The sequence below is a fragment of the Homarus americanus genome, unplaced genomic scaffold (genome assembly GCF_018991925.1).
Source record: "Homarus americanus isolate GMGI-L3 unplaced genomic scaffold, GMGI_Hamer_2.0 scaffold1024, whole genome shotgun sequence".
Lineage (NCBI taxonomy): Eukaryota > Metazoa > Arthropoda > Malacostraca > Decapoda > Nephropidae > Homarus > Homarus americanus.
The window spans coordinates 7,189,971-7,262,059 of NW_024715228.1; the positions used below are offsets into that span (position 1 = coordinate 7,189,971).

A 72,089-nucleotide genomic window follows, 5' to 3' on the forward strand; every position below is an offset into this window, starting at 1 on the left:
CCTGTTGCCAAGCTGATGACATCAATGCAGACAGTGCAGTGGTATGCTCAATACAATTTAAGGAAAGTGACTACAGGGAACAGTCTTAAGGAGGGGAATGACTATTTCAAAATAATTGTTTCTGAGATAGAGAGTGTTGGAGTTGATGTACCCCATGGTGTTTTATCCTTCTTTGGCAAAATATCTGTGTTCTTTAGAATTCGAAAACTGAACATGAGTATGTTGCATGTGTGGATGACTACATCTAGTGCAGGAGGGGTGGTGGCAGCGTCTTTCCGGTGCTGGCATTTGTCCACTACAGTATACAATTGAGTTAACTCGAAAATATTAACGATGTGGAGTAATTATCTCTAGGGTGAGGAAGTTGATTTGGAACCTTTTCAGGTTTGTCTTAAGAGTAATCCTTACACCTTTTCTGTTGCCTGCCAGTATTACATTTACAGTTCTTTAGGTGACAGTAGAGTAGCGTCTTTGGCAGTCTATTGTTGTCCAGGCGGGTAACTTGGCCAGTCCAACGTAGCTGTTCATGGAAAATGACAACCTCGATGCTCCTACTTTTGGTGATGTAAGCGAGAATTCTGGCATTTGTCCTTTTGTCTTTCCAGCGAACTTGGAGGATGGAACGCGGACTATGTTGGTAAAAGTTCTCAAGTGACTTGAGGTGTCCCCTGACCCATGTTTCGCTGCCATACCATTGATCGATATACACGCAACTTTGCATGTAGATAATTTCAGTGCCCTACAACTAAAGATGCGAATACGCAGTCTGACAAAGGCTTGAGACATACACCTTTTTCAATGTTGTATCTCCTCATCGATGTCCGCGGTAGTGAACAGGTGAAAGTCAAGGTACTGGAAATGGCTAGCGTTGAAGAGGGTGGTCCCATTAACCTGGATGGACGTTGGAGGCTGGAACAGAATTTGTGCCTTGCCTACCCTCACCTCAAGGCCGAAGTGTGCATACGTGTAGCGTTCAGGGTGAGGTGAAGAACCAACCGACACGTTCGGTCTTGTCTGGAGTCGTCTTATGTTGAAAAGTCCTTTCATCCTTGTATTGGATGTCCACCCCGCTGGCTAGATTGGCATTGTCACGATTCAGGAAAAGAGTAGGTTCCAGTATACAGTACATCCTTGTATTTGGATGAGGAAGAACTCAGATTTCATGGGTGCCATTATATAAGACTACTGCTCATGCCGTCGTGGAATTTCCTTACAATGGCGATGAATTTTTGTGGACAACCAAAACGACTGAGAATCCGCCTGAGGGCTTTCGTGTTGACTGAGTGAAAGGCCTTAGTATGGTCAGTGAAGGCCATAATGCATGCAGGTCATCGGCTCTACATTTCACACACACACACACACAGATGTCTATGAAATCAACATAAAATAGCTCTGACAAAAACAACGAAAACCGCAGACTAAGATTAACTGGCACTTCAGAAGTAACGAAACTGCACCAGTAAGAACCTACTCTTGTAATATAAAAACAAGAATTAATAAAAAAAAAGCATTTCCTTTAATGCTAAATTAAAAATAGAAAAATATGAAGTAGGAGGAAATACGTTGAGAACACACTTGCAGGACTTGTTTGAATGATGATACAAGGAGCAGAATGTAACAAACCTGAATTGTCAAGAGTAAATTAGTGTCACCATCGAACGCCCAGGGAATCCCGCCCAGCGGTATTCCACCCGGACGCGTGTGGCTCGTTGGCTGCACCTTACTGCCCCACTCTTGCACTTTCTTATTTTTTTCCATTATCATGTCATTCACTTTAGACCCAAGTCGTGTTAGTCCTCTGGGTTGCGTTCATTACAGCGTCTAATTGGTGACTTATATGACCTTTTCCATATGTCAAGTTTCTCCGGCGCACTGCCTGACCGTGACCTTATCGAGGTTTGCTGTCGTATTCAGACATCTGACCTCTTTTGTCGTCATCATTTTCGAATGTTTTCCAACATAGTGCCGATCATCTGATCTCATTCCATCCGCTAATCCTTATTAGACGTCACATCTCATAAGAACAACTTTAACTCCTATTATATAATCTCAAATGACCTTTCCCCTGTCATATACATCTCCCAGGTAGTAGATGTTCACTTTGTGATTAATGTATCCTGTCTCTTCCTTCGGATTTTTTTTTTACGGGGATTAGCCCACATGGGCACACGTCACTGACCCACATCGGGGTCTGGGGGCAAAAATGTAGTAGTAATAATAATAATAATAATAATAATAATAATAATAATAATAATAATAATAATAATAATAATAATAATAATAATAATAATAATAATAATGATAATAATAATAATAATAATAATGATGATGATGATGATGATGATGATGATAATAATAATAATAATAATAATAATAATAATAATAATAATAATAATAATAATAATAATAATAATAATAATAATAATAAAAATAATAATAATAATAATAATAATAATAATAATAATAATAATAATAATAATAATAATAATAACGAACCATAAAGAAATTCAAAAATGAAAAAAAAGACCAAAAGTGAGAAACAATATATGTATGTTGTGTTGTAAATAGTAAGAGAAACAATTGAGACCCTGCAATTGTGTGTAAATGAGGCAGAAAGTCAGATCAGCAACTTGGGGCTTGGTCACAATTTTCGTGATGCCATATAGCAGCAGGGTCTACCATTAGACAATACATTATGCTTCCAATATGCTTGCATTTATCTTTGTGTGGACTTTTCCCGCTGTCAAAAATTGCTTGATAACCAGGTAATGTTAGCCTGACTCATCATTATTCAGAATAAGCAAATGAACATTTCTGTCTTTCTATGATCAAATCTTTCAAGGTTAATATACGAGTGTGGTCGCATTAGAACTTGACGAATACAGTTAATCTCATGAACATATGTTGATTTTGCTTTTTATTGTATTATAATATACTGTTTCCCCAATGCTCTGGGTATATAAACTTCAAATCCACCTGAAGGTGATCGCATGAGTTTAACATCAACGAGAAGAGTTAGATGCTGCTGGTAGATGGGGTAGGTTGGTCGGCCCATGCTGAGGATTGGGACGAAACGCCCAAGGGGGAACATCCTGGATGACAGGGAATGTCTGTAACTCAGTAGGGTATGAGGCTGTTCTTCCAGCATAGTGGTTATTGATGTGAGGTGTGTCCTGACGCCTCCATCTTTGTTACATACTCAATATTCAAACATAAATCTGCATGGACTTAAGAATTTATGTTGATAACGTTCGTATATTACTTGTATTTGGATGTTAGAGTATATACCAGAAAATTGTGTTTGTGCTTTGAGATGAAAGAAAATCAGGAAAACAATTGTCTTTCAAAAATGGGTTGAAGTAATTAATACATACAGAAATTATTCTGTATTTTTTTCGCATTCCATCAACTTTTTGCATCTGATACAGAATTATAGAAAAAATTTGGTGCTGTTTAGGTTTGCTAGAAAGGTATATCACTATATCTCAGTGTCGTGGGTGAAAACTGTTTCTAAATTTGATTCATTCAAGAGAGCCGTCTTTACTGACACACGCATTAAATTTTATTTCAGTATCTCAGACATCAGTTATGTACTTATGGAAACGATTTCCCTGTCTCGCATGAATATAGCTAACACGTTTGTATTCACACAAGGCTTATTCATTATTTCAACTCCACCTCTAATTTGACCATAAAAACTGTCGTCAATGTATTAGACCTAAGTACTGATCAGCATGTCCTAAATAATTTCTCAACACGCTAGAAAAAATAGTTTCACTTGTCTCAGCCATTACCGACCGACTCACAATATACTTGAGTGACGCGCAGACTGGACGACACGATCTTCACACCAAATGAATACCGGTACCAAGCAAAGCTTCTTTACTCCAGAAGTTGATGCTCTTGATTACTGCTGCACCACGAAGTGTATATCAAATTGCTTTGCCTTTCTGTCAAATATCATTAACACAGCCAGTCTCATGAGTTGACCCCCAGTTAATGCTGTATGGTGTTCCTAAGTTCCTTGATATGGCAAAAATTTAGCAAGAAGACCATGGCTAAGGGGAAAGTATTGAGGTGTTAAGGTCACGCACTGAGATCAAGGTGTCACTCGACTGTGTATGTATGTGTATATATCTACCTCTGATTCTCCGCTCTATTCTTAGGAGGGCAACAAGGTCAGTGACTTCTCTTCCACGTGTTCAAAACGATCACCTCCCTGTCATTTCCTGACTTGACTTCAACGACACATCCTGATACAGATTACTTCCATGTCACGTACTACCTCGACACATAGCTGACACATACTGCTGTGGCACACGCTAGCACATGTTTTCCTGACAACTGTTGGCTTATACCTACCTCCATGACACATGCTGAGACATGATCCATGCCCTTATTTTATTATACACATTTACCAGTGTCCATATAGTATACTCGCGCATACGTCCTTGTCATATAGTGTCACAGTATACATCCTCCGTATATACTGAAATATTACCACACACACTGACACACAACGACACACAGTGACACATAACGAAACACGCTGACACATTGCGACACACACTGACACATCACGATACACACTGGCACATTACGACACCCATTGATACAGCGACACACCCTGCCAAATACTTTCTTGACACTCTTGACAAATACCGACACATACACCTATCACAAGAGTACAACCTCTGCCTCTCACTCGTTCCATATCAGGATTATCATAGTACGGGAAGTGTGTGTGTGTGTGTGTTTGACAGACAGACAGACAAGCAGCTCCGTGGCAATCTCTCGCTGTCGTAGTCGTCAGCAAAGAATGCATTCCGAAGGTGAAGTACCCGGTGACGTCTTCAGCTAAATGTAAATATTGTCAAGGTCACAAAAGCCAAGAGTTTGAGGTGGCCGCCTTCACCATACCACTGATTCTCATTATCCTTTATATCAAATCATGCTATCGTACACGTGATTGATAAAAAGATGCTTTATCGTTGTTCTAATCAATGTAGTGTTTTCTATGTAGATGGGCGTCGCCAGAGTGCCATTCATGGACTTGGCACTTGGTTCAATTTTATGGATATTTCATTGAGGACACTGACATAACACGTCAGCCTCTCTTAGTTTTGCTTTCGTCACTGGTGACCACACAGGAAACACAACCAAGGAAGTGACTTTTTGTGCATTATTGAACCCATTCACCAATCTGTCCTCTTGGTTTATTTCCAATATAACATTTTCTCTTTCCATTTACTAAAACAATCAATTACTATCACATTAATAAAAAAAAAAAAAAAAATATATATATATATATATATATATATATATAAATTGGTCTATTTTTTTAGTTTAACAAATTTATTGGCAAAGCTTGTAGTACAGTTTGCCTATTCTGAATAATTCAGCCAGGTCTTGACAATGAGGGTGGTATCACTTCTCACTGCCACGCAGGAGAGAGGTTCATACACAAAGAGATACAACATATTCATTAACAGTATATATATATAGGTCAGATTCACGTGGGTAATGTCACTGTTCACTGCTATGCAGGACAGAGGTTCGTACACAAAGAAATACATCATATTCAGTAGCAGTAAATATAGGTCAGTGGTTCACATACATTGGACGTCATATTCTAATTGAAGACTAATCAGTGTGGGCTAGCAAATTTGGGATAAACAGCAAGAATGTCCTCAAGCACCCCCGATTCAATGTAGTAATTACAAAGTTCAAGATACAATAAGTCAGGTGGCCTGGAGTCCTTGACAGTGTCACATTCAATAATATAGTGTTCAAGTGTATGCTTTAAAGGATTATCACAAAGTTTACATGCTGAGTGTTCCGGTATGGGTACAGCGTTACTAACCTGCCAGATGTGTCTGTATCCTAGCCTAATTCTGGCCACGACTACATCACATTGTCTGTCTCTCTATGGTGCTCTTGACGTCTACCTTGCGCAGTGAGAAGTTTTATCTCACTTTGGTATATAGACGTATCTTAGAAGTGGCAGCCTCTTCATGACATCTACCTTGAAGGTGTCTTCACGTATCTTGCGTTACGCCGTTGGAGGGATTTTCGGCTTCTTTGAATGATCTTCCGAAGTCAAGTTCTTTAGTCCGAGTATCGATTTCGTCGCCCTCCTTGGAATAGTCCAGATTACGTAAATGTTTTTCATCTTCTGATGTATTAGATAGTACAGGCATACCTACCTGTACAACCGTCTGAAATTTGCTACATCAAAATGGGTAAATGAATACTGGATCAGATTCATCTTCTGGTTCACCTTTTGAATTCTATCGTGCATATGATCCATGAGGTAAACTTGCTCTCAGCTACCACTCCCAAGTATCTCCATCGTTCCTCACCCTTTTCGGAGCCTCCTCCCTCCTTCAGACACGTCTTGTGTAGATTTCTTTCATCAGACGAACTCTTCCTCTCCCACTTTATCTCCTCAGACCGTCCCATCCCCATCTTGCTTTTAAAAACTTCCCCCTCATTAACTATGTTTCTCATTTACTTGTCCTCCCGCTTCTCCAACCCATCACTTCTCTGTCCTTATCGTCTTTGTATTCTAAAGGCCATTTTGAGTCTTAATTCTTATGCTTGATTCAAACACCCACGTTACCATACAAATATTTTTTAATGCTGTTATATTTTCTGGTTTACGTTCTCCATATTTCCCCCCCAAAATACTGTATCTATATTGTTTCATATCAAGTTCTCTCTTGTTTTGTTTTTCACCTTATCCCCTCTCTTCTGGGTTTAGAACAACGTCTCTGAAATCAAAAGGTGACCTGGAATTATTGTCTCGGTAGGGTTGTCATAATCCTTTGTCGGTTGTGTTATATTGTCTCACACAAAATCGTAATGATACCTTTTGGAGTGACTGTACATACATGTGGTAGCCATTTCCTTACATACATTAGACATGTGTGAGTAGAACTATGTGAGACCTCTGGCGGTGTATTTACCATTTTTTTATTATCTTTTTCCCTCACCTCCAGTAGGTTATACCGGAGATGCAGAATGGCACCTTCGTTTTCCTATTTTCACAAAGAATAAATGCACATTCCAGCTATTCATATCTCTTAGTTATCTGTAATGCATGATGTAATTGGTATTTGCTTCAGTTGGGTGTATAGGGTTCATATCAGGGTTTCAAAGTAGACTCGATATTTTGGGGGAATGTGTGTACTGTATGTGGGTAAACCAAATATTTATAGTGATGGGTCTAAAATTAGTGTGCTGGAGATCTTAATGTCTCCCCAATACACTGACATGACATGACACTGATTTTTGTACCCACACCACAACACTATAAACACGCGCGCGCTGTACAATAACAGATTTGTGTCAACTTTAAACCCTTGATATGACACCTTAAGTAACTAAGTTGTAGACTTAAACACAAATATGTTTTTTTCAAACTTTGCGAATCTTAGTAGAGATCTTAATGAAATTTTTGTGGGGTAGTTAACAGAATAATCTACTGTCGATACCATAGATAAATTTCCATGCGAAAAAATATTGTTTTTATTAGCTGCTTACAGAATAAACAAACACAAATCACACAGGGGCATTTCATAGTCTCGAGGAAGGCAGTATTTTAAAATGGGTTATATCACGGTTATTTTGCATCACTTTGGCTTATGTCTTTATCTTCACCTGCTATCTACATTACACTTCGAAGCCTTTTCTTCTTGGTCCTCTTCGCCTCTTTTCCGAGACTTGCTGTTCTCTGTTCTCCTTTCTTACCAGACGCTCTTCCTCTCAAAACGGATTATCCTTTTTATAGCACTTCACGTCCAAATAGTTCAGGAAGTAAGCAAACCATTGTTGAGTCTTGTTGACTCAAGTTTTGCAACTGGTTGCGAGTAGATTCCACGTTGTTTTTTCGTTAAGAAAAATTATTTCTTTACATTTCTTTGCATATTGTTTAAGGCGTTTCTACTTTGAGACCAGTTAAGGTTTAATTCAATCAGATTATGCGGCGACGAGTTCCGTATGCAGGTAATGTGGGTGCAGATAGGAAACCTGGGATGTTTGGTATGTATGAACCTAAGTTATTTTCGGAACTAAAGGAACCAGCCAGGTTTGTTTGAAAAATACTAAACTGCTTTGTTTACTTAACGGGAAATATGTTATGTATTTCATATGCTAGATTTGTTTGAAAGTTGTATGTTGAAGAAAGTGTTTCCATTGCACAGTTATTCTAACATATGACGAGACAATTTTGCCTCGCGCTGCGTCTCATACCTCGAGTGATTTGGATTATGACGTCACACTTCAATGTTTGGCGCAAGCGCTCTGTGGTTATCGGTTAGCCATCCCTGTGTGCGGATCTGCCCTTGAATTCTTGTAAAGACTGGACTTTCCACTGTGATTAACATTGAAAATGGCGAAAGCGGAACAGGTGTTGATCTTAGAACCGTCCCAGGAACTCAAATTTAAAGGTAAGTATATCAAACTTGGATAAAATAACCATAATCATGTAACGTTCTGGGAGCCATCTTAGGGCAAGGGAATGTTTATCTGCCAAGTAAACTAAACATACAATAGACACGTGTGAGTTTATGAAATTCATGACCTTTGACTATCCATTTGATGACATATTGGTTATATTACGAAAATTGTGTTGCTGGGAGAAGGTAGGAAAAAGGTGTGCCAACTCCCTCTGCACCACCCCGGTCACAATCAGCTGACGACCGATACAGATGAAGCTGTCTCGAACATATTTTAGCATTATTCTTGCACTTGTGACTGATATTGCCTTGTTTATCGGGTTAAGCAGTCATTATAATGCTCTATCTTTCTGGCGCACTTTGACTCGAAGTTTTGATGACTAATTGTATTTGAAGAATAACTCCCTGGCTTGACTAGCTCATGTTCACCACAGGAACTTCAGTTATGTATATACAGATTTTTTAGTTTTGTTTTGTGTTCTCTTGAGTTTCCAAGTTCATCATTCACTATTTTCATGTTTGAAATATTTTTCAAGTACGGTTGCCAGCAATCATATTTTTGTTTTATATTTGATAAAAAAATTAAAGTGCCTAGTTATTGGCAATTTTGGATAGGTTTGCATTGTCAGTATTTAGATATTTCTTCTATTTTAAAATTTTGTCCATCACATTAGTCATTCGTTTAATTGTCTGCACATTTGGGTAATCTTTAAGGGCAGTAGCCCAAACAAAAATTCTAACTTTTTTCTTAACTCAAGACTAAAGTAATTCAGGTGGAAAATTAATTTTTCATATTCAGGTTTTGGTGCCCTGATTTTTTTGTTATATAAACATCCTCCTGTCACCCACCAGCTTCAATGACAAATGCACTGACCTACAGTATCAAACTTTCCCCATCTGAACTGTCATTTGTCAGCATGGACCTAATAGCCAAAAAGAATACCACTAGAGGTAATCCTGGAGCAGATGGCTAACACCAGAACACATTCACTTTTTCTATAGATGTTCTTTGGGTGATAGTAAATAATAAAAATTATACAACATATATTAGAACCTGACTTAACCTAACTAGCTTCTAAGCCACCCCCAGGACCCCCCCCTCCCACCACATAAAAAAGAAAGTACCGGTGCTTATTTTGATATCTGGTACCATTGAAAGCAACGTTGTTGGAGCGTCCTGGTGTAATTTCATGTTTTTTGTGGATGAGAGAGCTTGATCTGACCGAGCAGGTCGGCTGTAAATAACACAACACACACCGACAACGCCAAATTTTTGGGATTAGTAGTTACGGTAAATAATTTCTTTGTGTTCAAAGCACATTGAGGCATCATTTTAATGTCATATGATCAGTTTTCACAGTGTTTTACCCCACAATTTCCCCCATCCTTTGTATCCTGCCCATTACAGGTGATTTATGATTGTAGATAGAGCAGTACTAAAAAAAAAAATACCCTGTTCTGTACTTATTAAAATAAAAAGTTGTATAGTTTTTATTTCTTACTATCATCCAAAGAACATGTGTGGAAAAAAGGAATGAAATCAAACAACTTCTTCTGGTGTTAGCCAGTATTACCGTAATAATTTCCATCCTAGGTTAGATAGTTTATTTTGTTGGTTCGTGTGCAATGCACACTGTGCATCGTCAAATCGATACATGTATGTATTAGTACTGTACAATCTTAGGAAAATTGCAAAACCTACCTACTTAAAAATGTTTTAGGGTCGTCTCATACCCAAGATAATTGTTCCCAAAAAAGTCAACTCGTTCCCAACTCACGAGATAAGTTGTTCCCAAGATTACTTACACCCAATTCAAGAGTTAATCCATACCTATTAGTATGTATACCATGCATCTTAGCTTTATCTAAGATTACAAAAAGAAAATTATGTAAGTCTTGTAGAAAAGTGCAGTGAAATAGGGAAATGTAATGCAGGCTTTAAAATGGTTGCATATCATTACATATGTATGTTATTCCATCACACAAACATTGCACTACAAGTACATATTTCACACTACTATGTGGTTTAGAATAACTTTATTGCAATTTACAGATTTCAGGCTAATCGATTTGTCAGTTTCAATTTATAAACTGGGCGATGTAAGCGTTTAAAATGGTCTTAAGTCAACAAAACATAGACATGCATAAAAACTGATTGATTTTCCAGCTCCAGCTTTTTTGTAAACAAATCAGTTTGTGTACAGTATATAATTTGGGGCTCCTATCTGGTACTTTCCAGTATAACATACTTGTCCTACGGAGTGGCTGACATCGTGGCATCGTCAGGAATTTCTTCTTCTGACATGTCAATATCATGAATGAAATACAGTAGCAATAAGGATATAAAAGAACAAAGAGTGAGAATATTGGCCAACGCTTATACAATTGGTTATGTTATTGTGTGTTAATAATACTCTGGATAGATTTGTTTAAAAATTCATGACCACGGAAACAAGACCAGTTTGAGTAACGTAATGACTTGATTATGTCACCCAATATTCACGCTATTCATATGTTAAAATCAACCTTGTCCATGTTTCCATTGTGGATCTACATGATGTATGGGTACGAACTGTCTCTTAAATTGGGTACAAATTGTCTCGTAAATTGGGTACGAATTATCTCATAATTGGGTACGAGTTGTCCAGCACCCCTTAAAAATAAAGGTCCTTAACCTACCTTGGAATGTTTTTATTATTAATAAACATAACATTACCAGTATTGTCATTATAAAAAGATTGTAAAGTGTTTGCTGCTGTTTCTTATTACCGATAGTTAGTATGAACTGGAATATCATTATTATTATTAGTAGTATCTATGAAACACGCTGACGACAAAACATTCTGAAGTTCATGTATACAAAGATGGTGGCATCTTTCTTTATGGGGCAGAAAAACTAGGGCCAATCACCTGAATAGGATAAGTGCTATTCCTCTACCCACTTTGCTTTATTCTTGATGTAAGAAGTACCTGTAAATTTTCTTATATAGATATTTTCCATTGGGAGACTTGTTAACCTTGGCGACAGACCTTAAATATTACCCGCATTTCCAGATGACAGCACCAAGATTATGATATTTAACCACTGTCGTGCGTGTAGTAGTCTGATCTGTTTGTTTACAACTGACCTGCTTGGTCCAAGCGTACTTTCACGTCCAAAGTTGCTTTCATTGGTACCAGTTATGAAAAGTATTTTCTGTTTAATATGGCAGGGGCGAACCCCGGCAAGTATTTTAGGTAAGATTAGGTTGATTTTCTAGAAAAAATTGCACATTTTCACAAAAATGAAAGTCATATTTGACTAAAACACCAAAATACACCAGAAAAACAATGCAAATGAGAGCACAGAGAAAAAGTAGTGCTGGTGTGAACTGAGAAAGCGATATGCGGGAAGCTTGCCCGACGTCGTCACAGTTGTTGTACAGAATACTTCATTATCTTCATCATTAGTAGTAATAATCTTTATTCTTACATTATTATAAAGATTATTATTATTAACAATAATATTAAAATTGTTGATGTTGATATGACTCCGACTTTATAGTATTAATTCTAATAGAGCATGGTATGAAACCTCCAATATAAACTTAAAAACATTCATGACAGTTTGAATGTGTATGGTGTGCCCCAATATCTTTGCTTTGTAGGCGACCATGTTTTGGTCCAAATCGTCTGCTATACAGGAGCATCCTGTGTTTGTGGGTCTATTTTTCATCTGCCTTAACACTGTATAATGACTTAACATGATCAACACTGCCTGTGTTTCCTGAAAATCCATGAATGAAGAATGAGCAGGAAGTCTATCCAAAATGATTGTTGAGAATAGAATATTTCAAAAGGTTAGCCAAACACAACAGCACAGTACGGGTAGTGCCTAATGACCTAATTTGGTGATCGGTATCACCTAATGACCTCATTTATTGATTGGTAACACCCAATGACCTCACTTGGTAATTGGTACTTTCATGGTCAGGTACAAAAAAATGTGTGTGCAGTATCAGCTAATACAGTACTGCACATTCACAGTAGGGTGCAAATAATGGGTGCTGTGTCTGCATCATTAGGTGCAGGTACCCACTTCCTAGATTTAAATCCTGGGGCGGAGGTAGGAGTGTACCATATTCGGAAAGTGTTTGTGGCTTTTTAAGCTTCCGTTTAAGTATGCTATTGGTATTTGAACTAATGAGTTATCCATATGTGTCAACAAAAATTGAGGAAACAGCATAAGCTTTTTATGAAGAGGAAATTTATAGGTGTCCAAAGTTAATTCAATGACTGTACCTCTTAAAGCCTGGCTGGACAGTCTGGGGATGGCTTCGGACATCAATGAACGCAGAAAAAATGGGACAAAAATCTTCCGCAACATAATGACGTACTGTACAGTATAGGTCAAAAGGGGAAGAAAAGTCATGAGAAGGGAAACTTTTCAAAAAAAATTTACTACATGAAAATAACATACAGTATTATATTTGGTTCTGTTTGGCATTTTTTAAGATTATACATTAGGAAAAATGGCAAAACAAATTTAACAGGGCACCTGTGTCCAGTACAGTATGCATGTTCTTGTTGTACCCTTTGAACTGTAGATTACACTTTCTTTTATAATCATTGTTTCTTTATTAGAACTTTGCATAGTGCCAGTATTGAGCCAATTTTATATCATGCAATCTTGCAAATACTGTACAATATGCTGAATAATTTTTGAGCTGTTGTAAATCACCAGAAGTCGAAAAAATCACATACTGTACCTCCATTCAAGTTGCAATTTCAGGTACAGTATATACATTTACAGTAGCTAAAAAAAAGTATCTGACAGGGTGGGTCCGATGACTAACGGAATTATACGTACAACTTGTGATGTCTCGGGAGGGTTGGCATGCGTGTCTTCACCCACCATCATTCAGTATGCAACACAGGGTGAGTTGGCATATAGGAATAAAATAAACGATTAAGTGATTACTAACACATAGTATAAGTAGACAAAATGCATATCCCAATACCTATCGTCCGTGGTCTCATATTGTTTCACACAGAGTATGCACAGATAAGAACATAAGAATGGAGGAAACTGCAGTGGACCTATTGGCCCACACTGGGCAGTTCCATTTACACCCAACCCTTATTACTCATACAGTGGGGTATGCTATAACGAACGTAATTGGTTCCAGAATCTCGTTCGTTATAGGATTAATCCGTTCCAGGCCCCCAAATACAACCGCTTAACACTGAAAAAATTCTGTGGAAAATGTAAAAAATACGGTACTTTATCTTACCTTAGTGTTATTCAGCATGCAGGTACCCCTAAACACTGGCACATCACTATCACTTCCACTGGGAGTCTTGGCTTTAAGGTCCTCAAACAATTGTTTAGCCTTCTCACAAATTATAGCTTCACTAATGTTACCACCTGCCATTTCTTTCTCCTTTATCCACACTAAGAGTAAATTTTCCATCTCTTCAATCACATTACACCTTGCTTTGCTAAGTCTAAAGATTCCCTTAGCCACTTGCACAGTTTTTAACTCCTCTTTATTCTTCAAAATCGTACATATAGTCGATTTAGCCATCCCATATTCATCACTAAGTTTCGCAATGCTTCTTCCATTCTCACGTTTCTTTATAATTTCTTTCTTAGTTTCAAGGGTTATTAGCTTTCTCACTCGCTTTGGACGACTCATTGTTACAATTGTATACTTGTATAACAAAATAGTTATACAAATAACGCGAATTTCCACATCAAAAGACGAAATTTCAACAATAACAGTGGTGCACTGGCTACACAATGAGACAAAGATGGCGCCTGACGCTCTTGTTGTGGGTCGCGGTACAACAATATTCATGCGCCAGGCGAAATAGTCCGGTATTCATCCGCGTTCGTTGTAGGAGTTGCGTTTGTTATAGCATTCTCAATTTTATAGGTAAAACCGTTCGTTATAGGAATATTCGTAGTAGGATCCGTTCGTTATAGCATACCCCACTGTATATCCATCCAACCTATGTTTGAAGCTATCCAGCGTATTCGAGTTAATGATGATATTTGGTAACTTGTTCCACTCGTTCACTACTCTTTCCAAACCAATGTTTACCTATTTTGCGCCTAAATCTAAATTTGTGTAATTTAAAACCTTTGTTACAAGTTCGCTCCTGGTTGGATAGTTTGAGTACCTTGTAATGTCCCTTTTGCTTAGCCCTGACTTCCATTTATACACCTCGATCATATCGCCCCTCGCTCTACGGTTCTCGAGTGAGTGCAAATTAAGATGCTTTAACCTGTCTTTGTACTCAAGGTTCCTAATGCCTGGGATTAGTCTTGTCATTCTCCTCTGAATTCTTTCTAAGGATTCTATTTCCATTCTGTAATACGGTGACCAGACTTGAACTGCGTAATCCAAGTGAGGTCTCACAAGCGCAAGATATAGTTTTAGGATGACCTCGCTAGTCTTGTAACTAACACTCCTTTGTATGAATCCAAGACTAATGTCTTGTTTCGAGCAAATACACATTGTTTACTTCGCTTAAGATTCCTACTTATCATTACTCCTAAATCTTTCTGGCAGTCAGATAATTATTTTTTAGCTACTGTACAGTATAGGATATATCAAGCATCTAAGATTGTTTATAAATTTTCAATTTAGACACGTTTCTAATACTTTTCAGTAGTTATATTCATGTATGTACTCTGGTATGCCCTGCCACAGAAAGTTTTGCAACATTTGTAATTTTTGGGGAAAGAAATGGATTTAGATTATTGACCTCTATTCATTACTTACACTTTAAGCTAACAAATTATACATATGAAAAGCATATGGTTGGGGCAACATTTTGAAAACAAGACAACTTTGCTTGCTGTAACAGTACAAGCTGGGAAAATCCTGTCATGTCTGGCCACCTGTGTCACCTACCATGCCTCTGTGTCACCTATTATGATGATTCATTCTTTGCCTGCAGTGCTGTTAAGTGTTACTTTTTACATTTAGTATTTACATGTACACATACCTTTATATAGGTTGATAATTGTTGTATTTTTGTAGGAGGGGGAATGTGCCTCAATAAATCAGAATTTGGATAACTCGACATGGCCAGAGCCCCATATGTGTCGAGTTATTGAGGGTTTTCTGTACAGTGATAACTCCGTTAGCCGGAACAGTTGGTACAGAGCACTTCCGGGAATCTAAGATTTCCAGGTAACGAGACGACTCTCAAAGCTGGGGAAAAAATCTATCATCCCTGGAATTTTTTCAGTTAATGGAAAAATTTGACAATTGTATATTTTTTTGTTTTTGACAAGTTTTTAAAGTTTAATGACGTGATTTATGTCATAATGCGCGAGAGGGTTGATTCCTTGCAAAAAAAAACCTCTACATATAATCCATTATCTTAAGTCATCAATTTCATTGTCTATGATCACAGAGCACTTTAAAATTGCTCCTCTAACATCACTCTTTTAAAAATATATGCACCCCAGCCATATCAAACAAACATGACCCTGGACTTCTCCCAGAATGCATTGTGGTAAAACAATGACAGTTATGCTGTGGCCCTTTTGATGGGAACTTAAAAAAAAAATATTTTTTATCACCTTGAATATGCTGTCACTGTACAACAACATGTCTTCGCTGTTAGTCCTATCAGTTTAAGGCAAAGATAAGTTGATGGTTGTCTCCCACTTCAGACAAAGGATATCCCTTGTACTACAGTATACAGTAGTGTTCGCTTCCAGAAAATCCACATACGTACTCTACCTCAAACTATAAATTAGTTGTTGCAGTCTCAGCTTTTTGTCACATTAGTTTGACTTTCTGGTTCTAGCTCTGAATTTGAATGTATTTTTAAGATAAGTACAGTACAGCACATGTAAGACCACAATCAGAAAATAATCACGGGGTTCCAGTAATATTTTTTATATAATCACCCCAACATTTTTAGTTGTTACTTGCCTTTTGATTTCTATGCACAAGCCTTAGTTTAATGTGGTTTTTTCAAATTTAGGGAGGTTGCTACTCACAGAGATATATAATTTAAGTTTTCTTGTAATTTAAATTTTTACCCTTTGAGTTATAATCCTTCATTTCAAGAGAAGTTGGATTGGTTACAAAACAGGTGGTATCACCCACATTATGGAAACTCAGGTTGTGGAAATTTGTCTACAGAATTTGTAAACTATGACCACTAAATTCGGGGATACAGCCTGTAAATTCGACCTTACGGAAATGGGGTATATTTTCAAAAATTGCAATACCTGTATAGATAAAGAATCACAGACATTATAATTTATTTGGTGGGGATTTCTTGGAGTTTGCTACCATCAAGAGCGGGTTTGCAGCATACGCAAGTTGCTGGACTCTGTTTATATCTCCCAGCTTGTACGCTTGATGTCTCGACCCCAGCTCTTAGATTTAACACTTATCAGGACTGTCCAGTATACAGTACTGCATTGTCCTTATTTGGGATGAGTGGAAAGGGGCCATCAAGTGTAAGTGAAAGCAGTAATTATGTTGGATATAAAACAATGTTTTATGGAGTTTGATGTAGGGGAAATACTTAGCCAGATTGCAAAAACATAGGGTTTGCTACGTTTCCTAATAATTCCCATTGCACTGCCTCGCCTCACGCAGCACTCAACATTGCTTGTGGTGAGTAAAATTCAAGTGTTCTGTGTATTTATTATCATATTATCTCAAAATAATCAATGTATGTGCTTAAAATTTTTTACTTTTCAAGTATTAATTCATTCATAGGTGTTCATGTATTACTTCTTTTTTGCTGAAAGGGTTTCTTTAGGAACGCATAGCAAATTGTATAATGGAAGTCAATGGGAAAATGTGGTTCCGTAATCTGTGGGGTTAGTAGGGTTACTGTACACCATTTTACTGTGGTACAGTAATTCATCTCTGACATAACAAACTTTATTTGAGATCTTCACGGTTATCCTCTTTTAAAGTTTTCCATATGAAGGTTTTTGTAAAAGGGCATGAGAAACAAAGTTCCCCATCCCAAAACAACCTGTGGGGAGGTACTGGAATGACATTTATTTTTTGCAGGTGGTGTATAACTCATGTTCTTCAAGCTTAGGCCTATACAGTATATCCATTCGTATATATTACAGATATTTTATTTTTGCAGGTCCCTTTACTGATGTTGTCACATCCCAGCTGAAGCTTACCAATCCCACAGATAGGAGAGTATGTTTTAAGGTGAGTGGGAACAAACTGGATTATCATAAAATGTTGTTATTTAATGAAGGATCGAAGTTTCAGTCACTTCATGTACCAGATTGCATAAACTATATGTTCCTAGCTCCACTTTACTCTATCCCTGTCTTCTGATTTGTACTAGTACTGTACTGAAAGTGCGGGTACCTCATTTGCTTTGAATGTTTTCTCTTTAGTTTTAATGTCAGACTTTATACCACATAAAGCTTCTTTAGTTTATGAAAGTTGTGTCACCATGTATAGTAACAAGTAAACTGGATTGGTAATCCTGTAAGTAAATCCATGGTTTTTATGTTAACTGCTCTCTCCTTAGTCTTGTGTTACATCTCATTAATCTTTTGTCACAGTTCGATATTGGCAGACAACTGCCACATTTTCAGTCAAATATGCACTAGGAACTATTTTGGGTGTGGATAGACCTTATGACTGTCATAAAATTTGCAGTGAATTACAGTATTTTGGAAAAGATAGAATTATAAAATACCTGTAGCTGGAGTGTTGGAGAAACAGTTGATTGGGTTTTTAAGGTCCTTAAAATTGGGGAACCATTCTGACACTGTTGGTCCACTGTCCATTATCTAAACTTCACAGAAGACTGATACTCCTGTCGTATTATTTATATATATATATATATATATATATATATATATATATATATATATATATATATATATATATATATATATATATATATACAGTACCCTCCGTTAGAACTCAATCCGTTCCAGAAGGTCGTTCGTTAACCGAAACCATTGTTTCAATGGGTTTTTGGGTAATTGGTTCCAGCTCACCGAAAATATCCTAAATTCAACAAAAATGGTAGAAAAGTTCACTTACTTTGAGGTGTGTATGTAGAAGGCTCCTGGATGATGATGATGATGGGATTTAGAATGGGGGTGGAGGAGAAGGAAGAAGAGAAGGCATTGGGGTGGAAGAGAAGTCACCCCATGGCGCCATTTCACCCATAAAATTTTAGCTCTGGTGTAATTCAAGATTATTTTCTTTAAATCAACACTGCACTGCATTATATATTGTCAATATGTAAAATATATTTCAAAATGGCCAATAATTTGCTTGGAAACACAGAAAAAAAGCATTTAGTTGAAGAGAGTCTCAAGCAAGATGTTACCTCCAGTGAAAACAGAGAGAGACTAACTCCTGTTTGCTGTGTTAAGAGGCTGGATGCCGCGCATTAAACTAGTCACTTTACCTTCAATTATGTTCAATAATTGTTAAAATGACTAAAAAATTGAATATTGAACTTTTAAAATTATTGAATAATATAAACTTCTTGATATTTACTAAAATAGTAAGGAATTTAAGCCCTAGAACCGATTAATGTATTGGCGGACTGATACTAAAGCTGGTTGCCCGGTCACTGCAAGCGAAAACATGTTGAGGTCGGTTCGTAAGAACTTCGTTAACCGAATTGAAGATCCTTATGGAAGGCAGTTCGTTAATCGAAATTACGTTAACCGAGGTGTTCATTAAGCGGTCACTGTATATATATATATATATATATATATATATATATATATATATATATATATATATATATATATATATATATATATATATATATATATATATATATATATATATATATATATATATATATATATATATATATATATATATATATATATATATATATATATATATATATAATATTTTTTTTTTTTTATAAAATCACACGGAAAATGGAAACAACGGAGTACCTTAGCTTTCGTCTTTATTCAAGACATCTTCAGAGGCAACTGGATTACATGGACAGAGAGAGGCTTAAATATACAGGGTGACCTAAAAACATGAGGTCAGGTCAAAATGATGACATCCACTAATCCCCACACCAACACACACGTAGAGGAGCTTAAGAGAAGGGTGGTGACGTGACTAGCCAAGTCAGGTCAGAAAAAAGGGACCCACAAAATAACTATCATACATCTAGATCAAAGGTTTTCAAAGCATTTTTAACATTTGGCCACTGACAAATAAATTTATGTAACATATTATCAGTTTTGAACTGACCATCACTAAGGTTTATTGATTTTAATTCCTTAATCAAACTAGCTTCAACAAGAAGTCTTTCTGTGACACAAGATGATTTGAATACTTCTAAGCTTTTTTCCCAAGCAATGGGGTGATTATTATTCCTAACATGAACAAACAAGGCACTGCTTTCAGATGCAGTTCTGATATTATACTTATGTTGTTTGATTCTGAGCTGCAGTGTTTTTCCTGTCTGACCTACATAATTACAATTACATTTGCTACATGGAATACAATAAACACTTTCCATTTACATTCAAACTTGGGCTATTCCTTATTAACATATTGGTAATGGTGGAGTCATACTTGAAAACAACATTAATATTTAGAAGCTTGAGGGACCGAACTAACGGGACAAATTCATTACGATAGGGCAGAGTCAAAATATTCTTAAGTGTAGGAACTTGTCTGGTTTGAGAGGAATGAAAGGATTTTTTAGCCCTTTTAAAACAACTTGGGTACCCTTCTGTGTTTGTTGATCGTTGTTTAAAGTAAAAATCCTTTCATTCTCAGGCTGGGAAAAAATTTCATTGGATTTGCATGAATATATATATATATATATATATATATATATATATATATATATATATATATATATATATATATATATATATATATAATATATATATATTTATATAATATATATATATATATATATAATATATATATATATATATATATATATATATATATATATAATATATATATATATATATATATATATATATATATATATATATATATATATATATATATATATATATATATATATATATATATATATATATATATATATATATATATATATATATATATATATATATACACCAAGATAAAATAACTACCCAGTAATTGGCCACGTTAGCCAACTTACTCACTTTTACAAATAATTCTTACAATTATTTCCACATGGGTTTTCCCTCATTATACTGGCGGCAGCGTACTTAACGTAAACCCACGCCCTCCCTCATTTAGCCATTACACCTGGCACATCACCCCCTTCATTTAAATCAGTTTGAGTATTGCTTAACCATGTGTGGTAAGGAACCCCGAGTAGCGCAGCGTGAAAAGTGTCCTAGTGTGTCATCTTGGCAGCTAAAGTAAATGTTTCTCATCATGGTATGTGCTAATTGCTACTAGTGTAACACGCCCCAGAATATGTTCAGTGCTTGACATAATTTGTCAATGTCTCCAGTGATTTGTAACATTCTCAGTATCCCTAGTGCATTTTAATTGTAGGTCAGTACTACATGTACCCATTGTGTTTTAGTGATGGATGCTGTGTCTATACTAACTGTTATAACCTAACATGTCTTTTAACCTTCTCCCTGTCCTAATCCCCACCCGACCCACCCCACCCGGCGCGTCTGCCCACCTGCCGGTCTCGCCTCGACCAGTCCCACCCCACCCCGTGTGACCTCACTAATCTCCTCTAGTCTGTTTTGTCACATAAGCTATGCTTTGAAATTGATGGTTCGTGTAATTTGATATGGTGATACATGTATTTTTATGTTAGAATGATTTAGAATGTACTCATTGATATATGTTGAGAAATAGTATTAAGCCGTAGTGAGCAGAGCTACCCTCCCCGTACCAGCCTAATGAGAACATTGTCGCGATGGAACCTATAGTTGCCAAACGTTGACGTAAGGTATAAAGTAAATATCTTCTTTTTTACGGATGCACTTCCAACTAATCCATCATCCCTTTAGGATTGTCTTTCTCTGTCAAATGTCACACACAGTACTTCCCCCATGGCCAGCCGGATGTTGGAGTTAACCAGCTCAATTGGGCATGACCTGATCTCGCATGTCCAAGCTGTATACAGTGATTGGGCGGGATGACGGCGCCTTACGTCACAAGATACAAACCCTCTAACAGCAGCAGCAATCAAGAGGTGATGATGGGCCAAGCATTGACTCTAACCACAACACGTATGAGCAGAGAAGTAGCGTGATGAATGCAGCACTCCACCTTCACACACCACTTCACTTCTCTCAAGTCCTCCCGTGGTCTAGGATTAAGGAGATTTTATATTTTTCTAATTTAGGCAGTTAAGAAGTGAGGAATGCGGCCGTGAAGAGACGGACCCACCAGCACCACACATTAAACCCTGGCCAGCCAAACCAGGGAGGGGATTTCCTCTACGGGTGAGTGGGACAGAGCGGGCTGGTACCTATGCAGCTCTGGTACAGAGACTCAGTACTGGGATGCTGATCCTGCCCCACACATTGTCCAGAGTGATGGCACCCACCCCAGTGTGACCGGCTACCCCCGGCTGGATTGGCGGAAAATGATGCTCAACACGTAGAGGAAATGCAGATGGAACTAGAAAAAAATCCATCTGGAATATGTCAGAAAATGACTCTGTACAGAAGAAATGCAAATGGGGCTAGAACTCATCTGGAATATGAAAATGGTGCTGTACAGAAGAAACTCAGATGGGGCTGGAAAACCCCATCTGGAATATGAAAGAAACTGATGCAAGGGGAAATTTGCATTATAAACCAGGAGGAAGTTAGGTGTGAAGACAAAACATACAGGGTGCGGTATTGAAGAAAGAAAAACGTACAATGTGAAGAAAGAAGATATAAGACATCAGAAGTGTCGACGATCATCGAAAGGACCAACCTACCACTGCTGCTGTACTGCTAGTATCCCTGATACCAGTTGGTGGAGATTGTATCAGATTTTTTTTTTTTATATTTAAGATTAGTCACTTTTTCTATGAGTTCATTTGATCAATGTTTTGTACTACCTACTGCAATGTTGCAGCCATACTGCTGATTTGGCTAATCATTATTTTGACATGGGCTGGCAAGGCCAGGTAACACCTGTTATTGTTTGTAGAATGTGAAATTGCACATTTTTTCTCAGATGTTCTAGATGTGTAGGATCTTGAGCTCAGTAACTATTCTAGTTGAGCTCTTACTATGATCACTCATGGTGTATGTGTCTTTTTTCCTGGCATAGAAGCTTTGATCTTGGCAGGAGGTATAGTGAGTTTTGTCAGATCAAACCAAGCCAGTAGAAAAGTATAGGGTACGACCAAAGTCGGTCTCCTTAGAGTCATCAAAATATGGTTCAAAGATTATTTAATTAAGATATGTGTACCAGACTTTGGAATATTCTTCAGCTAAAATGTGTAAAAAAAAAGTCTTCAACAACAGTGAGTCACACAAATTACCACATTGACATAGTCTGTGAATGCTTTCAATAATACCTGACTTGTGTATGACTTTTTTGATGTGTATGACTTTTTTGATGAAAATAATTTGCACATCATCATCATCATTATCATCATATGCAAACTACACTTGTTGAGTAATCAATACATCTTCATAGCTCATCAATTGAGGGCAACTTAGCAAGGCTTTTAAAAGTGTGAGTTAGGAGGGATCAGTTTTATTTATAGGACATAAAGGCTTGCATATTATGGACTATTTTTCTAAATTATGGAAAGATATTTTTGGTCATTAGCAAGTAAGACAGTTTAGTACAATATACCCAAATTCTGGGAAGGATATTTGACTACTAAAGTAATTACACTCCTAACACCTACCCTTCATGTCTCTTACAGGTGAAAACCACAGCTCCTCGACGGTATTGTGTGCGTCCAAATTCTGGGTTAGTGGATTCTCATGGTTCAGTCAGTGTGGCAGTGATGCTCCAACCTTTTGACTATGACCCACATGAAAAGAACAAGCATAAGTTTATGGTGCAAAGTCTCTTTGCAGGAGAAGGAGAAGTCAACCTTGATGCTTTGGTGAGTTTGAACTGGAGATTGTCCATTTTTGTACAGTACATAGTATTTAGAAAAAATAAATAAATAATAATAATAATTTACCAGCTGCGTAAACGGACAGAGGACACCCTCATATGATAAAAGTCATTGGTTCAATCCTGGGGCACTCTCAGTCCACCCAGCTTTATGTGAATACAGTACTTAATATTATAGTTGGAGAAGTGAAGGCAGTCAAGTGCAGTACCAGCCACATGCCTCCTTGAATCGTAGAGGCTTAATATACTGTACAGTGTGCTTTATCAACACTATCTCTTAATGGACAGCCGTGTCTACAAATCATTGAAATTTTTTTTTTACCCTAAACAGGAAAATGCCTGTAGGCAACACTCCTGAACATCAGTGACTACACTTTTTGTAAATTCATCTTCATTTTGGTGTAGATTTCATGAAATGCAGCTGAAATGAGTGGATTGTATTGCTTACTAAGGAAAGGAGAAGGCAAGGCATTTGAGCATCATTTTTAACTAGGGAATGATAAAAAAACTGGTATTGAAAAGACTGCAGGGTGTTACTAAGATTACGTGTGTTTTATGTGCAAGTAATTACTATATATTGCTTTAGCAAGGTGGAAAAACCTCAACATTTGGAATGCATTAATGAGATTTCTACCTGTGTGGTGTGATTAATGCTGCTGGTGGTGCTAAAACTGGCTCAATTACAAGGATCAGAAATTTAGGATCTCTTGGTGTTACCGGTGGTAAGAAGACATTGTTTATCCTTGAAAGGAAAGTTGTATGTACCTGGTGTAAGAAGTGTGTTGTTGCATGGGAGTGTCACAGTTTGGATGGTTGGTTATGTTAGTTCAAGTTAATTGTGGATAAGTAACTAAATTTTAATTAAATTAATTTATTACAATAATATTTAATATATAATTAACTAAAGAAAATGCTGAAAACATTAACAGATTGAAATACAAAATATGAACATAAGTTTAATCTAACCTTAATAACCTAATCTAAGCTGATTCTACAATAACCATGAAACCCTGACTCAAGTTACTAATACAATCCTGGGTCAACACAAATACACAGTACTGTACTGTATAGAAGTGTTGAGGCTCGAGTGGTATGTCCACAAGTGTTTCTGTACACAACTGTAGTGGAAGAGGAGGAGTACCGGGTAGGACAGAGGCTTGCTTGACAATTACGAAGGACTGGGAACAGCTGCTACCTCCCTTCACCATGGATACTGCTGACCCTGCCACTCTGAACTTTACTTGGTGCAACTATTCATACTTCTTACCAAACCAGTGAATGAAACTGTTTTATTTATGTGACTACTGTATAGTATACAACTGCATATCATTAACGCATGACAGGGAGCAAAACATAGGCTGTTAATGAGGATGGTATACATCAAATTGAGCAGTGGCATGTCGTGAAAAAAAGGCTATGGTAAGCATATGACTCTGTTAATGACATTACTGTATACTATTATCTAATACTGCACTATGAGTCTCGTAGTCTACGAAACTGTGAAACAAAAAACATTACATAATTAATATTTATTGTTTGTCTTTAACCATTACAGTATTTATAACACTAATGAGGCATTTGTATATGGTTTTTGTTAGACAATTCGCAATCCTCATTACATTATAACTTATTTCAGATCTATTCCCAATGAAATATCTATATTTTTTAATCTTGCTTGATTGATCTGGTAATTCAGTGGTGCTGCTGGAAGCGATCTATAGGGGGTAGTAGTAAGGGTAGGGGGAGGGACAACCAGGAGTACTCTGCTCTAGCAAAAGGAATTCTACTCAATACTGATGGCAAGTATTATTGAGGGGAAATTCCAGCATCAGAAAGCTTTTCGCAGCATATTAAATTTATTTGAATCTTATTTAGATGGATTTGGCAGTGGCATGATTTTACTCTGCAAGAGGGCAGAAGGGGCTACTACAAAACGAATGTTGCTTACTCGAGGGACAAGTTTTCTAGTGGCAAATGCTCCTGTCTTACAAGTTTCAAAAGTTTGGACTCCTATTATAGCAGGTTTAAATTCACTGAGACTTAAGTAACTAAAATGCAGAATGCTATATACTGTACAATTGAATAATATGTTAACTGAACACTGAACAGAAATATTTAAATTTTGAAGGGAAGAATTTTATAGGTTAAGCAATGCTTACCTTGCTTCTTCGAAATACACGCCACTGAATTAGAGTGAGCTGAAATGAGTATGTTTAGATGGATGTGTAGTGTCATGTTGAGAGAGAATATATACCCTGTTCATAGCTAAGAGGGCAGCTGGGTATTAACACGTTATTTAATTTTGCGATGCTAAACCAGTATCAATTAGTGGTGAAACTCAAGATCTTACTGTATGCGATAGTACACTTCAAGATGAAAGCACTTATCCTAGATCTGCGTACGACAATGGACAGTGCGAGACTGTCTGCGGTTGCTTCCGCTGAAGTAAACAAACAGCCAGTCCGACCGATCGTCTTGCGAAGCAAGTTTATAAATTAAAGAAAATACCTGCAGTGTATTTAATGCCTACATTTCTAATATATTACAGTCTATTATAAAAAATATATAAACAAATAAATCAGTAAATCCATTTCAAGTAAATGGTAAAATTTTACTCGACACCAACATTAGTTCCAGTAAAATAACCGACGCCTAAGTGACGTCATTAGTGTTTACACTACACCGGCTGGTAACGTTTGATGCACATTATGGTAGGTAGTTGACAATATTTTGCCATTACTTGAGGTGAATTGGCCTTATTTTAAATAACTTAAGGCTGTGTTGCTTAACAGTGTGTTTAACAACATCACTCCACTGGTCAGTGGGTTGGTTGATAAAGGACTACTGGTGCAGTAAGCTCCCAGTGGTAAGTGTCAGATTTGTGGTAGTCTTATACAGCGAGTATAGCTCAAAACCTACGTTTTAAATGGAAATTTTGGGGGTCGTCTTATACACCCCATAAATGGTACAGGTTAGGGAAATCATCATATATCACACAAGGTACAAACAGTGCTCTCACTTAAACCAAGCACGCGGCCAACCTCCGACACACGCTCTCCTCTCTGAAGGCAGATGATCACATTTAATTTAACGTCCATTGCTATTGTTTTTCGTACCTTTTTAGCATTAGGCGCCCCAAAGGAGGCAGATGGACATTTTCCAGACATGCTCAATGGGAAAAACAGCGTTTAACACTAAAAATGTATGTGATAAAAACACAATGCACATGAGAGCACAGAGAAAGAGTAGTGCTGGAAGCTTGCTGGACGTCGTCACAGTTGTTGTACAGAATACTTCATTATCTTCATCATTAGTAGTAATAATCTTTATTCTTACATTATTAGAAAGATTATTATTATTAAAAATAATATTAAAATCTTTGATGTTGATATGACTGCGACTTTATAGCATTAATTTACAAGCTCCTCACCAGGCATCACACGCAACTCCACTGCCAGGCGAATACACGCGGCAAATTTAAACTGTCATGGGCGAGTTATTTAAAAAATAGGTGCACGTTAATTAGCCTTTGGTATTAGTTGAACAATTGCGTTATTCCAAATACGCTTAAATCAAACTGGTATAAAATGCGAGTTACCCGTGTGTGTTTGTGCATATATACAGCTACTCCTCGACTTAGGACCACACGGACATATGACTGCCCCAGTCGTACCAAATTTGTTTCAAATTACTTATTTTCGAGTTCCGACGTTAGTGATTGCGCTGTGTACTGACAAAATTTTTGCTTATAATTCCCTTTAAAATGGCTGGCGAGCTTAAAAGTGAGAGTTTTGTGGTGCTGAGAAGAAAAAGAGACAACCATTTTAGATTTTCTGTGTATTATTTAAACATTTTCGACTTACAGCCATTTCGACTTATGACCTGGATTGGAGTCCGGAGCCCTGTCGTAAGTCGAGGAGCAGCTGTGTGTGTGTGTGTGTATATATATATATATATATATATATATATATATATATATATATATATATATATATATATATATATATATATATATATATATATATATATATATATATATATATATATATATATATATATATATATATATATATATATATATATATATATATATATATATATATATATATATATATATATATATATATATATATATATATATATATATATATATATATATATATATATATATATATATATATATATATATATATATATATATATATATAGTTGTACCCCACTTAACGCGGTCAATTGAACCCAGAGGGTCCCGCGTTAAGTGAACAACAGAACATATGGGATTAATTCCAATAGAAACCGGCCCGACCCCCAAACTCCACTTTTTGAAGGCACATACCTATGTTGTAGTAAAAATAACATCTTAATTTTATGATGGTACATGCACACAATTAATACTTAAGAGAAATAGAGAAATACAGTCGCCAAGTTAATGTCCATTCAAATAATGGACTCAACTCCCTCCCCTCTCACACTACACTGCCGGCTCTTCCCTCTCAGAGAAATTTTTGGGGGAAAACCACTAAATTTTAATAAATAATACCTCAAACTAAAGTTAGGATAATACAATTGACATTGCTGGATTCCTTGTAAGACCAGGAATATTTTGAATATAAATGTCATATATTTTGCACAAAAGATAACATAGTTACCTAGAGAAAAAATTTTATCTAAAATTTGTATGTTTAATGCAAAATATATGATGTTTATATTCAAAATGATCACCAAATTATAAGAATTCCAGCAATGTAAATTATATTCTGACCGGGTAATTTGTATGAATTTTATGAGCTAAAACAAATATCTTCAGTTAATAAAAAAAAAAATAATTCTTCACGGGGTAACAGATGGTCGGTCGGTCCCTCCCTCCGCCCCACCCCCCACCAACCGTCCCAAGGAGATGTGTGGGATAACCACTAAATTTTAATAAATAATACCTCAAACTAAAGTTAGGATAATATAATTGACATTGTTGGATTCCTTGTAAGACCAGGAATATTTTGAATATAAATGTCATATATTTTGCACAAAAGATAACATAGTTACCTAGAGAAAAATTTTTATCTAAAAATTGTATGTCTTATGCAAAATATATGATGTTTATATTCAAAATGATCACCAAATTATAAGAATTCCAGCAATGTAAATTATATTCTGGCCGGGTAATTTGTATGAATTTTATGAGCTAAAACAGGCAGTCAGGCAGGGTGGCGGGTGGGGCAATCTAAAAATAGCGCCTCGAATGACACTCTCCCGTATATGTGAAAAAAAATGTTATGAAAGTTCACTTGGCAGGCACCGCGATATGATAAAACGCTATGAAACCGCTAGGCGGGTAATACTGTATATATATTTATTATTTATTTATATATATATATATATATATATATATATATATATATATATATATATATATATATATATATATATATATATATATATATATATATATATATATATATATATATATATATATATATATATATATATATATACACAGTTGTACCCCACTTAACGCGGTCAATTGAACCCAGAGGTCCCGCGTTAAGTGAAATCCGCGTTAAGTGAACAACAGAACATATGGGATTAATTCCAATAGAAACCGGCCCGACCCCCAAACTCCACTTTTTGAAGGCACATACCTATGTTGTAGTAAAAATAACATCTTAATTTTATGATGGTACATGCACACAATTAATACTTAAGAGAAATAGAGAAATACAGTCGCCAAGTTAATGTCCATTCAAATAATGGACTCAACTCCCTCCCCCTCTCACACTACACAGCCGGCTAACAGATGGTCGGTCGGTCCCTCCCTCCCCCCGCCCACCCCCCACCAACCGTCCCAAGGAGATGTGTGGGATAACCTCAAACTAAAGTTAGGAAAATATAATTGACATTGCTGGATTCCTTGTAAGACCAGGAATATTTTGAATATAAATGTCATATATTTTGGACAAAAGATAACAGTTACCTAGAGAAAAAATTTTATCTAAAAATTGTAAGTTTAAAGCAAAATATATGATGTTTATATTCAAAATGATCACCAAATTATAAGAATTCCAGCAATGTAAATTATATTCTGACCGGGTAATTTGTATGAATTTTATGAGCTAAAACAAATATCTTCAGTTAATAAAAAAAAATAATAATTCTTCACAGGGTAACAGATGGTCGGTTGGTCCCTCCCTCCCCCCCACCCCCCACCAACCGTCCCAAGGAGATGTGTGGGATAACCACTAAATTTTAATAAATAATACCTCAAACTAAAGTTAGGATAATATAATTGACATTGCTGGATTCCTTGTAAGACCAGGAATATTTTGAATATAAATGTCATATATTTTGCACAAAAGATACCATAGTTACCTAGAGAAAAATTTTATCTAAAAATTGTAAGTTTAAAGCAAAATATATGATGTTTATATTCAAAATGATCACCAAATTATAAGAATTCCAGCAATGTAAATTATATTCTGGCCTGGTAATTTGTATGAATTTTATGAGCTAAAACAGGCAGTCAGGCAGGGTGGCGGGTGGGGCAAATCTAAAAATAGCGTCTCGGACACTCACCGCGTATATGTGGAAAAAACCCGCGTTAAGTGAAAGTTCAGCTTTGGCAAGGCACCGCGTATATGCGAAAACGCGTTAAGTGAAAGCGCGTTAAGCGGGGTAAAACTGTATATATATATATATATATTTATTTATTTATTTATTCTCATATGATCAGTCTATTTTGGTGTAAGGCTCATCATAAATAATATAACGTACATTATTAAATAATAGAAAAATATACAATTTGACTTCAAAATAAATTAACAAGCTGGATCAGAAGGTACTGTACTGTAAATACGTAATCTATTCCCTGACCAGTCATCCCTCCCGCTGTAAAAGAGGGTGAGAGGTGGGCTGGCTGTGCCATGTTTGCCATTTTGTTTTTATTTATTCATTATTATATTCTCGTATGTTAATTAACTTTCTGGGTTTTCTTAAAACATTTATTAACTAAAGTAGATGTAGATTATGTGACATATGTAATTTTTGTAAGGTTAGGTTGGTTTCCCAGAGTCATTCTAGAGTAAACTTCTGGCAAGTCTAGTACAATATAGTGACTTTAACACCCGTTAAAGGGCATCGCTTTCGTAGATTTCCGATGTGCGGACGTGTACCAATATGATATACAATACTGTACCAGCGCAAAAGGAGACCCCACTATATTTATATAAATTACAATTGGGAAGATGGGTACAGGACCGAAGACTCGAATATTATACCCCCAAAAAATGCCTTTTAAGACATTTATTTAGCTAAACATTGGTAGCAACTGAGCAGTGATGAAAACTGTAGTATGTACCTGTTTTACTGAGACGCATACAAAATAAACGAACCAATAACTTAAGCAACGGTCTGGCAGACCATAGCTTGGGAACCAATGCAAGTTTAAAGGAACGGATTTATGGACCGCATCGTTTCATCACAGTACAGTCGGCCCTTAACATACGCGGGTTTAGCATACACGGATTTGCAAATACGCGGATTGCCCCGCCGGAGGAATATTCTGTACATTGAAGTAATTGAAGTACATTCAACCCGCGCGCGGCACCGAACACAGGACACCACCCGCTCCCGCAACCTCACACACACACACGCATAGCTCTCCCCCACTCGGTCAGTCTCGCTGTAACCACGCTTGTGTTGACATCAGCATTGTAGTTGCAAAAATATTACATTTCCGTGAATGTATTATGTCAAGCACAGTATGAATAGAATATCACTAGTATAACAGTATTTTAACCGAAAACTATTAAAAAAAAACGAGTAACATATCTTGAACATCAGAAGGTTAGGTAAAGTCTTTTGTTTTCATGTAGTTTATCCTAATTTACATTGAAATACATTACGTTTCAGCAAAACTACTATTTATTTCTGAGAATATGGAAATGTAATATTTTTGCTGAAATGACGTACGTAATTACAGTGGTAAGTGACGAAAGCAATGACTTTCGCTTTCTTTCGTTCAAAAGATGTTACCGTAATCACTTTTCGAATGGTTTTCAGTTAAAAAACTTGTATTACAATAATATTCTATCCTAATTCACTTGTGATGCAACAGTTTTTTAACTGAAAATCATTCAAAAAGCGATTACGGTAACATCTTTTGAACGAAAGAAAGCAAGTCATTGTTTTCGTCACGATTTTATCCCACTTTCCACAGGAATACGTACGTCATTTCAGCAAAAATATTACATTTCCGTGAATGCATTATATCAAGCACAGTATGAATAGAATATCATTGTAATATAACAGTATTTTAACCGGAAACTATTATAAAAACGAGTAACATCTCTTGAACATCGGAAGGTTAGGTAAAGTCTTTTGTTTTCGTCATGCATTTTATCCTATTTTACCTTGAAATACATCACGTTTCAGCAAAACTACTATTTATTTCTGATAATATATTCATTCGGGTGCAGTTTAGGTAAAATATACATGTGATGTAACAGTTTTTTAATTGAAAATGATTCGAAAAACACGTACCCTCTAGTCCAGTGGCCAATTAATAAAAAATTTATGGACAGGGAAGTAGAATGTAAGATGTCCACTGCCAGATTAAATATTATAGTTCACAATTTGAAGAACCAGTAGGCATTGAATATTATTGTTCATTACCATACTTCAAAGCATATATCATAGTACCAATATTAATTTTTCCCATAAAATTTTAGACTACTGACTCTCAGCATAGTGTAATATTGGGTCCCACACCTTTTGCCAGGATGGTCACATTTATGAAACGAGTCTTACTTTTCAGGTACACCAAAGCTGCTTTGGTATGAGTCATGAATGTTTGTAACATCCTTAATGGTTATATATGTTATGCATTCATGACCTGCAAACACTCCAGGGTATTAGTATTTACTTTCTTTTTTAGCTTTGTCATTAACAGATTACCACGTACAGCAGAAGTGCCATATCATCTTTACATATCATTCCCAGGTCACGTTGGACATGTCAGAAATTTAGTTCCTCGTATGCCTCATTTCTGGTGGTGGCATTGGGAGTTGAATACAGTACTAAAGTGAGGCTACAATTGTGAAGAAATTTTATTAGATATAAGTAGTCCTTGTTTGTTACATGTTTGTACATACAGTGAGCAACACTTGGGCTGCTGTGATGAACAAGAACTGCCTGCACTTACAGTATGATGATAGATGCTGAAGTATTTTATCAAACTTTGTTTTGTGACATGTAATTCTGACATTTATGTACATTTCAGTTTAAGGAGGCTGATCTGAGTCAGTTGATGGACTCAAAATTGCGGTGCGTATTTGAGTTACCGATGGATGCTTCTGCACAGGCACCACAAAACAACATTGATGCTTCCCCAGCACCACAGCCAGCGATGGAATCATGCAAGCCATCACCTAAGGTGAGACATATGAAATACCAACTAAAAATTTTTAATTTCTAGTTGTTATAAGAGTAGTAAATGGAAAGCTATAGCTTCAGCCAGAGTTGAACCTACTGCTTCAGCCAGAGTTGAACCTAATTACTTCGTCATCTGAATAAAAACTCGCACAATATTCATTGGCTGTCCTTATGTTTTAGACTTTACCACCATTGGTGAGTGGAATTTTTGTTTTACATTCGTAAATATTATTTAAAACATATATGAACAGTAAATAAATGTTGCTTTCATATTCATATGTAGAGAAATGACAATATGTTTTCACATGTATGCACTTATTGTACATACGTTGGCATTCCCAATCATTTCGCCTTATTTCTTTACCATTAGTGGTTAGCTACTTCTAGTGATCCATTTATTAACATTAAATAACATTACTTAAAACATACATACAGGTATTCAATTTTTTTAATTAAGTGCACTATGGCTATAACCAGGGTCTTATTTTTTTCAGTTTCTTATGTAGAACCATCGTCACTCACGAAAACAATGCCGTCTTGTCTCCTCTTGTGTGTTTTAATATTCTACGTATTATTAATGAATTTCATTTTTCATTTCACATATATAAACATTAATTCAATCAAATACATATTCAGTAATAAACAATAATGAATCTTTTGTACATATTCTTAAGATAAATGACTCCTTGAGTGCACACGTACTGTATACATTGGCGTTCCACTATTGGGTAGTAGGCAGCTACCAAACAGGGAGGTACTACCGCCTGCGAAGATATTGGAGGCATAATGTATTGTCTAATGGTAGACCCTGCTGCCATATGGCATCACGAAAATTGTGACAAAGTCCCAGGTTGCTGATCTGACTTTCTGCCTCATTTACATACAGTTGCAGGGTCTCAATTGTTTCTCTTACCATTGACAACACATTATACTGTACATATATTGTTTCTCACTCTTGATATTTTATTTTTTTATTTTTTATTTCTTTATGGTTCTTTCATATTGTTATTATTTAATATTATTATTTTTATTATTATTATTGTTATTATTATTATTATTATTATTATTATTATTATTATTATTATTATTACTACTACTACTACTACTACTACTACTACAGTGACCCCTCCATTAACGAACTCAATCCGTTCCAGCCGGTTGCTCGTTAACCGAAACCATTGTTTCAATGGGTTTTTGGGTAATTGGTTCCAGCTCACCGAAAATTGCCTATATTCAACAAAAAGGTAGAAAAGTACACTTACTTTGAGGTGTGTATGTAGAAGGCTCCTGGATGATGATGATGATGATGATGATGGGAATTAGAATGGGGGTGGAGGAGAAGGGAGAAGAGAAGGCATTGGGGTGGAAGAGAAGTCACCCCATGGCGCCATTTCACCCATAAAATTTTAGCTCTGGTGTAATTCAAGATTATTTTCTTTAAATCAACACTGCACTACATTATATATTGTCAATATATTTCAAAATGACCAATAATTTGCTTGGAAACAGAAAAAAAGCATTTAGTTGAAGAGAGTCTCAAGCAAGATGTTACCTCCAGTGAAAACAGAGAGAGAATAACTCCTGTTTGCTGTGTTAAGAGGCTGGATGCCGCACATTAAACTAGTCACTTTACCTTCAATTATGTTCAATAATTGTTAAAATGACTAAAAAATTGAATATTAAACTTTTAAAATTATTGAATAGTATAAACTTCTTGATATTTACTAAAATAGTAAGGAATTTAAGCCCTAGAACCGATTAATGAATTGGCGGACTGATACTAAAGCTGGTTGCCCGGTCAGTGCAAGCGAAAACATGTTGAGGTCGGTTCGTAAGAACTTCGTTAACCGAATTTTTTTTCGTTAACCGAATTGAAGATCCTTATGGAAGGCAGTTCGTTAATCGAAATTACGTTAAACGAGGGGTCACTGTACTAAATTTTAGCCCCCCAGGCCCTAATGTGGGTCAGTGACCTGTGCCCGGGTGGGCTAATCCCCGTAAAAAAAAAATTCTTTAATATCAGTGGTTACTTATACTGTACAATAAATAGCATTAATTAAAACATACATATTTTTTACATTAATTTTACTACAACAACAATCAGGGTCTTATTTTCTCCAGTTTCAGGTGGATAACTGGCATTATGGGTGTAAACACTAACAACAATGCCGTCTCTTATCCTCTTGTGTGTTTTAATATTCTACGTATTATTAATGAATTGTATTGTTCATTTCGCATATATAAAGATTAATTCAATCAAATACAAATTCAATAATAAACAATAATGAATCTTTTGTACATATTCTTAAAAAGATAAATGACGCGGTATATGTTGGCGCTCCCAATCCATCTCTTTTTTTTTTCTTCTTCTTCTTTGCCATTAGTGGTTAGCTACTTCTACTGTTCCATTTATTAACACTAAATAATGTTACTTAAAACATATATATTAATTTTTTTACATTAATTTTACTACAGCTACAACCAGGGTCTTATTTTCTTAATTTTCTCGTGCAGAACTATCGTCCCGGACTCCCGGCTGTAAACACACACGAAAACAATGGCGTCCCATCTCTTCTTGTGTGACCATATTATTATTCATTTATATTGTATAAGGTGCATTCAGAAATATTATTTAAAGAATATAGTTTCCAATTTTCATTAATTGTATTGTTTTGGGGGAAAAGAGGGTAAAAAGCCACACAAAAGATATGAAAAGGTCACACTTGGGAATGCACCTCATTATTATTGCTTTATTTTAATGGTAATTAATGATTCGCGATAAGACGATTCACCTTACACTGCAATATTGAAGGACACATTAACGTCTTTATTCGAGGCTTTACTGTATATTGTATTTACATGCACAAAATCATATGTTTTCCCTACAAAACCACTTTAAATCACTTTCAATAATTGCATGATGAAACGTACTAAAAAAAATCCTTAATATATCCTTGTAAAATAGGGGTGCGTCTTATGCGGGGGTGCTGTCTTATATGGCGGCAAATATGGTATATTCACATTTAAAGGCAGTTTGAAAACTTGCTTCATAGAACTTGTGGTCATTCTAATATACTGTATTAAATTTGCTTTCACCAAATATATTCAGAATTTCAGATAAAGTAATATTGATTGTGTTATCCCAATTTTATACATGTGAAATAGCTTGTTGTATTGATTTAAAAAATAATAATTCCTTTGATTGCTTAGGGAAAGCTTTGACAGATATACAGGTTGACAACCCTTTATCCGAAAACCGAAAGTTTTTTTTTTTTTTTTTTTTTTAAACAGATTAGCCCACCCGGGCTTAGATCACTGACTCACATCGGGGCCTGGTGGGTGAAAATGTAATAGTAGTAATAATTATAACAATAATAATTATTCATAGTAAGTAAGATTTTTAATTAAAATACTGTACACCAAAATAAAATAATGATAACAATAATAATAATAAAATAAAAAATAAAATTAATAATAATGACAATAATACTGTAATAAAATACTAATAATAATAATAAAGAAATACAAGAATGAAAAAAGATCAAAAGTGAGAAATGCGACCTAGACCTATGAATTATTATTATTATTATTATTATAATTTTTATCATATTTTTGCCCCCTGGGCCCCGATATGGGTCAGTGATCCTTGCCCAGATGGGAAAAAAAATATTTGCCACACAAAAAACTAACCATTCTGAAAACCGAAAAATTCCAAAATGCCTCTGGCCCCAAGGAAGGGATTGCCAACCTGTACTTCATGACTATCCCACCAATATATTATTAAAAAAAATTGTAGGCAAACAACAGTGATGCAGAGCTTAGGAAGGCTGGTGATGAAATCAAGCGACTTCGGGAGGAGATCAGCTCACTTCGCCAAGAGAACCTTCAGCTTAAGGTACCATACATTTATCTATTCTTATTCTGTATATCATGTTCAGCCTTTTGAACTGGTTTCTGTAACTTTTCATTTATCCCTTATATTCAACAATTCCTTCCCACATGACTTTTCTATGCAGTTTATTTGTTTGCCTGGTCCATAAGTGGCACAAGCAAATCATCCTTTTCCCCTGATAAATTACTGACAGTATAACATGTTTATCAACCTTTGTATTGAGGATGGTACCCAAATGCACATCTATGGTGTGGGTTTTTTACCAACAGGAGGACTCACTGAGGCAGCGCTCACATCCAAGCACAGGAGAGAAGAAACTAAATGTGGCGGCTAGTGTCATCCCACAGCATGAAACTCCGCAGGCAAACTCAATGATGCACGTGGTTGCTGCTGTCATCATTGCTCTTGTTGGGTTCATTCTTGGCAAGTTTTTCCTCTGAAGAAGTTCCACTGCCATCGCCCAAGATCACTAGGTAGCAATCGGCCATTTTCTACCACAAACCAACACAGACTTGTCAAACTTTTGGGGGGCATATCCATCATTTGGTGGACTTATGCTGCTAGCTGGAAACATTATTAGCTATCTTCCATAGCAATTTGCCTTTATTCCAAAATGAGATAGTATTTGGCTGTCATTGACTCCTAATACTTTTATATAAAAATTTGCTTGAGAGAAGCTACAAGATAACTAATTAGAAAGTGCTGCCTTCACTTTACCCAAGTTTTAAATGCTAATGTAAGCTTCAAACCTCTGGGTAAGTGTAACAGATATCTTGTAATTTTAAAGCAATCCAGTTAGCTTGCTTTAAGTAATTTATTTGATAAATTATGGAATAGTGATAATAAATTAAAGAAGTATGAAGACCGTGCATTTCATTTTAAAGGATTAAGCATATTTATAATTTTATATACTGTAAGGAGTATACAGAATATATAATTTTTTGCCCAGAAATAAATCGCATTTGCATTTCATGTGCATCACCTTTGCCTGTGATTAGTTATAACTCACATTTTGAAATATATCATGTGCTCTTTTAATATATATCATTTAGCAATAGGTAAAGCATTAATGTCTTCAATTAGCTTGGGGAAAAATTTACTTTACCCAAGCATTGTTTCACATTTACAAGTTAAAATGATGGATTTAAAAAAAAATGTGTTATGCCATTACAATCCCAAGACAACAATTCCAAAACAGTTGTAAGACTTGGGTGTCAGAATAGCTTCTCAAGTTCTTTCATTTTATTAAAAGAACAAAATATTTTATCAACTTCATTTAATTTAGTCCACTCTATAGACTAACCCATTTCTCATGAAAATGTCACTTTTGTAGAATTCATAGTAGATGATATTGATTTTATACCTTAAATGGAGGTTATGATTTAGTTAAATTATCTGCTGTATACCCTGATCTGGTCATTGCTAATTATTCCATTCTACTTCATATAGTCTTGGTGAAGTTTGTACAGAACTTCACTTCCTGTTCTCTAGTGCAGGATAAATGGAAGTTGGAACTGCAATTGAGATGAGCAAGAATTATCCTTATGTTGAATTCATTCAAGTTGCGGCTGATGAATCATGGTGGAAATCTTGTTTGGTGTAAGTTTCTACAGGGTTGACAAAGTAGAGGGCAGTGTAGGTGTCAGTCACTCATGTGTAGGTAGTAGCAAGGTTTGAAACATAGTCTCCAAAGACACTAGGATGAGGGACTCATATGTGCATACTGGCCCAAGAGTGAGGACTTGTGGAACTTGTCTCCAGGGCAACTCGACATTATAAAATGTAGCTAATATACATACAGTACTCTAAAACACGCAGCCCTTCATAAGGTGTGACGTGGCATGGTCTTACACTGAAACTTAACCTGACCAGTGTTAAGTCTCAACTTTGGCATTTACCAAGTTAGAATTTTCTGAGGAATTTTAGAAAATGAAGAGGCTTAGGAATCCCAGAGTAAGACTCACTAACACTGGTCAGGTCACATTCTTGTTAGTTTATTCCAGCTTGTAATAGCTACCTTTGTGAAATTATGATCTGTGTTTGGTTCAGTCAGTCCTTTTTTTTGTACATTACTGTAGTATGCAAGAGCTGTTTGTACAAAAGAAAAATCCCTTGTATATAAGTTGGTGTGGTATGTTCTTGTCTTCTATCACATTTGTATTTTTTATTCCACTTGTTTTCTTTGCTACCCCCACAAGTAGTCTATGTACATTTAATCTCTTCATTCATTGTCATTACTAGTGAACTGTGAACATGTGTGAGTAAACTTACATCTGTATCATGTATTGGTTTGGTAGATGTTAACTATCAAATTATATATATATATATACAGAGAAGTTTCTTACATATGTGAATGCCTACCAGCAAACATTTGCTCGTAAACACTTCAATTTGCACGAGACAGACAGAAATCGTTAAGGATGGAGGTCTGACAAACTCGATGCTTTGATTGGTGAAACCATTGTGTTTTAATGTTTACTGCTGCATGTCTTCAAATAACTTTGGACAGTGTAATGGAGTATAGCCAGTGTATTTTTCACACTTGTTTGTAACACCACAGTGGTCAGTCCTGGGGTTTTGTACCCATGTGTACAGTGTGCAGCGTGTCATGATAAATATGTCACACCTTAATGTATGGCTTGTTTTGATTTTTCCTTGCATATTTTGCTATATATATATATATATATATATATATATGTTATAGGCATTTACAGTAGTAAGAGTGTATCACCAGGTTACTCAATTTCACATTTTCTATATGAACTCGTAGCCCCAGCATTCTCTATCAGGTAATGATGTCAGGCAACATGGATACACCTTCAGCGTGGTGCAAACCCTGTAAGAAAATAAGGATAGAAAACAAGCAGTACAGCCTGAAAATTGAGCTGAGGTGAAAAATTCAGACATACACCCTTGCTATTCTATAAGCCTCATCTATATACTGTATATACTAACAAAATGACTAAAACCTCCAGATGAAATTATCAGGGTAATTGCATTCTATCTCAGAAACAATTTGGTTTTAAGTGAGAAGCACACTGTATGTGTAGGCATCATGCAGAAATTGGGTTGCCAACTGATTTTTTCCTTTTCAAAACTGCTTTGTATTTCTGATATGGAAAAGATATTTCATCACCATGTTTAGTTAGTTTTAGGAAGTATGATTCATATTTTGTATATATACTGATTTGGTTCAGTATAACAAAATTAATGTATTGTTAGAAATAGTGACTCGTTACTTTTTAATATTGTTTGTTACAAATGACTTTGAACGAGATTACTTACAGAATAGCATGTGTTCTATTCACATTTCCATACACACGAAGATAATATGTATAGGGCCCTTGCTTTCACATAATACAGCATTTCAAACAACAAATTCATGAGTGTGCACACATACTATACATGTACAGAAGCGATATCAATCCTAGTACAAACTTCTGTTTAATATCATTGATTACAGATGCTTTGACTTTTTGCATGAACATCTCTTTTGCTGACTTCGCATACTGTATGTATACAATTGGACATCTATTTCGTCTTCCAATGGACAATAGAAAAGTAGTGTTTGGACCATAAATTACTTTACCATGAAAAAAAAACAGGCATAAAAAACCTTATCTTGGTGGTATCTGCCACACAGGAGAGGGAGAAATGAGGCCCACTCCAGCAAAGTGGCACCTTTTTTAAGAGATTGATGGAAGTCGAGTACCAAATTTACAGTACAGTAATTATAAAAAAAAAATTATGACAATGGTTAAGTATCTTACCTAGAGGGTTAAGATGGTCAAATCATAAAGTGTCAAGTAGAAAAGATCAGTATTTTATATTAAAAAGGAGAAGGGGTACCGATTAATATTTCTTGAAGGCCAAAGACGTTAACCTCTGCCAAGGCTGCGCAAAGCTCCTCACATGGTTGCTCATGAGATTATCAATAACATAATTTTTCACTCATCACTCACTTGGAGGTTACCATATATTCAAGATACTGTATATATTTATGTTTCTCTGTAATTGTGTGTTATGTATTCATATAATATTTAAACCATTATTATATAATATGCACGGTACAATGCATAATAATATGGAAGTATGCATAGCATAATGTATGTACATTCAGTAGCTACATGTATGATATATGTGTATGCAATAAATACATGAATGAATATATTTACTGTACCTGAAAATTTTAATATTTATGACTCGTTGCCTAGGAAACAACCACTCGATTTAATTTATTCTTGCAGGGGTTTCTTGGGATGTCCTCCAACCTCACACTTCTGCAAGTCACTAAATTCTTAATTTTTGTTATCTTTCAAGTGTATTACCATCAAGGTATTACTGGCTGGAAATATATTCATCACCATAAATATCCTGGGATTTTGCCATTTTTACTACAAAACCAAAGATTGTATTAGAAACAATTTGTCAAAGTTAAGGTTCATAAAAGCACTGGCCATGCTAGTGTACATCCCACACTATTAAAAGAGTTGTGCAGCAAACTTGCATAATTGTTCTGCAGAGGCAAAAGGTCCCAGTGACTAGAAAATGGCATACAGTATGTGAATGTTGTATTCAAACAGGGTGATCGCAATTGCATGAACAATTATAGATTGGTGAATTTGACCAGCATACTGTACAAGATACCAAGATGGAATATTTATCACAAAACAACCTTGTGAATGTGTGTTTCATAAATGATATGCAAGAAACTATACACTTCTTTATGCAAATGTTTGGGTATGTTGCAAAGTTAATCGGGGAAATAAAGAACCAAACAGACTCCTGTCAGCTTCAGGAGTGGTCAAAGGAATGGGTGTTAAAATTCAATGTCATGAAATGCAGTTCATACTAACAGTAAGGAAGTGTATCGCATGTCCCAATGGGACAAATATCATTTACAGGGACCAAATGTGAAAAGGATCTGGATGTGTATGTCCACAACAAACTGAAGTTCTTGGACCATTGTGAGAAGGCAAATCAAGCAAACAAGCTAGTACTAGGTCTAATAAGAAGGGTACTCATATGCAGACAGTCCATTGCTCAAAGCTCTTGAAAAGTAATGTATTTCCCCATTGGGAGTACTGTTACATTATATGGTAGCAAAGAATTGCCAGAAACTGCCTGTTGATTGAAGATGTCCAAAGGGGGGCCACCAGACTGTTGCCTGCACTATGGCACCTCAGGTACCCAAAGAGATTAGAATGCCTGTAGTTACCTAGCTTAATGCTATAGGCAGGCAAGGAGTGACAAAACTCTTTAAACACCTCAGAGGGCATTACTCAGTCAAGTGTTCATACCTGGAACTAGCAAATGCCTGCCTTGCGGAGTTCACAGCATAAGGTTGAAGAAGTCACAAGTTCAGAAAATTGTCAAGGCATTTTTTTTTTAGAGATTTGTGATCTCGTGGAGCAACCTACACGAGACGGGGCTGGATTTAGGAAGGTGGAACCCTTTTTATAATGAAGTTTAAGAATTGTTTTTAAAATCTAAACTAATTGTCGTTTATGTGAGATTAGCAACAATTCTACAACCCAAATAGAATGCAACAGTTACAAGTCTATTTTCACAGGCTCACAACAATCAAAATGTCTTACTATACTTACTCTTATTGACATACAGTATTGGGATATTTCTTGGTATTAAATGTTAAGTGCTTACATATGGCTATAGTATACAAGTACAGTATAAAATTATAAACTGAATCGTTCATATCAATCACAAACTGAACAGCAATCAAATTGAAACATTAACCCTTAACGTTCCAGTGTCCCCCAGGGGGTCAGGACTGTAGAGCAAGTTTGTGTCCATAAGAAGTTGGGGCCATAGGGCATGTTTGTGTCTCCCAGGAGGTCAGGACTGTAAGGCATGTGTGTGTGTGTGTTCTCCAGGAGGTCAGGGGTGTGGGGCATGTGTGTGTGTGTGTCCTCCAGGATGTCAGGGGTGTGGGGCATGTGTGTGTGTGTGTGTCCCTCAGGAGGTCAGTGCTGTAGGGCATGTGTGTGTGTGTTTCCCAGGGGGTCAGGGCTGTAGGGCACATGTGTGTGTGTGTGTGTGTGTCCCCCCAGGAGGTCAGGGCTGTGGTAATATGTGTATCCCCTAGGATCAGAGTTGTAAGGGCATGTGTGTGTCCCCAGGAAGTCAGGGCTTTTTTTTATAGGGATTAGCCCTCCCGGGCTGGGTCACTGACCCACATCAGGCCTGGGGGGTGAAAATGTAATAATAAAATAATAACTAATATTAAATAAAATTTATAATAAAAATACAAAATTAACAATAAAGTAATAATTATTCATAGTAAATAAAATTTATAATACAAAATACAAAATTTAAACAAAATTATAATAATAACAATAATAACAATAATAATATTAATGATAGAGAACTGTAAAGAAATGCAAAAATGAAAAAAATCAATAGTGAGAAACAATATAGTATGTATGTTGTGTTGTCAAAATAAGAGAAACAATTGAGACCCTGCAATTGTGTGTAAGTGAGGCAGAAAGTCAGATCAGCAACTTGGGACTTGGTCACAATTTTCGTGATGCCATATAGGCAGCAGGGTCTACCATTAGACAACACATTATGCTTTCAATATCTTCCCAGGCAGTATTACCTCCCTGTTAGGGCTGTAGGGCATTTGTGTGGGTCCTCCAGGAGGCCAGGGCTGTAAGGCGTGTGTGTGTCTCTCAGGAGGTAAGGGCTGTAGGGCATGTTTGTGTTCCCCAGGAGGTCAGGGCTGTAGGGCATGTGTCCCCAGAAGGTCAGGGCTGTAGGGCATGTGTGTGTTCCCCCAGGGCTCAGGGCATGTGTGTGTGTGCACCCCAGGGGCTCAGGGCATGTGTGTCCCCCCCAGAGGCTCAGGGCATGTGTGTGTGGGGGGGGTGGGTGTGGGCACGCAGTGGCTCAGGCATGTGTGTGGCTGTGTGTCCAGGCGGTGTTCCCGGCCCAGGCAGGATCTGTGTCGCTCGGCAGGCAGGTGCCCAGATCAGGCATGTGTGTTGGAGATCAGGCATGTGTGTGTGTACGGTCAGGCTGGCGTGTGTGTGGGGTCAGGGGAGCGCCATGTTGTCCGAGGGGCTAGGGCATGTGTGTGTGTGTCCTTCAGGAGGTCAGGGCTGTAAGGCATGTGTGTGCGTGTCCTCCAGGAGGTCAGGGTTGTAGGGCATGTGTGTGTGTGTCTTCCAGGAGGACAGGGTTGAAGGGCATGTGTGTGTTCCCCCAGGGGTCAAAGCTGTAGGGGCATGTGTGTGTCCCTAGGTCAGAGCTGTAGGCCATGCCATGTGTATGTCCCTCAGAAGGTCAGGGCTGTAGGGCATGGGTGTGTGTCCTTCAGGAGGTCAGGGCTAGGGCATGTGTGTGCGTGTTCCAGGAGGTCAGGGTGAAGGGCATGTGTGTGTCCCCCAGGGGTCAGGGCTGTAGGGTATGTGTGTGTCCCCCAAGGGGTCAGGGCTGTAGGGTATGTGTGTGTCCCCCAGGGAGTCAGGACTGTAGGGTATGTGTGTGTCCCCCAGGGAGTCAGGACTGTAGGGTATGTGTGTGTCCCCCAGGGAGTCAGGACTGTAGGGTATGTGTGTGTCCCCCAGGGAGTCAGGACTGTAGGGCATGTGTGTGTCCCCCAGGGAGTCAGGACTGTAGGGTATGTGTGTGTCCCCCAGGGAGTCAGGACTGTAAGGTATGTGTGTGTGTGTGTCTCCCAGGTCAGGACTGTAGGGGTATGTGTGTGTGTCCCCCAAGGGGTCAGGGTTATGGTCATGTGTGTGTGTGTTTCCCCAGGGGTCAGGGCTGTAGGGCATGTGTGTGTGTGTGTGTGTGTGTCCTCCAGGATGTCAGGGGTGTGGGGCATGTGTGTGTGTGTCCCTCAGGAGGTCAGTGCTGTAGGGCATGTGTGTGTGTGTGTCCCTCAGGAGGTCAGTGCTGTAGGGCATGTCTCTCTCTCCCAACGGGTCAGGGCTGTAGAGCATGTGTCTCTCCCCAAGGAGGTTAGAGCTGTAGGGCATATGTGTGTGTCCCTCAGGAGGTCAGGGGTGTGGGGCATGTCTCTCTCTCCCAGGGGGTTAGAACTGTAGGGCATATGTGTGTCCTCCAGGAGGTCGGGGGTGTGGAGCATGTGTGTGTGTCTACCAGGAGGTCAGGGCTGTAGGGCATGTCTCTCTCTCCCAGGGGGTCAGGGCTGTAGAGCATGTCTCTCTCCCCAAGGAGGTCAGGGCTGTAGGGCATGTGTGCGTGTTCCCCAGGTCAGGGCTGTAGGGTGTGTGTGTGTGTCCCCAGGAGGTCAGGGCTGTAGGGCATGTGTGTGTGTATCATGCCCTCTTGTTTTCCTGCACATCATAACTTGTGTTATCCATGAATATACACTCAATTCCTGGTTCTTAAGAATTATCTGTCACTACAATACTCTTTTCTGCTTCTGCTCCTCCATTTGTGATTTTATGGCAAGTTCATCTGCAAGCAGAAGCTGCCACAACCACTAATGTACTTCTTCCCACTTCACTTTACTCCATTGTTCTGCTTGCTTCGATATATAGAATGTGGATAAGAAAGATGAGGAGTCGACATAAGTGAACAGGTCTAAATACTTGGATTCAGTGTTAAGGGTAGAAAGAGGTTATGAGAAAGAAGTGATTGGGTGAGAGATGGACATGCAAAATGGAGAGTGAAGTAGCAGATACTGTATAGTATATATAAAACAATTATAAGGCCATGTTGATATATGGATGAGATTTGGGCACTAAGGAAGAGGGCAAATTGTTGTAGGATACTGGGAGTGTCATTCAAGGAGAAATTTGGTCATATGGTATGAAAAGAAAAGGGGGAAGAAATTAAGAGCTTAGAATAAATTAATTGTAAGAAAATCAAAATGAAAAACAGAAATTAAGATGATGGGACATGGTTGAGAGAAACTGAACATGGTGGGAATGGCTAAAGAAAGGAACAGGGGCGTACCCAGGGGGGTTTATTGGTTGCCCGGAAATCCCCCTCTGGGCCACGCTGGAATCCATCATCAAGACTATTATCCTCTGTGGCCATCAGAACATTTCTCTACGAGGTCACAGAGATAATACTAAGGATGTTGCCAATGATGGGACTGCCAATCATGGCAACTTTCTGGCCCTCCTTGGTTTCCATGTGGAGGCTGGAAACAGGATTCTGGGTATGCACCTAGGCACAGCTGCCAAGAATACTCTGTACATAGCTTGGAATATCCAGAATGAGTTGATTTACATTTGTGGAGAACAGATACATGACTATATCTTTTGGAAGGTGAAGAAAAACAAGTTTTTCTCTATTATAGCTGACTGCCTGCAAGGAGCAGCTCAGCATGGTGTTGAGGTATGTGGACCCTAATGACCACATCAGAGAGGACCTGGTGGACTTTATGGAGTGTGACAATAGGGTAATTGGAAGAATTATAACAGATAAGGTGACAACCAGCATCACAGGGTATGGACTTGACATCAACAACCTTAGAGGTCAGGCCTATAACAGAGCTGGCAACATGGCTGGCAGCTCCAAGGGGGCAGCAGCTATCATAAAGGAGACCAACCCCTTGGCCCTCTACCAGCACTGCTCATCACATGCCCTCAACTTGGCTGTTGTTAAATCCATCCAGATAACAGTATCAGGAACATGATGGACACCATGGACAGGATCTCAACTTTTATGGAAGAGCATCCCATAATGTGCATATGCCTTGGAGGCAGCTGTTCTGGAGACCCAACTTGAATCAAGGAAACACAAGCTGAAAAATCTGTGCCATACACATTGGGTGCAAAGCCTAGATGCCCTAGAAACCTTTGTGGAGTTACATCCCTCGGTGGTGGCCTGCATGGAGGACATTGTGGAGGGTGGTCCTGGCAGCTGGTCTACAGAGACTGATGCCCAGGCCCTGCTGCTCGCCATTACCAGCACAGACTTCATTGTGTCCCTGGTGATCACCAACAGTGCACTAGGCTGCATGAAAGGTGTGACCACTACCCTTCAAGCACAGGCCAAGGACATAGTTGAGGCCAGCAGAGAAGTTAACTGTGTAAAAACAGCACTACAAGACATCCAAAACAACATGGATGAGGCTGTAGGTGTCACACCTTCCATGTCCAAACTCTGCAAATGCCATTTACACCGAGACAACACGTCAGTTGATGTACTAGCTAAATACTACAGGAGAACAGTGGCTATTCCACTCCTAGACCATCTCCTGGCAGAGCTGGAGATGAGGTTCACCCCCCTGCACCAGAAGGCCTTCCAGGGACTCAGTGTCATCCCATCCATATTGGTAACCCTGACACCAGCAGAGGGCAGCAGAAAAATACAAGAGCTGGTTGACCTCTACTGGGAAGACCTGCCACCTCCTGGCAGTATCAAGAGTGAGGTACACACTTGGCATGTCAGGTGGGAAAAAAGGCCAAAGAATAGGGCCTCACCAGCCTTCTAACTACACTGACCACCACCCTCTCCCAGACATCAGGTTCCATGTTCCCCAATGTGAGGGGCCTGCTCATTATTCTGTGCATCCTGCCAGTAACAACATGCTCTGCTGACATATCTTTCAGTGGACTGAAAAGAATAAAAACACCATTCAGAATAACAATGGAAAATGAGAGACTGACAGGCCTGACACTACTGCACATGCACTAAGATATACCAATGGACATAAACCAAGTAACTGACACATTTACACATAGAAATCCCAGGAAGATGAAATTTGCAAATATACTTGCTGAAAAGTAAAGATGTTCTATGTTTGTGCAAATAAAATATTTTAAGCAAATTTTGATCTTTTATCTATACAAGTACTGAATATTATAACCACTAGGATGCAAAATAATAAAAAAAGTGTTGTACAGTATACATGCATTCAGCACAGTAAATTCATGTATATTTTTTTTTGAAAATTAAATATGCCCCTGAAACCCTTCAAGTAAGAATTGTTTCTCTATCAGTAGTGTTCTGTAGTTTACCATGTTGGCTCCTCACCTAGCTCAAATATTTGGAAACCGCCCCTACTCAATTTCTGGGTGTGCCCCTGAGTAGGAGAATTAAATACAATTAATATTTATACTTTCTATTTAAACATGACATTGAAGGGTATGTTTGGCCAGTACTGGGGTTGGTATAATGTGGAGAGACGGTCAAAGGAAAGTTGGAGCGCTGTTTCCATGGCATGTATTTTTGCAGATTTTTGTCCATATAATTGCTGCATCTCACGACTCCGCACAACATCTGGGTGCTCCTGAAAAAAAAAAAATAAAATAAAAAATTATATATATATATATATATATATATATATATATATATATATATATATATATATATATATATATATATATATATATATATATGTATATATGTATGTATGTATGTATGTATGTATATATATATATATATATATATATATATATATATATATATACATACATACATACATACATACATACATACATGCATACATACATACACATACATACATACACATACATACATACATACATACATATATATATATATATATATATATATATATATATATATATATATATATATATATATATATATATATATATATATATATATATATATATATATATACAGTGACCCCTCGGTTAACGACCTCAATCCGTTCCAGAAGGTCGTTCGTTAACCGAAAAGTTCGTTAACTGAAACCATTGTTTCAATGGGTTTTTGGGTAATTGGTTCCAGCTCACCGAAAATTTCCTAAATTCAACAAAAATGGTAGAAAAGTTCACTTACTTTGAGGTTTGTATGTAGAAGGCTCCTGGATGATGATGATGATGTGCATTTGAAGTGGGAGGTGGAGGAGGAGAAGGGAGAAGAGAAGGCATTGGGGTGGAAGAGAAGTCACCCCATGGCACCATTTCACCCATAAAATTTTAGTTCTCTTGGTGTATTTCAAGATTATTTTCTTTAAATCAACACTGCACTGCATTATATATTGTCAATATGTAAAATGAATTTCAAAATGACCAATAATTTGCTTGGAAACACAGAAAAAAAGCATTTAGTTGAAGAGAGTCTCAAGCAAGATGTTACCTCCAGTGAAAACAGAGAGAGACTAATGCCTGTTTGCTGTGTTAAGAGGCTGGATGCCGCGCATTAAACTAGTCACTTTACCTTCAATTATGTTCAATAATGTTAAAATGACTAAAAAATTGAATATTAAACTTTTAAAATTATTGAATAGTATAAACTTCTTGATATTTACTAAAATAGTAAGGAATTTAAGCCCTAGAACCGATTAATGTATTGGCGGACTGATACTAAAGCTGGTTGCCCGGTCAGTGCAAGCGAAAACATGTTGAGGTCGGTTCGTAAGAAATTCGTTAACCGAATTTTTGTTCGTTAACCAAATTGAAGATCCTTATGGAAGGCAGTTCGTTAACCGAAATTTCGTTAACCGAGGCGTTCGTTAAACGAGGGGTCACTGTATATATATATATGTATGTATATATATATGTATATATATATATATGTATATATATATATATGTATATATATATATATGTATATATATATATATATATATATATATATATATATATATATATATATATATATATATATATATATATATATATATATATATATATATATATATATATATATATATATATATATATATATATATATACAGTTGTACCCCACTTAACGCGGTCAATTGAACCCAGAGGGTCCCGCGTTAAGTGAAAACCGCGTTAAGTGAATAACAGAACATATGGGATTAATTCCAATAGAACCCAGCCCGACCCCCAAACTCCACTTTTTGACGACAAATAACTATGTTGTAGTAAAAATTCTATCTTAACTTTATGGTGGCATGAAAAACAAGTAATATAGAAGAGGTTAGGTTAGGAAAGATAAAGGTTAACATAGGAAAAATAAAGAATAGGTTAAAAAACGAAAATTTTTGAGGAACACTCACGGTAGTAGAAGAGATGGGTCGGCATACGGGGATGGAGGCTGGTTCCGAGGCAGAGGGCAGATTACTGCCCCTCAGGTGAATCACCATTACTAGGTGAATCACCATTACTAGGTGAATCACCATTACTAGGTGAATCAATATCACTGTCACTTACAGTTGTTATGGCTTCCCTGACAAATCCCTCAAAATCAACTTCACTATCACTATCACTGGCTTGGGCTGGCTGTGGTGGGTTGCGGGCGAAGAACTCGGTTATGCTTTGCTGACGGCTGGCTTTGATGTTGTCATGATACACCGTGATGTACGGCTCCATAGCCTGCACCAGTCGGGTATGGAAGACGTCATGGCGTTCATCGTCAGTGTCGCGGGAAACGATGGACTTAATTTTTTCTGTTAACTCTATGAGACACTTAATATCACTATGACTTAAACTAGGTTCTTCGGAGAATGACGCACCTTCTTCCTCCTCTTCACTGGCGGGTTCTTCTTCCAACATCTCGTCGGCAGTCACTTCAGGATCTCTGATCACCTCCATGATGTCTTCGTTGGTGGTCTCGGAGAAGCCTTCAGCTGTAATACTGAGCGCAGCTTCTCTGGCAAGGTCCACTGCTACTGCAACAGTCTGAACCTGACCAGTCACAGGTTCACTCCTCCTCTCACCTGGTATGCCATGCAACACATGTCTCCATGCGTGACGAATCGTAGCAATAGACAGCAGATTCCATGCCTCCACCAAGAAGTCTACAGCTTGTTTGACGTTAAACTTCTTCCAAAATTGTTTGACGAGAAGTTCTTGAGTCGCCGCCTCTTGTTCCTTGTCCTCGTCGCTTTTACTCTCGCTGTCGGTGTCACCCAGCTTACGCAACTCATCCTTGGTGTTGGTAGAGTCGTTCAGGAGCTTGAATTTCTTTGCCGAGTATGCAGCTTTAACATTGCAGATTAACTCCTGGTCCATGGGCTGGATTAATGACGTAGTGTTGGGAGGAAGGAAGACCACTTTTACGTTGGGGTGACGATCCATAAGTAGGGGCGAGTGTCCAGGTGCGTTGTCAAGGAGCAACAAAATATTGAAAGGAACATTCTGTTGCTCGCAGAATTTCTGCACGTCAGGAACAAAACAGTTGTCAAACCAGAAGAGGGACAGAGAAGAGGACATCCACGCCTTACGTGCGGTTAGCCAGTGGACATTAAGCTTGTTCATGTCCATATTCTTGTAGGCGTGCGGCTTGCGGGCTTTGTGAATCACCGATAACTTTGGTTTACAGGTACCGGAGGCATTGGTGGTAAACAGGACGGTGATGCGTTCCTTCTGCATCTTCCGGCCCCTTACCTTGCTCGCAGACTGGACAACGAAGGTCTTGGAAGGTAACTTTTTCCAGAAAAGACCAGATTCGTCCATGTTAAACACCTGGTCGTCACTGTACTGTCCTTCCTCCATAATCTCACGTAAAAACGGAGGAAAATCTCTAGCCGCCGCACGGTCAGCACTCGCTTCCTCACCAACAATGCTGATGTTGGTGACCTTGTTCCTCCTCTTAAACCTATGCAGCCAACCATGGGAAGCATTGAAGGGTTTGGGCTCTGCAATTCCCAGTTTACGTGTCACTGCTGCGTATAGCTCACGTGCGTACTCCTGCACTGAGCGCGTGTCCACCGCCATGTTGCGTCGCGCCTGACGCACCAAATAACTCACCAGCAAAGTTTCCACTTTTGCCAGCACCCTGTTCTGGCAATACCTGATAGATGAAGCACCTGCAGACTTTGTGATCTTCATGTGCTCCTTTATCTTGGCTGCATCCTTCTTTATTGTACGAATCGTAGATTCGTTGACGCCATGCTGGCGCGCGAGATCAACTTGGCGTCTTCCTTTCTCCAAATCTTGAACAATTTGGTACTTCAGCTCGTAGCTTAATGAACGTCGTGTCTTCTTTGGTTTAGTGCCGCTGGGTCCAGGTAAGGAAAGGTTTCTCTCTGGGGGTGGTGGTCCGGCGGAAGCCATTTTACGGAACAATGGATGCGCGTTAACCCGGCGTGGCCTTGAGGGATGAAACTGCCGCGGCTAGGTCAAGCGTCGTCTCTCCTCCCTCCCTCCCTCCCCGGGGTAGTCACGTCATAATACTTTAAGCCAATTACAGCTAGCAGCAGAGGGGGGTAGGGCTGCATGGCCAATCACAGTCCGAGACGTCATATGACGTCAGTGATAACGCAACAAAGACACACACTGCGCAACCTTACCGCGCCGCTTACCCAAGCGGAGGGAGGAGGAGGGAGAGGCAGGCAGGCAGGAGGGCGGGTGGGTGGCGCGTGGCGCGTGGTCAAAATCTAAAAATAGCATCCGAGCCGGACACTCACCGCGTTGCTGTGGAAAAACCCGCGTTAAGTGAAAGTTCAGCTTTGGCAAGGCACCGCGTATATGATAAAACGCGTTAAGTGAAAGCGCGTTAAGCGGGGTAATACTGTATATATATATATATATATATATATATATATATATATATATATATATATATATATATATATATATATATATATATATATATATATATATATATATATATATATATATATATATATATATATATATATATATATATATATATATATATATATATATATATATATATATATATATATATATATATATATATATATATATATATATATATATATATATATATATATATATATATATATATATATATATATATATATATATATAACAGAGTCTAGGACTGCTTTTAGTATCCTGGTGGTCCAGCGTTAGCGTTTCCAGTCATAATCATGGGCCGTGGGTTGAATCCTGGCGGGTTGAGGTGTTGATTGTATGTAGAAGTCCGAGTGTTTATTGGGCTAATGAAATATATATATATATATATATATATATATATATATATATATATATATATATATATATATATATATATATATATATATATATATATATATATATATATATATATATATATATATTTTTTTTTTAATCTGATTATACTGTACAGTGATCCCTCGGTTAACGAGCGCCTCGGTTAACGAGATTTCTGTTTACGAATTACCTTCCATAGGATTCTTAACTTCGGTTAACGAGCATTCCCTTGATTAACGAATTCCTTACGAGCGCCCCTCAACATGTTTTCGCTTGCACACTAGCTGTTATATTAGTCCGCCAATACAGTAATCGGTTCTAGGGCTTAAATTCCTTACTATTTTAGTAAATATCAAGAAGTTTGTACTATTCAATAATTTTAAAAGTCTTGTATTAAAATTTTTAGTAATTTTAACAATTATTTAACATAATTTAAGTACAGGGAAACTAGTTTTTAGTGCGCCAAACAGCCTGTCAACACACCATACAGGCGTCAGTCTCTGTGTCTTTTCAGTGGAGGTAACTTCTTGCTTGAGACTCTCTTCAACATACACGCTTTTTTTCTGAGTTTCCAGTCAAATTATTGGTCATTTTGAAATTTATGGCGCCATGGGGTGACTTCTCTTCCACCCCAATGCCTTCTCTTCTCCCTTCTCCTCCACCCCCATTCTAATTCCCATCATCATCATCATCATCCAGGAGCCTTCTACATACACACCTCAAAGTAAGTGTACTTTTCTACCCTTTTTGTTGACTTTAGGCAATTTTCGGTGAGCTGGAACCAATTACCCAAAAACACATTGAAACAATGGTTTCGGTTAACGAATTTTTCGGTTAACGAGTAACCTTGTAGAAAGAATTGTGCTCGTTAACCGAGGGACCACTGTACTAAGCTAAGAAACCTGTTTGTAGCTTATATGATGACTGCAGATGTGACTCCAACACCATCACCCACTCTGTAAAACCTCCATCATCTCATCTACTCAAATTGATGTATCTGCTTTTATTGTTAAGTACACTGCAGTGTAGACTTGCTTTATCTATTATTTTAAAACTTATAGTGTATTGATTTGTTTTATGGTTTATTTGTATTGAAAATGGGTCTGGAACATTTTCATTTTTGGTTATGGAGCACATCCTATTTTTTCCATTTCACTAAGTACAGTATAAGATTTATGCGAGGGTTTTCAGGAGTGTATCCCCCGCATGTATCAAGGACTTACTGTGAAAAAAGTAAAAGAAATAATTGTCCTAAGGGCAAACACATAACTGGAGGAGACCGCAGAGTATAGGGGATGGGGAGCGTTGCTTGGGAATCGGCTTCCCACTGGTCTTCGTTACTATGGTAAAGCAGGGAGTGTATTCAAATGGCGACTGTGTTAAACTTTCATTTGTTTTTTATTTACTGATCTGGCAATACAGTATTTTTTGTTGTAACTTATTTATTGATATTATTTTTATTTATTTCTCACATTTCCTGGTACTGTATTTATTATTTTAAGAAAACTATGGCAACAGGAGGAAAATATGCATAATAGTTTTTTCCTAAATACTCCCTCCTAAAATGGGGGTGCATCTTATATGCCATAAAATACAGTGCAGTACTGTATTTTGGTGTTTTTTATATCATTATTTATCATTTTTATACTTCAGTACATTCACCAGAAAATATGGACAATTGGCTTTTTCAGACAGAAGTCCGGATCTTCAAAGGTTCACTGTATATGGATTTATTTGCAATATATCAATAGTAATCAAACACTATTTATGAACCAATGAGTTGCAAGGGGGTTGGGGCTTTTGCCATCAGCTAAAAATTAAATGACTATAACCAAGGAAAGAAAGAAAACGAACTTCCTCTCATTATCAAAAATGTAAAACCCAATTTCCTTTACATGTATGGCTTATATAAGGTGTCTGGTTGCAGCCTGTGTTCCTCCCTCACCACAGAAATCAATTCATGCACAGCCATCATACTTTCCATCATCATCAGAACCCCTAACCCCCAAAAGTCCTAGGGTGACAGACAAGTGGCAACAGGGACAGGCAAAGATGACTGCCAGGAGTCTCTAGTCACAACTCTGCACATAGGCAGCATAGATAAGATAGTCACTTATGCAGTGGGATCTAGGCAGTAGTGCAATCCGGTCCTGTCTGTGTGACTGAGCAGCGCTTTCCAGGAACCACTCTGCTCACCCCCACATGGGGGGGGGGGAGGGGGGGGCAGCGCACAGTTATTTTAAATTCATTCCAAATTAAAATTAATTCATTTTTGAAAACAAAACCAAAAAACACCTATGAATTAAGTCAAAATCCAAATTAACGAGGGTACAGTGTACTGCATAATTCTTTTGTCTTTATTCAAGATATCTTCAAGTCATGAGACCCATTAATTCTCCACCCTGACAGGTCAGTAATATGAGACCACTAATCCCTCACCCACGTTCACTGCATCAGGTCAGGTCAGTAACATGAGAAAATTAGGAGAAAATGACTTTTTTCCCAGAGACATAATGTTTCTAGTTTCTATTTATCCTTCAATTACTCTATTTCTTTCTCTCTGTTTTTCTTTACATGATTTCTCTTACTCTTGTACAGATAGGTGGAGGAAAGAGTGGTGGAGGAAAGAGTGGTAGAGGTAGAGTGGTGGGAGGAGGAAGGGTTGTTGCAGTAACTTTTCCCTCACCTTCCCAGAAGGGTTGCTTGTCCTTTCTCCCTTGCAACAGAGTGTTTGTGCTTTGCACACACTTTTACCATATACCGTAGGCTTTTTTTTTTAAATGGTGTTTCTAAATTAAGTAGAACTGACTTTATTGACCCCAGCACCAACAAGAGATGGCACCATGTCTAATTGTACTGGAGCTTGGGAGCAGGGGACCTGGGAAAACCATTTCATTCTTTACCAAACTTTCAGGCTTTTATTAGAATATGCTGATATTATCCACTGTAGGGTAGCGTGATTGCGAGCTTATAGGCACATGAGTTACAGTAGTTATTTTCCGAGAACCAACTGTTAGAAAGAATGAGTGGTGATACTCTCAATTTTCTAATTCAATATTTATTAACAGGAAAAGGGAATAAGATGTCAATTTAACACACTCAGACAGGACTGGACCACTTAGGGTTTACTTTACAAGTAACAAAATAGATCTTCAATTATTTGTTACAACATTCAGCAATGATTATATTATTTCCTTGGCCATACAGGTGGTTATTTCACACACTTGACATTATCCCAAATTAACATATTATTTATAACATCATGTTATTTCGGAACAAACAACATGGCACTTTTACAAGAACTCATCTGGTAGTAAATGTGAATGATGTTCACAAACCACATAAAAAATTTTATTACTGGTAATATCAATATTTATGGGTTCACTATTCAACATGGGACAACTATATTTCTGCTAGTTATCCCCAACCATGTACAACAATAATACTTTGGCCCATATAACTGTGGGGAGTACACCAGGGTGTCACACCAACAAACGAAGAGCGCTGTTAGGTCGGTTCATCTCAAGGGTGTTAGTTCCCAGGGCGCGCTATTCCCTGACTTTAATCGGGCTGAATTAAAGACATCCTGTAAGACAGCCAGTTTGTTTTTATTTTTTCATTATTATATTTTTGTATGATCGTATGATCAGCCTATTATAGTGCATGTCTCATCATAATTAATATAACACTGTAAACACTATTAAATAATAGAACAAAATATGATATATAATTTGACTTCAGAATAAGATGACACGCTAAATCAGTGTTGGTGGTGTGGCAGTACAGAGCTGACGGAAGAAGGCATGACTCAGCAGCAGGTGACGCAGTTCTCAGCAAAGTTGAAGAACTTAAGGATGCTTTAATGAGTATTGAGCCCAGCTTGCAACACAGTAATGAATTCAGTGCACAGTTAGATGGTTTGATGGAACCCTACAGGCAACATTACCAGGAGTTTATTAAATGCAGCTGCCAAGCTCTCATAACCGCCTATTTTACGCCTCAACAATGTGAAGAATATCAAAGAGAATCCAGTGATGATGACCCTGCCACTAGTAATATCTCCGTTCGGTAGAATCCCTCTTAACTGGAACTCTCCTCGGAAAATCGTTCCCGAAATTTCTGGGGATGGGGGATATTTTTCTGGGTTCAAGAGATGATGTAATGTGCAATTTCTGGAACTTTCAAGAACATTTTCCTGTTACCTGGAAAATTCCAGGGATGAGGGATTTTTTTCTGGGTTTGAGAGAGTCGTTTCATTACCCAGAAATCTCTGCACCAATTGTTCCGGCTAACGGAGATATCACTGTATATGTTATGATATCAAAGAAAGAGAAACAATTGAGACCCAGCGATTGTGTGTAAATGAGGCAGAAAGTCAGTCAGATCAGCAACCTGAGACTTGGTCATAATTTTTGTGATGCCTACCATTAGACAATACTGTCCATTATGCTCCTAATATAATCCCAGGAGGTAATACCTCCCTGTTTGATAGCTGCCTACGACCTCTAGTTATAACTAAAAACAGTTCCAGTTAAAGCCCCAAAAAAGAAGCAGCAAGACCTAAAGCTTTACACACACATATCGCCACAGCGATTGATTGCAGGAGGTGGTTACCCATGTCAAGGAAGGCAAACTGTGATGGTCAAGATTAGGTTAGTTTAAGTTCAGGTCGTTACCTGTGTCAGTGAGGGCAAACAGTGACAATCAAGGTTATACAGTACACATATACAATACCTAACCCAAGTGAAGCCGTGTAATTTTGCTAGTACAGTACAGTACTTCTATATAATGTTCTAATTAGATTTTCTAGTCTTTCTGTTGAAGCTAATTCTAGTTTATATATTTTTACTAATTTACAGTATATTTACACATCACATCCCAAATGGGGAAAACTGAATAGTCATGTTTATAATCAGATTGCAAAACATGTGCTCATGGTGGGTATGTGTGTGTATGTACTTAAATACTTAAATACCTACTGTATATCTCACTCTTTCCACAAACACCAATAAAATGAGTAATTCCTCATGTCTTACAACTGTGGTGCTCACCTTGGGTCCTGTATCAGCTCCTGGTTCTTCTGGGGAGGTTACTGGCCCACCGAAACCTTTCCTGTCTTTCCACTGCTTTCGGTGCTTTGTACTTTGCTCTAGAAATTTAAGGAAGTCCTCAGTCACCTCCATATCCTCCTCATCATCCGCATCTTCTTGAATATGCATCCCTCGACTCATCTGGGAGTGGAGTATCTCTGTATCACTAATTACTCCCTGATTGTTATGATTGGACAATGCCCTCTTTCTCCTGTTCCTCAGTTTCCTCTTCCTTTTTCGCCTATTTTTGTTGGTTCGTGTAGCATCAGCCAGGCTTTTGGTGGAACAAGTAGAGGAGTGGTACTTCCTAAACAGTGACTGATGTGACATTTCATCTTCAGGAACATTTTGTTGTAGATATACCGGTAATGATCCAAGCTGAAATATTTAGAGATTTAATGTCCATGAAGAAAACAAACTATAATTTGGTATACAGTCAAGACCTCTTCTATAAGATGTAAACATAAATAATGCTTATCTTGTAATTGAATGAAGGTAACAAGTGAAATACGGTACAGTGGTCCCTCGGTTAACGAATTACCTTCCATAAGAATATTTAATTCGGTTAACGGACAAAAATTCAGTTAATGAAACTCTTACGTAAATGTTTCGACATGCTTTGGCTTGCTCACCAGCTGGAAGATTAGTCCGCCAATACAGAAATCGGTTCTAGGGCTTACATTCGTTAAAATTGGAGTAAATATCAAGAAGGTTGTACTATTCAATAATTTTCCAAGTTTTATATTAAAATTTTTAGTCATTTTAACACTTATTTAACATAAGTGCAGTACAGGGAACTAGTTTTTGGTGCACCCAACAGCCCCTTCACTCACCCAACAAGGCCTCAATTTGTATCTCTGTTCAGTGGAGGAAACATCTTACTTGTGGGTCTCTTGAACACAGAGTATTTTTACGTTTTTACAGGACAATTATTGGTCATTCTGAAATTTATTAAACATATTGACAATATATAGTGTACTGCAGTGTTGATTTAAAGAAAATAATCTTAAATTACACCTAGTGAACTTAAAATTTTATGGGTGAAATGACAGCATCAAGCATGGGGTGATTTCTCTTCCACCCCCACTTCCTTCTCTTCTCCCTTCTCCTCCACCCCCACTTTTAATTCCCATCATCATCATCAACAACAACCAGGAGCCTTCTACATACACACCTCAAAGTAAGTGTACTTTACTGCATTTTTTTTTACTTTGAATGTAATTTTCGGTGAGCTGGAACCAATTACCCAAAATCCCATTGAAACAATGGTTTCGGTTAATGAAATTTTCGGTTAACGAAAGACCTTCTGGAACGAATTGTGTTTGTTAACCGAGGGACCACTGTATACCCTTTACAGTAATATCTCCGTTAGCTGGAATCCCTCATACCCAGAACTCTCCGATAGCTGGAATTCAAATTTTCATGGAAAATCGCCCCAAAGCCGGAATTTTCTGGAAATTCTGGCTTTGGGAACAATTTTCCGAGGGGCATATTTTCCGTAAAATTCTGAGAAAATTTTCCTGATACCCAGAAAATTCGGGGGATAGGGGAGTTTTTTCCGGGTTTGAGAGATGAAAATCAGGTGCATTTTCTGGAAATTTCAAGAAATTTTCCGTTCCCCGGAAAGTTCCGGGGATGAGGGATATTTTTCCGGGTTTGAGAGATGATGTAATGGGCAATTTCTGGAACTTTTGAGAAAAATTTCCGTTACCCGGAAAATTCCGGGGATGAGGGATTTTTTTCCAGCTTTGACAGTCGTCTCGTTACCTGGAAATCTATCATTCCCGAAAGTGCTTTGCACCAATTGTTCCGGCTAACGGGGATATCACTGTACAGTGAAGAATTGGCGAATGAAAGAAATTTACACGCTGCAATTGTACAGAAAAATGCAGTAAACTTTAAGTAAGATTTTAATTAGAAAAAGAGGTGGTGATGTCTTAGTAAAACCAATAAAACCAACTTGAGGAATGGCACATAATACCGTATATCTCGGCCTACAAGACGGAATTTGAACAAAAAAAAAATCAGCCCAAAGTTAGGGGGTCGTCTTAAGCACCAGAGATAAAATTCTTACCTCTTAAATTTTGCGGTTTAGCGTGTCAAGAGTGGTGATGGAAACATGGTAAACCACTCACAAGGTCCTACCACTAATTATTTTATACTGAAACTTACATTTGGGAAGCTGGATTAAAATGAAGATTACCGGTATATTAAAATAATAAAAATGTATTATAAACCAGTCTAACATACCATAAAAGAACAATATACCCCGGTAATAAACACAGCTGCTATCATCACCCCCCCCCCCATTTGCCAGTGACCGCCTGTGGCTATTTTTAGCCGTCCTTGTGTTCGGAGGTGGTCAGTAATGCATATCTGTATATTTACTGATCATAATACTTATCTCCTATAAATAATTAATTTAAAATTAATTTTTTTACAAAGAATATTCAGTAAATGACTGCGTTAATTCTTGAAACTACCGACAGTGGTAAATTTAGGATGAGAATGATGAAGAGAAGTCACGTCATGGATTCGGAGTTTGGTCCTTAATGATCATAAATGTCTGGTCAACTTCACCTACCAGGTATAATGGTAGCCTTCCTTTTTCGCGAAACAAGTATATAATTAAAGAAAATACTTGCAGTGTGTTTAATGTATTACAATATATTATAGCTAAATAAATAAACAAATAAATCGGCAAATCTATTTCAAGTAAATGGAAATATTTTACTCACACCAACATTAGTTCCAGTTAAATAACTGACGCTTAAGTGAGTCACTAGTGTATACCAGCGGGTAAAATTTGATGCCAATACTTGAAGTGAATTAGCATTATTTTAAATAACCAACCATAAATAAATGGAAAAAAGATCAAAGGTGAAACATTATATTGTATGTATGTTGTGTTGTCAAAGGAAGAGAAACAATTGAAACTCAGCAATTGTGTGTAAATGAGGCAGAAAGATAGATCAGCAACATAAGACTTGGTCACAATTTTCGTGATGCCATATGGAAGTAGGGTCTACCATTAGACAATACTGTACTGTACATTGTGCTTCCAATATCTTCCCAGGCGGTAGTATCTCCCTGTTTGGTAGCTGCCTAAAACTTTTAGTAATATTACTTTGATACAACATGATAAATTAGACAAACAATGAAAATAAACAAACAAAATTTATTTACCAAGACCTTCTCTCTCAGAACAGAGGGGAGATAAGACGGCTATTTATAGCCTGTCTTTGTGTAGGAAGTCGACCACACTAGAAATAATTCATTTAAAATTTATATTTTTTACATAGAATATTCAGTACATGACTGCAATTATAAAATATTGTGAATATATATATATATATATATATATATATATATATATATATATATATATATATATATATATATATATATATATATATATATATATATATATATATATATATATATATATATATATATATATATATAGAGTGAAAAAGATTACTGTACATACTTACTACATACATTTATTACACAAATATATATATATATATATATATTTGTGTAATAAATGTATGTAGTAAGTATGTACAGTAATCTTTTTCACTCAAATCCTAATGAAACACTATTGAATTAGAATACTGTAGCTCGCTGAAGCAAGCTTATAAATTAAAGAAAATACTTCCAGTGTGTTTAATATATTACAGTATGATATAAATAAACAAATAAATCGGTAAATCCATTTTAAGTAAATGAAACAATTGTATTCGACACCGACATTAGTTCAAGTTAAATAACAAACTTTTAAGTGAGTCACTAGTGTTTACACTACACCAACCGGTAAAATTTGATGCCATTACTTGAAGTGAATTGGCTTTATTTTAAAAAACCAAGGATGTGTAAACAGCACTGGTCAATGGGATGGTTGGTAAAGGACTACTGGGTCAGTAAGCTCCCAATGGTAAGTGTCACATTTGGGGTACTGGTCTTATACAGCGAATAGAGCTCAAAAACTACTTTTTAAATGGAAATTTGGGGGGGCCGTCTTATGCACCCCGGCTGCTTGGTACGAGATATATACTTGCATAGAAAGACGGTAACTTTATACAGTATGATAATAGCAAGGGGGAAAAGAATGAGTTCCTCAGTCAAATAGAATTACAGTACTGTAGCAATTTAAATTAAACTGTACATCATACTTCACAAAAACTAAGATTTGCACCACGGTAATTAAACTACAATTGAAAAACTATTTCTTAATTGAGTGTTGGTTTGAATACTGTACTACTAACAACCCACCATGCTAGAGAGTGCAGCCTTGGTGTGAGCTGCAACATATCTTGCTCTCACAATTGCATCTCTGTGAGCTGTCATCATCATAGTATTGTAGTGCTGCCAGAACTGTGCATACCGTTTATCACTGTACCAAAAGTTCTGTGTACCTTTGGTACACTCTTCCTTTTTATCATTCATCTGCAAGGATATGTGGGGATCACTGTGAACACATTAACAAAGATGCTGTAGATTCAGCTAACAAGCTCTATAGACAATTGAAAGAGGTAAATGTTCTAAAAATTAAAGCATTATAAACACAGGATGCAACAGAAGGTGACTCATTTTTGTATTACACTGACAGTATTGATAGCTACTGTACCATTATATTTTTACATCAGATACTACTGTACACCCTGGTCCAAAACATGAGCACAGGGATACTGCAGCATCATTCAGGGGGTCCCCAACTTACTTAACGGGTTAAACCTAAATTTAAATTATTTTATTTACTTGACTTATTTTTTTTTTACTGTACTTTCATTTACTGTATTTTGTCATTGTATTTCTTTCTAAATTAAGTGATTTTAGATGTACATAAGGACTTAGGATATGATATAGTGGGATTTTAAACATTGTTCTGTAAATAAAGTATTTGCATAGCATGTTTTCCGACTTACGATAATCCGATTTAGGAACGTCCTCAGGAACAGAACCGGTTCGTAACCTGGAGACCCTCTGTATTGAAGAGCTTGACATTTTTAACAGTATACTGCACAGTATCTCTACTTAAATCTCAACTGGAAAAGAAGGAGGATATTTTGGGGGGATAGGAAAGAATGAATTATATACAGGTAGTTTAAAAAGTAATAAAAAAATCTGCTAAACAATGATTAATGAAGAAATTAAGAATAAATGACAGTTAATAAAGGAGAAAATGAAACTACAGATGACTCTATTACAGTAGTGGTCATACTGATTATGAGAGGCATGGAAATATTTCTATTTAGTCAATTTTTAATTTTCTGCTGACTTGCTGAGGTTTATATCATATGTTTAACATCACTTTGTGCTGTATGCATATAAATTATGGCTACATGTGTCAAAGCTAAATGTTTTTAGCATATTACTGTGCCAAGTAACACCCAGTGGTATAGAATATTCTCGCTAAAATCTTACATTGTTTTGCTTTGCCAGGACACACACACAGCATACATAGGTACAGTAGTGGTGCAGGGGAAAAATTCTGGCAAGAGTACTTTGTGAATGCACCTTTAATAATGACAGACAAAATTTTTCAAATAAAGCTAATCTAACCAAATTAAAATGTACAGTACTGGTATACAGTATTTGAGTCACGGTACCTCATTTTTTGGCCTAAAAATGACAAAATTCATGTCCGACCTTATGAAAATTTCATTTTTATGGTTGGCTAAAATGACAAAAATTCATGTCCGGACCTTAAAAATTCTCGGGTTCGCCAAAGAGAACGACAGGTCTGGACCCAATTCATTTTATGACAAATCATGTCCATCTGAAGAAATTCTTTCCGTTCGCCGGAACGACAGGTCGGACTCTGATATTTTATTTTTGTGTTTGCCAAAATGACAAAAATGTCCGGACCTTACGAAAATTCTTGGCTGTTCGCCAAAAGTGCCGAACGACGGTCCGACCTACGAAAATTTCATTTTTGGGGTTTGCCAAAATGACAAAAATTCATGTCCGACCTTACGAAAATTTCGCCAGTTCGCCAAAAGTGCGGAGCGACAGGTCCGGACCTTTTAAAATTTCATGCGCAAAATGACAAAAATTCATCTCCGGACCTTAATAAAATTCTTTCGCTTAAAAAGCTGGAACGACAGGTCCGGACCTTACGAAAATTTCATTTTTTGCAGGTTGCTACAAATGACAAAAATTCATGTCCGGACCCTACGAAAAATGCCTTTTTGGCCGGTTCGCCAAAAGTGCCGGAACGACAGGTCCGGACCTTACGAAAATTTCATGTTTTGCGGGTTTGCCAAATATGACAAAAATTCATGTCCGGACCTTACGAAAAATTCTTTTTTGGCCGGTTCGCCAAAAGTGCCGGAACGACAGGTCCGGACCTTACGAAAATTTCATTTTTTGCGTGTGAAAAATTCTTTTTTGGCCGGTTCGCCAAAAGTGCCGAAACGACAGGTCCGGACCTTACAAAAATTTCATTTTTTGCGTGTCTGCCAAAAATGACAAAAATTCATGTCCGGACCTTACGAAAAATTCTTTTGTGGCCTGTTCGCCAAAAGTGCCGGAACGACAGGTCCGGACCTTACGAAAATTTCATTTTTTGCGTGTGAAAAATTCTTTTTTGGCCGGTTCGCCAAAAGTGCCGGAACGACAGGTCCGGACCTTACGAAAATTTCATTTTTTGCGGGTTTGCCAAAAATGATAAAAATTCATGTCCGGACCTTACGAAAAATGCTTTTTTGGCCGGTTCGCCAAAAGTGCCGGAACGACAGTATTAGGTTAGGTTAGACTCAGAAGTTTGGTTAAAAGGAATGGAAAATATGACCCCAGGTTATTTTTTTGATGTCATGGATGACCAACACAAGGGGTTCTAAATTCAAGCTCACCAAGTAGTATTTTCTCGGTTTAACGAACTACAGTAATTCAAGCCACCCATGTTCATTAAATTGAAATTTCCACTAAATTGAGCTTTCCATTATGCTCACTTGATTTACAGAACTATTCCACTAAATTGAGTGCGATTCCCTTAAATTACACGTTGTGCGTCGGGTTTGTTTACATCCGCTTAGTCTGCGTCCTGCCGCCACCGTGCGTGTTGTTCGCTGCTACCTCTCGGTCAACTAAGTACACTGGAGCACCTTAGCTTTTGTCTTTATTCAAGACATCTTCAGAAGCAAATGAATTTACAGGGATGGAATGTCAGGTCACCCTTTCTTGGGTGGGGGATTAGCGGGTCTCAAGACCTGAAGATGTCTTGAATAAACACGAAAGCTAAAGTATTTTAAGGAGATTGTGGTAAACATAAGTATAAATGAGCAAAGTTGTATCCCTTCAACATTACATTACATAACATTTTAAAATATGGAGTGAGAAAGCAGAAAGGTGTGGGTGATTAGAGAGATGGAATGGAAATGAGTGATAACATGCAACGTGTTGCCAAGCGCTCCTCAACAGCTGATATTTATCTCGCCACCCGACGGTCACACAACAAGACCCTCACTGGATGCGTGTTGTCTTAATTCCTGTGTGTGTGTGTCAGGAACACACCTCAACATCACTTACAAACACCCCCACCACACACCCTCCAACACCACCAACATACACCCTCCACCCCCACCACCACCACCACACCCTCATACATTTATTACTGTACTATAAATTCTTGTATGATAAACCTCTTATGGTGTATATTTTATCACTGATAATATAAAATATGAAATACTACTATAGAAAAACTATAATATATAATTAGTAATTTGCATAAAAATTAAATGACAAGCCAAATAATAAGGTAAAAATAAGTATTTTATTGTATATGAAGGGCAATGGTATTAATAAGCTCAAATTATTTCAGTAACATATCTTTACTAATTAATTAATAAATGAACAATATTTTGTCGAGTTACAGTAGGAATGACAGAGACAGATGTGCGGGGTGGGAGACAAACCCTTTTGCCATAATATCCTGACCACTGGGGTTAGTTATACAGACTTTTCCCTGTGAAAAAGCCATAATTTTGAGCAACATATTACTGTATTTGCTTTGTACTCAAATGAACTATGCTAAAGGACTAAAAATTTTATCTCTTGTGCAAACTATAAGATGTTTATACTCATATTAATTGATATCTTGCAAGGATTCCAGCAATGCAAGTTATATTCTGCTAAGTCAAGTTTGTGATATTTTATAAGATAAAAACTTTATACCTAAAACCACCTTTACCCTCTAAAATATTTTATTACCTGCTGGCTGGGAGGAGGGGGGAGGGGGAGATGGGGTGTTGACAGCCAGGAGGGGAGATTACCGGGTAGTTGTCAGTGGAGGGGGCAGAGGTCAGGGACTCAGAATTATAAAAGACAGGTAGTTTATGTTTTTTGCTTATAAAATGCCACTGATTTGACTTAGCAGAATTAACTTGCATTGCTGGAATTCTTGCAAGATAGTAATGAATTTGGGTATACATCCCATAGTTTGCACTCGACATAAAAATTTAATACGTAATTAACTTAGTACATTTGAGTACAGGTTGTGATAACTTTTGAAGTTGCTCAGCAGTTGTGGTGGCAGTTTCAAGCTTTGTGCCATCACATATCAAATAATTTTAAAATAGAAATTATAAAGTAAAATGTTTTAAGACAATGTTTAGTAGTGCTATTAATATGTCTGCTGTGTAAGAGTCTTAGCATGTCACCTCACCACCTGACTAGCCACCTCACCACCTGACTCGTCGCCTCAGCTCAGTTACATTGAATTATTACTGTATTATTTTACTTTTTTAGTATTGCATGTACATTTAAAGAAATATTTGTGTGTGCACAGCAATTATAAAGACTCAGAGCAGAAAAATCCAGCATTACCCAAGCAGTTGGTCTTCCCACCCATGAACCAACCATGTAAGGATGCGGCTAAACATAGTGCAATCTTTCTAAACTCCAGGAACCTTTGTCCCCGGGCCCGGAACAGTACTTTGTACACTATGCTGGTCAGGCTCACTGGTCTATAATTATTCGTGGAGTGACAATCGCCCTTTTTGAATATAGGACTCACATAAGCCATTTTTCAGTCATCAGGGACCTTTTGTTCCAACAAGCATTTGCAGAACAGGATATTAATAGGCTCTGCAAGCTCATTACACAGCTCTCTTTAACACTCTGGGATGTACCATATCGGGGACGGGACTCTTGTGAATCTTTAGCTTAACAGTTTATTTCTTACAACCTCATCAGAGAACACAATGTGAGTCAGCACTGTGTCAAACCGTCTTTCCTCAAACGCAGGAAGATTGTTCGCATCCTCTCGTGAACACCGATGAAAAGAATTTGTTCAACTTCTCCGCCTTATCCTGGTCAGAATCTGCATAACTACCATCTTCAAGCCTCAGGTCCGATATGCCTACTCGCATTTTTAATTTTGACCTTGCGTAGTGGTAAAAAAAAAAAAACTTTGGGTTTGACTCTTTTTCAGCTCTTCTACATTCTGATTTTGCTTGGTTCTTGGATCTGGCATACAATATATCCTTCTGTCCTGCTCATCATTTATCCTAACAATTCTAAAGGTACACTGTAGATTTTTTAGCTAGATTTGCTCTAGCTAGAGTTCTCTAATTAGTGTAAACAGAAGTGACAGCGTTCTAGCTAGACTTAGTCTCTGATCTCGGTAGGGTTGTTGTAATCTAGCTAGTGTTGTAGTGGACACGAGGTGGAGAGTACGTGCCGAGACTGCTCTAGGTCTATTTGTTGATTTAAATAGATTTCTTTGTTCTATCTAGAGAACTGCTTTACCATGCGAGTAAAATGTCGTCCAATGAAAGATGGAAGTGGGATAGTGATAAGACAATGTTATTAATACAACAGTATGGAAGGTTCCCAGAACTGTGGAATGTGTCGTTGATGGAGTACCGCAATAAAGAAAAGAAGGCAAATGCTATTAAAGAAATAGCAGAGATATTAAATATTCCCGAATCAAAAATCACATGAAAGTGGCACAATTTGTGTTGCCAAATGAACAGGGAAATGAGAAAATTAAAAAAGAATGAAACTGGCATCGGGGCTGATGATGTGATTTTGAAAAGTACATGGGAATTCTTCGACGCTCTCCACTTCATGATTGGATGTAATAAACCGCAAGGAAGCACCAGTGCAAATATGGTAAGTAAAACAAACTATATTTTGTAATCAATGATCATATGTTTTAATCATACATATCAAAAGTACGACCAAAAACACTTACTTATATTTCACATACAGCCTATTTATTCAAAAATATTTATATTGCCATGGAACCTCACCCTTTTCTGTCATGAAATACTGTTTAAACTGATCACGAATATCTTTAGCCATCCTAGTAGAATTTTTAGTAGTAAGTGAATGTTGCAAGGAATGCAAAGTGCTGGCAGGCAAACCATCTTGTCTCCAACTTCCTGCAGTACAAATTCCATCATCTTCCGTATCGAACGTTACAGGAGGAGCATAAACACTGGCTGAATTATTTCGAGAGAGTAAAAAATTGTGTAGAGCACATATGCATAATACAATTTGCTTCACTCTTTCTGGGGCCACCTCCATCGGCCGTCTTATGATGTGGAATCGGGCAGATACCAATCCAAATGCGTTTTCCACTACTCAACGTGCTCTGGATAATCTGTAGTTATAAATGCGATTTGGAGCAGGTTGATTTGTGAAAGGAAATGGTTTCATGAGGTATGATTTCAATGCAAATGCATCGTCAGCAACAACAACGAATGGTACAGGGTCATCGTTATCAGTACAATCTAGCCGTCGTCCAATTGGTATATTCAAAAGATTGTCCTCTAAAGCTGTTGATAATGAGCAATTTGTAAATACTCCTCCGTCAGATATTAGCCCATTGCAACCGACATCAATGTATATGAATTTATAATTTGCATCAACCAATGCCAATAGCACAATGTTGTTGGTACCCTTGTAATTGAGGTATAAGCTTCCGCTGTTTTGTGGCTGTTTCATGACAACATGTTTGCCATCGAGTGCTCCTATGCAATTAGGAAACTGCCATTTCAATTCAAAATCTTGGGCCACTTTGTTCCATTCTTCATTCAAACTCGGAATCTGCAAAAACAAAAACATTACGTGTTCACAAATATTATCCTGGATGTGAATCAGAAAAAAATATTGTTACAGTATACTCCCTCGTATCTGGTACTCAAAGATAATTATTAAGAGATTCAAAGAATCAATTTCTACTTTGAATCTTTTAATAATTTTCTCTTTTATTGGGGTATTAATATTGTACTATATGTAACGTTGTACATCAACTGAGGCAGTAAAATCTTTATAGATTCTCTGTTTTCATAGGTGTTTATACTCATTTGAAAAAGGATTTTACAAGGATTTTGGTTTGGTAACTTTCATTCAGAAAAAAGTACTGCAATAAGCGAGGGAGTGTGATGTATGTACACCTCTCATCTCACCGGAATTTTCAGATATCCGACATGGCCTAAGTCCCATAGGTGCCGGATACGAGGGAGTCACCTATACTTGCTTTTAGTTTAGGAATTATGGTTTTTAAAAGCATCAGATTTCAAATTAATCTTAAGGAACTTAATTAATTAACCATTAATTGTCATATAGTTTTGTACAATATTTTATCTTTCTGTTTTTCAGGATCCGTCTTTCTCACAAAACGTAGTTAACGAAGAGTTCACACAACCTTCAGAGCAATGTCAGGATTTTGTCACACCATCTACTTCTGGTATAGAACACGACAAAAAGAAATGTAGCGGTAAAAAGAAAAAAGTTAAACATTTGGAAGAACAGGCTGCATTGAAAAAAGCAATCGATGTATTGAATAAACCACAAGATGACTACTCAGTGTTTGGAGACTATGTTGCTTCGGAATTACGCCAATTACATTACGATGAAAATAGGAAAATACTGAAACACATCATTATGAAAGCTATAATTGAAATAGCTATTCCCCCATGTTCATCTCCTGAATCTCATAGTAATTATGACGCTAATGTAGGCCATGGAACAACTACCCAAAGTTATGACAGTAATATCGGGTTGCAATGCCATTTTACCAATTTATAATTATTTCTTACCTTAAGATAATCTTCTTTCAGAACTTCGTATAGTGCCTCACAAACCTCGGGGATTATTTTCGAAATAGTTGTTACTGGTATGCGGAACGTGTACATCAGTGAGTGGTAACTGTCCCCTGAAAGAAATATTACAGGTCTGATAAATTCATGTTTGGCATTATTTACTAAAATATTTTATTTCCTTTCACGTACATGTATGCTTTGTAATAAATTTACAAATATATTCAAGGGTTTTATTCATTCATAGTACTTACCAGATGCTAGAAATCGAAGTGTAAGCATTAGCCTTTCTGAAGGGGTGATTGCTTTTCTGAGATGAGTATCTTGTCTTTTAATTTTAGGGGTTACTTTTTCCAGCAAATAATCATAATCTTCAGGACACATACGTAGAAAGTGCTTATAGGATACTGCATCCTCATCAAGCAATTCTCTTAACAGTTTTGCATGTGCTCCCTCTTCATTTCTTCTGGCTATCCATTCTCTGACCCACACACCTTTCTTTCTCTTCTTTTTCTTCAAATCCTTCATAATAACTAATGTCGCAGCTGCAGCAACTAGGCGCCTTGATTGTGACATCTCACCACACACAAGTCTCAAGTCTGACTGAGACTTCCTCGTCAAACACATTCCAACTCTTTCATCACCTTCGTTCACATAGACGCGGAGGGGGCGTTGCCCTCTTCTGTCAAGATGACCTACGCCCGTCACGCCTGGATGTTCAAGTCCCAGCAGATGTGGAAGCATTATGGGTACGTGTCGTGCTACGGGCCCACCCACGCAACACTGCTTCCATCATAATCTGTGTGGCATACCATCCACCTCGCTCACCCACCAGAGACACTCTTATCAATCATCTCATCACCACCTCAGACCACCTCAGAGTTAGGTACCCATGTGCCAAGTTAGTATTATGTGGGGATTTTAATGAAATTGACACCACTGATATCCAGGACCAGCTATCACTATCACAAGTTGTGACCTTCCCCACACACGGTCAAAATACCCTTGACCTTATCTTAACTGACTTAGCGGACCAGTACCAACCACCTCAACCAATGCCTCCTATCGGGTGTAGCACACACTTATCAGTGCTCTGGTCCCCAGCTGCCACTCCCACTCAAGTACAGAGACCCTACATCAAGACCTACAGGCCGATTACTGACTCTGCAGTGCGCCTCTTCGGGCAGTGGATAGTTCACCATCCCTGGACTGAAGTACTTAGCGTGGATGACGTGGAAACCAAATGGATAAATTATACCAACACCACCACTTCTTCCCCGAGAAGTCCGTCAGATCTCACCCAGCTGACTTGCCCTGGATCACACCTCGGATCAAAAGACTTATGCAACAGAGAGACAGAGCCTTTCATCTCAATGACCACATCCGCTACAGGTCCCTTCGCAACCGAGTCATCCGCGAAATACGCACTGCAAAGAAGTCCCACTACCCAACCAAATTACAACACCTGAAGCAGACCAACATCAGTCAATGGTATGGTAAGCTTAAAGAACTCTGTGGACTAAACAATAAGGCACACCCCCTCCCCTTCCTTAGCCATCTCACTAATGTTGACGCAGCTGAGCAAACAAACAACCATTTCGCTACTATATGCCAGACGCTCCCCCAGCTTGACACAACCACTCTCCCTGCTTACCTACCAGCCCCCCTTCCCACTGACTTAGTAGAAGAATTTGAAGTAGCAAAACGCCTGGACAAACTAAAATTAAAACGCTCTACCACCCCCATTGACTTACCAATGAAACTCTTCAAGGAGTTCTCCCCGGAGCTTGCTAAACCCCTATGCTCCATCATCAATGTTTCTCTCAGTCAAGCCAGATGCCCAGCTGACTGGAAGACCTCTTATGTATCACCAGTGCCCAAGTCAACCAGCTCACAATCCTTAAATCAGCTACGACCTATTGCAATCACCCCAATACCCAGCCTAATCTGTGAAAGCTTTGTATTCGACTGGGCTTATGCTGATATTGCAGGAGTCATAGACCCTCAGCAATTTGGCAACATGAAAACTTCCTCCACCACTCACTGTCTTGTCCGCTTTCTCGATTACATATACCGCCATCTCGAGAAACGAAAAACGTCTGTAGCTGTCGCCTTCATTGATTTCACTAAAGCGTTCGACCTAGTCGACCACAATATAATCATCAACAAAGCTATTGACCTCGGGCTTCGGAGAAGTCTTATACCATGGCTTACAGACTTCCTCAGTGACCGACGCCAAGCTGTACGCTCGAGGGCTGTCTCCACCTTTCAGTCACTCACCTGTGGCGTCCCCCAAGGCACCAAGATGGGACCACTCTGCTTCCT

At 37.5% G+C, this 72,089-nt stretch overlaps 2 protein-coding genes across 2 annotated transcripts; one reads left to right on the top strand and one right to left on the bottom strand.

The window, feature by feature from the left end:
* Nucleotides 1-8,279: 8,279 nt before the first annotated feature.
* LOC121856394 (vesicle-associated membrane protein-associated protein B-like) lies at nt 8,280-39,449 on the top strand. The gene is made up of 6 exons (XM_042351961.1): nt 8,280-8,450; nt 17,583-17,653; nt 23,301-23,486; nt 32,775-32,927; nt 36,723-36,821; nt 37,088-39,449. Exons 1-6 carry the CDS (start codon nt 8,393-8,395, stop codon nt 37,256-37,258), a joined length of 738 nt encoding a protein of 245 aa, XP_042207895.1. The 5' UTR covers nt 8,280-8,392; the 3' UTR covers nt 37,259-39,449.
* An 8,418-nt stretch (nt 39,450-47,867) lies between these two features.
* On the bottom strand, nt 47,868-70,455 carry LOC121856399 (gem-associated protein 8-like). Its single transcript, XM_042351976.1, has 5 exons — nt 70,019-70,455; nt 69,765-69,880; nt 61,987-62,160; nt 57,673-58,089; nt 47,868-48,051 (listed from the first exon to the last, which is right to left on the bottom strand). The coding sequence occupies exons 1-5, from the start codon at nt 70,389-70,391 to the stop codon at nt 47,884-47,886; spliced, it is 1,248 nt and encodes a 415-aa protein (XP_042207910.1). The 5' UTR covers nt 70,392-70,455; the 3' UTR covers nt 47,868-47,883.
* Between the last annotated feature and the right edge of the window lie 1,634 nt (nt 70,456-72,089).

Bases quoted from the DNA above. Each gene is read 5' to 3' on its own strand.
- LOC121856394 (XM_042351961.1), top strand. From the start codon at position 8,393: ATGGCGAAAGCGGAACAGGTGTTGATCTTAGAACCGTCCCAGGAACTC. The intron at 23,487-32,774 runs GTGAGTTTGAAC...TGTACATTTCAG, and splicing joins AAGTCAACCTTGATGCTTTG to TTTAAGGAGGCTGATCTGAG. The intron at 36,822-37,087 runs GTACCATACATT...TTTTACCAACAG, and splicing joins AAGAGAACCTTCAGCTTAAG to GAGGACTCACTGAGGCAGCG.
- LOC121856399 (XM_042351976.1), bottom strand. From the start codon at position 70,391: ATGTGTTTGACGAGGAAGTCTCAGTCAGACTTGAGACTTGTGTGTGGT. The intron at 58,090-61,986 runs GTGGGTTGTTAG...TAAATATTTCAG, and splicing joins AGGCTGCACTCTCTAGCATG to CTTGGATCATTACCGGTATA. The intron at 48,052-57,672 runs GTGAGCACCACA...TTTTTTTTTCAG, and splicing joins GAGCTGATACAGGACCCAAG to GAGCACCCAGATGTTGTGCG.